Raw genomic sequence first — 72,089 nt, forward strand, 5'->3', positions numbered from 1 at the left:
TTATAAGAAAAGGAAAGAACTCTCAAGCAAAGGACTGGGCCAACAGGACCCCAACCCTTTATAAATCATTTACAACACTTGCCTCTCACATACTTGTACATTAGGGGCTTTTCTGGAGCATGATATGTTTGTTGTATATGGCCCAAGTTAGGAATGGTTTGCAGTCTTTCTCCACCAAATGGCTTCCTTTGGATGTTAATCTTGCTCTCACTTTATCTAGCTTCTACTCTGCTGCTACAATCATGTTATCTTGTCTAAAGATAACAGAGTATCTGTGAGAGCAAGAAATGGAGTGAGCATCTCTGTGGAGAATCTGTACTGGCTCATTGGGTATTTAAAAGGCAGAAGTGATGATGAGTGATCGATGCATGGGTATCCCACACATATTTAGGGTGGGCTTTCTGTTTATGCATGAGTTCCCTATTCTGTCATTGTATTAATTCTCCCTTTTTCTTGGCATGTTTTTGTTTCCCATGGCATTCCATAAAATTTTATGACATGATCAGAAACACATGCAAAAATGTAATCAATTGCTGTCTTCAATGTATTAATGATGCGATAGACATGGTATGAAGAAGTCAAAGGAATAACATTCTTGTTTTATTGATTGTAATTAAAGGCGATTGTAAATTTTTGTTTTGAAGCACAAAAAACTACTTTTGTGAAATGGTAACCTGGTAAGAGCTATGCTGATACGTCTGTGATTGAATTGAAAGCCATTTGATGATGGAAACCACCATGTTAGACTAATAACCCCTGTCCTCTCTTAGATCAGTGTTTTTATTTTTGTTTTTGTTTTCTCACTACTATTTCTGATACCTAGGGATAGTTTATGAAGGCTATGGACACCACAAAAGCTCTGTAATGGCTTTTACCTTAGGATATAGAAGGGAACTGGATGAAACAATCTGATGTTAAAGCTGTATAGACCTATCCAAGTCTCAGAATCCTGATGAAATTCTAAAATGTACTGTAGAATATTCAATCAAAGCATCTCAGTTTGGAGATTTAGACTGAGGTCTTATAAAACAATGAGACAAATAAATTTTTTAAAAATTTATTTATTTTAAAAAATTACCTTTTCTCACTTTACAAATCAATGCCAGTTCCCACTCCTTCCCCTCCTTTTGTGCTTTCCAACTTCACCCCATCCCACCCCCTATCTACTCCTCAGAGAGGGTAAGGCTTCCTATGGGGAGTCAGCAAAGTCTAGGATGTTGCTTTAAGGCAGGACCAAGGCCCTCCCTACTATATCTAGGCTGAGAAAGGTATCCCTGCAAAGAGAATGGATTCCAAAAAGCCCGTACAAGCAGGAGGGCTAAATCCTGGTGCTACTGCCAATGGTCCCAGAGTCTGCCCCAGCCATGCAGACTCACATTCAGAGGAACTAGTTTGGTCCTATGTTGGTTCCTTCGCTGTCAGGCCAGAATTGGTGAGCTCCCATTAGTTCAGGTAAGCTGTTTCACTGGGAATCTCCATCATGGTCTTGACCTCTTTGCTCATATTCTCACTCCTCCCACTCTTCAACTGGACTTTGGAAGCTCAGTCCAGTGCTCTGCTGTGGATCTCTGCCTCTGTTTCCGTCAGTTGCTGGATGAAGGTTCGATGATAACATTTTAGATAGTTATCAATCTTACTACAGAGCAAGGCTAGTTCAGGCACCCTCTCCATTATAGCTTAGGGTCTTAGGGTGGGGTCATCGTTGTGGATTCCTGGGAATTTCTCTAGTATAAGGTTTCTTGCTAGCCCCATAATGACCCCCTCTATCCTTGCTCTTCACCTCTGTCCTTGCCCCATCTTGATCATCCTGTTCCTTCAAGTTCTCTTTCCACCCCTTCTCCCCTCTTCTTTCCCTTTTGCCCTCCCTTCTCTCCCCACCCCCATGCTCCCAATTTTCTCAGGAGACCTTATCTATTTCCCCTTCCCAGGAGGCTCTATAAATGTTTCTCTTAAGATTTTCCTTGTTACTTAGTTTCTCTGAGGTGGTGAACTATAGGCTCCTTATCCTTTGCTTTACAGCTAGCATCCACTTTGAGTGAGTGCATACTGTATTCATCTTTCTGGGTCTGAGTTACCTCACTCAGGATGCTTTTTTTCTAATTCCATCCGTTTGCATGCAAATTTCAAGTTGTCACTGAATAGTACTCCATTGTGTAGATGTATCACATATCCATTCTTCGGTTGAGGGGCATCTAGGATTTTATCAAGGTTCTAGCTATTATAAATAATCTCACTATGAACATAGTTGAATAAATGTCCTTGTAGTATGATTGAGTATCCTTTGGGTATATGCCCATGAGTGGTATTGTTGGGTCTTGAGGTAGGTTGATTCCCAGTTATCTGAGAAACCACCATACTAATTTCCAAAGTGGTTGTACAAGTTTGCATTCCCACCAGCAATAAAGGAATATTCTCACATCCTTTCCAGCATAAGCTATCATTGGTGTTTTTGGTCTTATCCATTCTGACAGGTGTAAGATGGTATCTCAGAGTCGTTTTGATTTGCATTTCTCTAATGGCTAAGGATGTTGAACATTTTCTTAAGTGTCTTTCAGCCATTTGAGATTCTTCTATTGAGAATTCTCTGTTTATATCTGTACTCTGTAGTAGGAGATTGCTCGTTCATTTCCTGACCACCGAGACTTGAAATAATTACACAGAAACTATATTAATTAAAACACTGCTTGACCTATTAGCTCAGGATTCTTATTAGCTAATTCTTACATCTTGAATTAACCCATTTCTAATAATCTATGTATTGTCATGAGGCTTGTGGTTTCCTGGTAAGGTTCTTTAGCATCTGTCTTCTTCAGCAGCTACATGGCATCTCTCAGACTCTGCCTTCGTTTCTCCTCTATCTCTGCTTAGAATTCTTGCTGTGGTCTATTCTGTGTTGCCATAGGCCCAAAGCAGCTTCTTTATCAATCAATGGTAATAAAACATATTCAGAGCACACAGAGAGGAATCCCACATCACCTCCCCTTTTCTGTCTAAATTAAAAAGAAGGTTTTAGCTCTAACATAGCAAGATTACGTATAGCAAAACAGTTATCAAGCAAAAATTATAGTTACAATATGTAGTTCCATGAGGTGATGAAAAGAAGGCATATTCTTTTATGTTAGGGTGAAATGCTGTATAGATATCTGTTAAGTCCATTTGAGTTCTGACATTTGCTAGTTCTCTTATTTCTCTGTTAAGTTTCTGTCTGGTTGAGCTGTCTATTGTGGAGAGTGGGATGTTGAAGTCTCCCACTATTAGTATGTGGGGTTTAATGTGAGCTTTAAGCTTTAATAATGTTTATTATATATGTGGTTGCTCTAGTATTTGTTCTGAACTGAGACTGATTCATCTTGATGGATTTTTCCTGTGATGAGTATAAAGTGTCCTTCTCCATCTCTTTTGATTGGTTTTAGCTTTAAGTCTATTTTCTTAGCTATTAGGATAGCTATACCTGCTTGTTTCTTAGGTCCATTTGATTGGAAAATATTTTCCCCACCCTTTACTCTGAGGTAATGTTTCTTTTTGAGCTAGAGGTGTGTTTCTTGTATGCAGCAAAAGAATGGATCCTCCTTTCATATCAATTTTCTTAGCTTGTGTCTTTTTATGGGTGAATTGAGTCCATTGTTATTAAGAGATATTAATGACCAGTAATTGTTAATACCTGTTTGTAGGAGAAGGGCCCACTTGTTTGTCCTAGCCGCCTGGCCATCTTAGCCTCAAAATAACCACACAGAAACTGTATTCATTAAATCACTGCCTGGCCCATTTAGCTCGAACTTCTTATTGGCTAACTCTTACATCTTAATTTAACCCATTTCTATTAATCTGTGTATTGCCATGTGGCAGTGGCTTACCAGTAAAGTTCACAGCATCCTATTTCCAGTGGCTCCATGGTGTTTCCCTCTTACTCTGCTTTTTTCCTCCCAGAATTCAGTTTTGTCTTCCCTGCCCATCCAAGTCTGGTCTATCAACAGGCCAAGGCAGTTTCTATATTCATTAATGGTAATCCCAGTACACAGAGGGGACTCCCACATCACCTGTTATTTTTTGGTGGTAGTGTTTGTGTGTTTCCCTTGATTGGGGTTTCGTGGTGTGAGGTTATCTGTTGCCTGTGTTTTTGTGGGTACAGTTAGCTTCCTCGGGTTGAAGTTTTCCTTCTGGCAAATTGATTTTTAAAGGAGACAAATAAAGATTATTGACCTGCACTCAGCAGTCTTCAACTCTCTCTTTGTGATAATAAGTCTTTAATAATAAAAGCACTAAATATTTGTAACATGCTTTAGTAAATACAGTTGGTTAATATACATATACATATATAAACATATACACACACATATATACATATACATATAAGCACATAATTGTCTCTCTCACACGCACACATATATATATATATTTCCAGGATGAGATGGACAGGATTCATATAAAGTCTTGAGATTGATATGTTTATAGTGTTTCTTTCTGCACGTCAAACTATGAAATATCATGGGGGTGTTGCTGATTCTGATTGTAAGATCATGATCACTGGTCAAAGAGATGGCTAAGGTGTGTTATCTGCATGTGGGAGTGTCTCTCAAAGCTATGAAGACCAAAAAGCAATGCATTTGTCTGTGACTCTATATATTAACCTTTCCATTTGATGAGCATAATCATCTCCCCCTCCTTTACTGATGCTGATAGATTTTGTAATTTATTTTTAAAAGACTCAATAAAAGGATTTTAAAATAAGACCAAGGAAGTGTATAACTACCATTTTCCACTCATTACTCATGTGGCCTGACTTTCTGTCTGAGGTTGATTTAGATTTTTGCCAATTTTCTGAGGAAAGCGTTGTTTGTGGTTGGCGAAATGAGTCATAGTTTATGGGAATGGAAGAGATTCAAGAAAAAGACAATTATCAAACTGACAGTTTGGGAAGTCAGAGGAGATTGTTTCGTCCTCTAAGACCAGGGGAAGTATCTCTACTGAAAGTGTCATGACAGAGGCTAAAAATGTCTTCTTTCTTTCTTTCTTTCTTTCTTTCTTTCTTTCTTTCTTTCTTTCTTTCTTTCCTTCTTTCTTTTCTTTCTTCTTTCTTTCTTTGAGACAATTTGTAATCCTAACACTGTGGTTACTCTGTTAGGAAGTTAGGTGATGTATCTTGGTAGTAAAAAAATACTGGTGTTCCATAGATGTAGATGGTGAGGGAATAGGAACTATAATGGACTGCAAAGAAAGATCAAGAACAAGTTGTGTCATTAGTCCTGAGACTGTGCTGGAAAGAAACAAACAGAAGGAATACGAGCTAACTGGCTGTCCCTGTTTCTCTTGACTGTCTGCACCTGATACAGAAAGGCCTGTTCTGGCTGGTCTAGCATAGGCAGCTATAGGTCCTCAGTGCCCATTGTCAGTCTGGGCCTCCCTTACTCTGATTCCTCTTCTAAGGGACCATCAAAGTCAACTGAATTTGTGGTGTGTCTGTTTAAATGTGACTAAAGTCAGTTTCCCAGTTGCACTAAATTTTACCTGGACACAGAAACATGATATATGCTTTCCCATTAAGTCCCAGAACTCACACGTGCAGAGGAGCAATGACAAAACTATACTACTTCAATCCCCAAATACACAATTATTCTCTAACAACTTTGCATAGTTACTACTGAGGATCTGATGAGTACTAGACTCTCCAGAGGCTTTCCCTAAGGCTCTGTTGTATAGAGAAGAAACATGCTCCTTCTCTAAACTAGGAACATGCTTGGTAGAGACAGTAATTGCCTGGGCAAGGGTCTTGGTGAACTGTGGATTCAGATCCTGAGAACCTAACTCTTCCCATCCTAAAGAGCTATGGTTATCAGTTCTGAGACCATGCAATGCTTCGTTTCTGGTCACTTTGAGATACTCTATATTCTTCTTACACAGCTCTGCTTGATTAGCTTCCCACTGACTTTATCCCATTGTATGATAGTTTTAACAATTATGTTGTTTATTTTCTCAGTATTTTTTTAGGAAAAAAACTGTATATAAGATGCTGTACTTCTTAATAAGTTTTTTTTTTTTTTTTTTGGCATCTTCTATCTTCTTTATTTCTGACCCAAGGACCATTCTCCTCAGGATCTTGTCACTGAAGAATACTTGCTGGTCCATGTCAAGGATCAAAAAAGCAAAGGCAAGAGAAGTCTACATATACATAGCACCTGAGTTTTAGTACACTTGGCCTGAGCATCCTTGTTCTTGGGCCTACTGCCTGAGCTGTTAGACAAAACCTAATGGCTTTAAGCAAAAATGCTTTTGGCCTGGGCTATGCTCTATTGTTGTGAAGATGTGAAAAAGAGTAGTTGAGAAGAGGGACACTCTGGGAAATGCAGGAAGAAGGTAGACTCTTTGTAAACTTGACACTTACCTAGAATTGGTTTATGTGGATGCATGCCACAGATATTTCTGTAAATGAAGTGTGTGTATGGCTGAAGGAGATGATGGAGCTGACCTGGAGATTTAGTAGGATTTGCATTTGTATTTGCATTGTGTTGCAGATTTAGAAGTATTGTCAAGAAAACAATCTTTGGAGCTATTTTCTAGAAACAAAGGGAGACATAATGCTTCAACTGATATCCCAAGAAAGCTCTGATCTTTTCTTTTATGCATAAAGCTCAGATTTATTAATTTTGTTGACTTTCATATGTTTACACTAGAAACATGCATTTGTAAAGCACTGCCTCCTACGATTCCCTTTTAAGAAAGAAGCCAAGTATTTATGATGTTTATTTTATACTATAATGGCTTTAATTTATAAATTTTATTACCAAAGTCATAAGTTATATTTTCCAAAGAAATATGAACTGATGATATTTGGCAAATTGTATTTTCCAACCTCCCAATTTTAAATCTTATGTTAAAGGTTGCTTGAATTAGTCTGGGAGTGATTGTACATGTCTTTAATCCTAGCACTGGGGAGGCAGAAACAGGCATATTATCTGTGAGTTCAAGGCCAGCACAGTCTACTGAGTGAGTTTCAGATCAGCCAGGGCTACATAGAAAGACTTTTGTCTCAAAAATCAAAACCAAAACCAAAACAACACAACAACAACAACAACAACAAAAAGGTCACTTGAATGTCAGACCATCCTCTGTCCTAGCATAAATCACTAGGCTGGTAACATGGCCTTTTAAAAACATGAACCCTTATGCATAAAACATTAAGTCTAGAAAAATTAAGAAAAATAAACTCATTGTTTGGATCTAATGCCTCGCAACCTCAGATAATAATCTTTGTGTCCCAAGATACAGTACGGAATAAATGAGATGTAACACAAGTGTACAAGAGATTTGATTATTTCATAGGAGGCCTGTTTATTAATTAATGCATGCCAACAAAGCTGTAAATTAAGCAGTTACATGGTCAGTGCCCTAGAGATCACAGATTATCAGGCCACTCAACCCATATTCATATGTGTGAACTGAGTATTGCTTCTTCAATTGCTCCCAGCTGATGTCTGTGCAATGATGCTTCCTACCCTGCCATCAATCAGCTCTCATTTCCCTCAGGAGCCCGTGGTGACACTAGGAAGGACTCTAATGGTCTGTGTTAGATTAAAGTAGATGCATTTCTGCTCAATGTTCATCAAACTCATAGTGTCCACAGGAGAAACCTATCCTGCTCTGCTTAGTTCAGTACTTCAGTGGGTTTCTGTGTGTGTGTGTGCTCCATGTGATGGAGGACTTAATACACTCCTAATAAACATATTTTGATCCTGTATTTAAATACAAAAAAATAAGTAGAGCCAAGATTAAGTTCCAGGTAACTTAGGTTCCCGGGTACTTAGCTCAGCTACCATTCTCTCTTACTCGCAAGGACAGGCTGCTTAAGGTTTAGTCAGGATTGTAGACTAAGGAAAAGTAGGAACAAGCCTTTCTGTGGGAGGTGAAAGGATCCAAGGCAGTGTGGAAAAGAATGTGGGCTGGTATCTGGAAACAGAAGAATCATTGAAAAATAGACAAATATTTTCAGGTAACCCATGTGTATGCTTTTTATGATGATCAAGATACAGGTACACCGGTATTTTAGTTTTGTTTCCCTCTGTGCTTTGTGGATGGTAATTACAATATAAAGAAATTTTGATTTTAATTTGAAACAAGCAAAAAGAAAGCTGCTTATTTGCTCTCTCATGTTCAAGGATTCTCAAAATTTTATTCGTGAGCTCCTTTAGGCCATTAAACGGTCTATGGTCCCAGGTAGGGGTCAATAGTGACCATCACAAAGTCAATAATGGGAGGAAGAACATTTGCAGGGCCTCAGAAAGCTAAACAACAGAAACCATCCTGTGTTCCCTTAGAATTCCAATCCCAGCATGAAGAACTACGGCTAGCTCTGAGCAAACAGATGGCTGGACAGGAATCCTGCAGAGCGAGAACTGTGGGGTACAGCCCATGGGCAGAAGTAAGCAGTTCCATCCCCAACTCTCCATCCATGTTGGTACCAATTGGAGTACTTCCAAAAGAAAGTTTTATTCAGCAAGTGACTTGATTTTTACTGGTGAGCCAGGGGCCAGGGTGATAAATTCCGCAGCCCAGGATGCAAACTCCTTATGACAAAGTTCCCTTCTACATCTGCACAATATTTGATCCCAGGCATGGTGTTCGGCTTCTTGCAGTTAAGAATATGAAGGAAGCTGGATTTTATTGCTGCTATTTTAGAAGAGAAAAGTAGGATATCTAAACAGCTCCAGGATTTGAAAAGCATCCCTTGCAGTTACTGGTAGAATGCTCTAGAATGCTGAACTAGGTAAAAAAGCAACGGTGAGAAGTCTGCACTGTTGCTGGGATGATTCAAAGATCTTTCTACATTATTTAATGGTCTTTATCTTCCATGGAGACAATTCAACCATTCCATCATAGAATGTGTCTGTCTGTTTACCAGAACCCCTGGTTTTCATCACCACACCCCTGATAAAAACAAAACAAACCAACATAACAACAAAACCCATAAGACTGATGTCTTGGCTTCCCTTCCTTTTTCAGAGTATCTCTGTGTAATTAGACTTTCCTTTGGGCTGCCAGCTCACAAATAATGACACGGAGACTCATTATTAATTGTGAAAGCTTGGCCTTTAACCTGGCCTAGCTCTATAACTTAAAATAACCTGCTTTTATTAATCTATGTTCTACCACGTGGCTTTTACCTTTCTCCCATTCTGTCCATCTGACTTGTGTCTCCTGGTGTCTCCACTTTTCCCCTTCCCAGTGTTCCTCTCTCTTCCTGGAAACCCCACCTTTCTCTCCTGCCGTTCAGCCTCTTATTAAACGAATCACAACACTACATCTTCACAAACATAAACAAACATCTCACAGCATCGCTGATCTTCATTCTCTCCAAAACTACATGGGTCTTGCTTGGTCCTCTGCAAAATTCACACTCCTCATTCTGGTCACCAGCAAATGCTATCGGCTCTCCCATCAGCATACATGCAGAAACCTGTCAGTTTCTCTCGCTGTTGTTCCAAGCTGCCACTTAAGTGCCTTCCGTCTCACAGCCAGTCATGCTTGTCTCAACAGCTTCCATGCCCTCTCCTCCCAACTTTCTCTTCAGTGGGTATGCACCCCATGACCACCAATTTAGTTCACCCGAATATTTGTGTCTCTGAGAACTTGATCTGAAACAGTAACTGACAGAAAACTGACATGAAGTTAGGGAGAGAAATGGGGGGGAAGCACATGTATTGCATGTCTGTGACAGTGAAATGTCAGACATGTTTCCAGTCCTTGTAAAGAAACATTACTTTTCTCTTTGGTTCACCTCTTGCTCTCTGCATTTCCCGCTGCCCAAGCTCCAGAAACCCCTCCCAGCTCCCATTTCCCAGGAGCCTCTCTCTCTCATCTGGATCTTCACAAGGAACACACGTTGTTTTCCTCCGCAACTCTAGTTCCCATTACAAACCCACTCATTCACAGTGGTCAGCTTTCTCTGTGCCTTGAAGTCACAATGGTCTAGGATATTGGCTACAATGGTCCTTTGTCCTGGTTCCTCTCTGTGAGCGAGCACTCTGAGCATGTCTCAGATTGACCTTTCAGAAAGACGCCATCCTCTGGCCCCACAGGGACCAATACTTCTTGAACTGCTATCAGTATTTTTTCCCAGATGTTATTTGTCCCAAACTTTTAGTAAAGGAATACAGAAATGGGAAATGGAAAATCATCGGCTTTCTGACGTGTTGCACGTTCTGAGCACCCCTTTATCTCTATGTTCTTTTGTCCTTTCCCTTCCTCTCCAGTACAATTATTTCCCATTAGTCTCCTGCCTGGTGCCTCCTCAGTATGTTCCCAGGTTCCAGCTTTCACCTCCTATTAAGTCAGCTCATATATATGCCCATGTTCCTCTTTGAATTAACCATGAATCCCAAGTATGTGTCTTACACGTAAACATTCTGTCTGAGCGCTAGGTTTCACTTTTCAGTCATTTGATTGACACTGGTGTGTGACACTCATCCTAAGAAATTTATTACAAGTTTAATTGATCACAAATCTGCTAGCTCTGATTCACCACCTGGAAAACGCACTGTTTCTCAGGACACATCTCTGCCACATCATTCTCTGCAGTGACTCTGGCACTGCCCTACCCTAGGACCCTCTTGTCAATGTGTCATCACTCATCCTGGGTATCAATATGGGATGCCCTGATGTAATGGCATTTCAATTGTATATTAATAAAGACCGCCTGAAGATCTGAGAGTAAAACAGTCCCACTGGTCAGCCTTACAGACCAGGTTATGGTAACACACACCTTTAATCCAATAGTCACAATGACAGGCACCTTTAATCCCAGAAGCCCCCACTAGTTACCATAGACATTGGGTGGTGCATGCCTTTAATCTCAGCCCTAGAGAGGAATGTAAGACTGGGTGGGTGGGACAACTCTCAGAAGGAGACTACATCTGAGAGCTGTCCCCACCCAGACTGATGTTGAGGTAAGAGCCAGTGGCTGGCTGTTTTGCTTTTTAGATCTTCAGTTGAACCCCAATTTCTGACTTTGAGTTTTTACTACTTTTACATCACCCTGAAACATTTTACTATTTCTGACTGATTTTAGATAAGGCTAGACTATCTTCCTTCTCACCCCATAGCATGTAGGATGGGTGCTCACATTTTGTGTACTGGGGTTACATATCTCCATGATGCCTAGCACAATATAGAATGCCACAGTCATATCTTTATGCTGATTGAAGGGCCGATGGGGCATCTCAGTAGACTAATCTCTGTACTGTAGAAGAACACCTCACCGAAGTCAGGGAGCACCCAACTTCATCTGTGACTTTCTCTCAGAGTAGCACCTGTATTCTGCAAGCTTTTGGAAGGTCACTGGGGATATTAGAATTATTATTTTTACCATCATTATACAAGAGCCTGAAAGGATCTTTTCTGCGGTGGAAATCACGGAAATCGTTTGCTTACAGCCATTCCTTCCTAGGCAGATTGGCCCCGACTATAACTTGTGGTGTCTTTATTACCCCACCCTCAGAGGCGCAAAGGATTCTCTTTCCATGCTCTGGCTTTCAAACAAGAGAAAGTTAATTTGTGCCAAATACCCTTTCACAACCAATAACACTTGTGGGACTGAGGAAGGCAGATAAGTCTTGCTTTCTTACACGGAGACCCATTAACAAGGACTGCAGAATTGTGCTGTAATTATTTGTACCCCAGAGTCTAACTCATCCTGTACTATCTGCCTTTTGCACACCAGGGATGGATTGTCACACCTGAGACAAAGGCAGGGGCAGAGTATTTGCAGAAATTAGGCTCTTATTAATGCTCTATTATGACTGTCTCTGGTTTCCAGATGAGTCTTCTTCCCCCTGAAACAAACATTAAGAGGATTAATTGGATGTTGGACGTTAGCCGAGAAAAGGGAGAACAGCTGATATAAGTTTATTGCAGCTTTTTGCCTCCTAGCAGAAAAGGTAAGGCAGGAAGAACCCCACATGCATTCTACGTTTTTTGGTTTTTTTTTGTTGTTTTTCTGAAGGTTGGTGTTCAGCAGTAGCCGGGGGACCTTCACCCTATTGGATGCTATTTTCCATCCATAGCATTTTTATGGGGATTAAACAGCATAGCCTTTGAGAATGAACTGAGATTTTCAAAGGGCGTTGCTGTTATTTTTAGAAATGATTCTTTATAAATACAGGGTCACTGGGCTGTGACTAATTTGTGTTCCTTTCTGGATATAAACAATGTATCTCCACATCTCAGATGGGTCCCTGAGGATTTAACCTAAGAAAATATGTACTATTTACCCTAGCTCTCTGATCTGCCACTGGATAGACTTTAAACAGAACTTTTAGCAGCTGGGCAGTGATAGTACACTTTTAATCCCAGCACTTGGGAGGCAGAGGCAGACAGATCTCTATATTCAAGGCCACATATGATGGTCTACCAAGTGAGTTTTAGGATAGGCAGGGCTATACAGAGAAACCCTGTCTCAAAAAACCAAACCAGCCAGCCAGTCAACCAACCAACCCACCAAAGCAAGCATAGAACTTTTAGCTATTAAAAGTAAGACCGAGTTCTCAATCTTTAGGGGTAGGATATAATTAATTTTCAAATGAACACATTTCCTTAGTGAAAAAAATGTTACTAACAGACTGGGGAAGTGGGCATAAACTGGAGCATTTATTTGTTGCCTCATCAAAATGTTAACTTGCCATTCTCAGAGAAAAAGAAGTAGAATGGCTGTGGTCTGTAGTTCGTTAAAAGTAGCATGCAATGAGCCTGGTAAAAGTACCTAATCCTTCAGTCTAGTGGCTGTCTCCTCTTGTTCCATGCCATGTGTTTTCTAACAGAGACCCTTTGGGCAGGCAAGGACGATTTTTGTGTAGGTTCTCTGGGGCAGAGCACAGGACAGCTCATGGGTTTTGACAGACACACCATACATAGATGACTGACATTCTGTGGTTTTCCTCACTCTGGTGCCCTCGAACACATCTGGGAGCATTCAGATTCTTTCTTTGGTAGTGCTGTAATTGAAATTTTGTTTTCTTCTGTTCCACACATTTTACCCCATCTCTGGATTTTGTGGCAGTTTAGATTTCATGCAGATGATCAGAGAAGACTCATCCTCCCTCTCCCAATCAGCACACACTGTTTCCCAAAGATCCAACAGGGTCTTTTTTGCAATCAAAAAGGAATCCATCCCTTTCCCATCTTTACATGTGTTCTTTTCCTTTTTACTCTTTTGTTCATGTATTAGTTTATTATCTTGTTAAGACAAAACATCTGTCAAAATCAGTTTAGAGAAGGAAGAGTTTATTTTGGCTTACAGTTTGACTGTACACAGTCCATTATGGCGGGAAAGTCCAGGAGCTTGGGGCAGTGCCCATAGTCAGTTGAGAGTGTGAGAGGTCTGGTGGGACTCTGTGAGCAACTGGGCTAAAGGCCATCCTTGTGATGTTTTGGCAACAGCTCTGGCTCTTTTTTATTTGTTTGATTCTTTTTATTCACTCTTTTATTCAATACCTTGGGATGCATGTAGTTTGAATGAGAAACTTACCATGTAGGCTCATGTACTTGAACGTTTGATACCCTGTTGGCTGTGCTGCTTAGGGAGGTTATGAAGGTGGAATCTTGCTAATGAATTGCATCAGTAGGGGTGAATTGAGATAGTATAACTCTACTTCCTGCTTGTTCTTTATGCTTCTATGTGCGGGACTGAAATGTGTTGGGCCAATTTCCTACTCTGGCCACCTGTAGCCAGGTCTTTCCATTTTTGACCCTTGTGCCCTGGAATCATAAGCTAAAATAATATGTCTGTGCCCCCCCCCTTTTTTTGTCAGTTTGGCACAAGCTAGAGTTATTAGGGAAGAACCACAAGCTGGAAGAAAACGCCTCCATCACGTTACTGATTAATGATTGATGTGGGAGTTCTCACCAATGAGCGGTTCTGAGTCGTGTAAGACAATAGGGTGAGCAGGCTATGTGGAGCAAGCCTGTAATCAATGTTGCTTTATGGCCTCTGCTTCAGTTTCTGCTCTTAGCTTTCTGTCTTAAGTTCTCAGTGACTGAATATGACCCAAGAGTTATAAACAGTAGTAAATATTTTATGTCTCCCCCAGATGCTTTTGGTCCTAGTGTTTTATCCCAGCAATAGAAACCCTAAGTAAGACAACAGAAAAGTAACTGATACAGGCTAGTAACACCTACATTCAGAACGGGTCTTCTTTCCTCATGCTGTCTCTTTGAAAACACCTCTACGATGTTTTCTAGGGCGTTTAAAGTCTAGTCAAGTGCTGGAAAATGGCTCAGTGAGTAAAGGTACTTGACACCTGGCACTCAAACGGTGGAAAGGGAGAGCTACTCCTGAAAACTGGTCTTTCATCTCAACACATGTGTGATAATACATGAACTCATGTAAACACACACACACACATAAAACCACATACACATAAAAATAGATAAAATGAAAAATGAATCCAACCAACCTGATTATTAAGGTAAACTATCAGCTGATGAATCACATTGAAGCACTGTGGAGATGGAAGAGGCTGGCAGCAGAGTCTGATGGGGGCTGTGCAGTTCTATTTCTTTTCCTCAGTCAATAAACCAGTTTTCAGAAGACATGGGTCTGCAGAAGGAGCCTTTACCTACTTTAATTTCAGCCTTCTTCCTTTTTCCTTTCACATATCTCTAGTACAGCAAGCACTGTTTAAGCAGTATTATGTGGAAACCTCCTTTTTGTCATGTATTTTTCCTTTCTTAGTTTATACTCCCAGTACCTTGCACAAAGTTCTATGTAATGAAGCCTGTTTGTTGACAGTGGGATAAATTTGTATCATATAGCTTCTCTCCATTGTCCTTACAGAGCTCTGAAGATAGACATTGGTGCTGTACAGACTGGAGTCCACCAGTCATGAAGTGCACAGACTTCACAGGGCACTCACTCCTCTCGGGGCTTCTCCCAAGGACAGCATGAGCAGTTTAGGATAAGCTGATGAGAGTCGCTCAGAACAACAGCAAGATCCTATCATCATAGCCTCAAGTGGACGTCTGGTATCATAACTGGCTCACATATGTACACGGTTGTGGTTCTTGAGTGTAGATGTACTAATATATTGAAACAGGACTCAGGAATTCTAAAACTGTCGTGACATGACTTCCCATAAGTGCTGTTAAACTATCAAAAATACCAGAAATAGTGACTTAAGTAGACAATTCAAGGCCAAAGAAAAGAGAAAAGAAGAAGAAACTGCCTAAATCCATCTCACTGACTGAAGAATGTTTCAGAACAAAAGAAATAAAGATGGGAGCAAAGACAAATGGCAATGAACTAAATGTGGTCCAACTGTAAAAGGCAGAGACTTCTGGGGAGCAAGAAAACACGAAAAGGGCACAAGATGCAGGACACTGATGACATCAGATTGAGAACGGTTACCTAAAGCACTGTAGTCTGGGCTGAAGGGAGGCATCCATCTTTTGCTGGAGAACAAACGCTGTGAAATCTGTGGTAAAATATTTAAGTGTGGTTTGTTTTAATACAGAAACGGAAAACAACAAACAGCAAACAATCTGGACCCAGAAATAGCAACTGCAACAGAAAATTGTCATGTGCTGAGTCCAAAGAAGACAGATGATACACATTCCAGAAAAAGAAATGCAGCTACACAGAAAGAAACTGCACATGTTGCCCAATACTAATTTCAGAACTTATGAACTAGAATAGGAAAACATCGAGTCAATACTTTTAGAAGAAACGAAGATAAAGACTTCATAAAGATCTTTAGCTGATATGAGTTATCTTTTACATGAGTGTAATTCATGTAGCCAATGAATTAAAAGACTGTTTTAAGAATGAAGCCTTGGGGCTGGAGAGATGGCTCGGCAATTAAGAGCATTGGGTCCTCTTTCAGGACTGGGTTCAATTTCCAGCACCAACACGGCAATTCATTACTGTTTGTAACTCAGTTCCAGGGGATCTGACATCCTCATACAGACATACGTGCAAGCAAAACACCAACACACATAAACTAAGAATAAACAAATCATTTGAGAAAATTAAAAAAAAAGACTGGAGCCTCAGTTTCAGTGTAATCTCGTGATGGAGCTTCCACAGCTTCACTGACCAATCTGTAGCACCCTGGACATTCCCCTAGCGTGGAAGCACTGAATAATATTTAATGAGGACATTTTATAAATGCAATCATATATAGTGAAGAAAGAATTCACCTAATTAGTAGTTTGGGGGATGGATCAGTGGGTAAAGTGCTTGCTGTACAAGCATGAGGACCTGAGTTCGAATCTCCAGCGGCCACACCAAAAGTCAGAGGCTACTGCACACAAACCTAACCTTAGTGCCAAGGGAAGGAGATAGAATCTGGGGCTTGTTGGCAAGCCAGTTCTGATGGCTATTCTTGGTTTTCAACTTGGCTATATCTGGACTATTTCTACAGTTCAGAAATTGAGGGCACACTTGGGATCTGGATCTTGAGGCCAACAGATAACATGTCTTTGATCTGGATCTTTAGGCTGGAATTCACAGACTTTTGATCTATATCTGGAAAAGAGATGACACACCCTTTTAATCCAGATCTTGAGGTGGGAAGGCACACCTTTAATCTGGACCACACCTTCTACTGGTAGCCTATATAAGGACAATGGAAGAAAGAAGCATTTTTGCCTTTGCAGTACATCCATTCCTTCACAGGCATTGGTGCCTACTTCTTCAGAATCCAGACTATACCAAAGGCCAGCTGAGACACCCAACCTGTGGGACTGAGCAACTACTAGATTCTTGGATTTTCCATTCACAGCTAGTTATTGTTGGACTACAGCCTATAAGTCATTCTAATTAATTCATATGAATATAAATATATGGGAATGTATATAGATATATCCAGATATAGCCAAGTTGAAAACCAAAAATATAATTCATATGTATACACACACACACATATTCATTCCATAAGTTCTGTGACTCTAGAGAATCCTGACTGTTATACCAGTCTAACAAAATTAATAAGCTCCAACTGTAGGGAGAGTACCTGTTTCAAAAAATTAGATGGAGAGCCACAGAAGAAGATTACCTGGAATTTATTTCTGGTTTCTGTATCAACACATGTAGATGAGTGCAAGAATGCATTTGTGCACACATGTGTGGGCATGCACACATATTCATGTACACACACACACACCACATGATAAATACAAAGGGAAAATAATTCATTTTGACATGTTTAAATTCAATAACATGATGTAAATCACACATCTAGTTACAAACAAGCCAGTAGATTATTGAGCAAGAAAAGGTATCTAGAACATCTTGAAAAAAATGAGGGGATGAAAATTACCAAAACAATTAGTATATTATATTCATGTATGAAATTGCCTAATAATAATAAAAATACAACAGAAAACTTCAAACAGCAACAAACAAAACCAGTCACAAATAAAATAACTGAGAACCAGGAAAGATAAAACAGCAATAATCTTAAATTGTGAGGTGTTTCAGCCACATATAGAAGTATCAAAGTAATGTCACATAGGTGGATGCTAGAGGTATTTCCACTACCTACATATATTGTAGTTCACTTGCATAACTCATTCTTTATCCCTCCCCCTCCTCCTTCTCCTTCCCCTCTTCCTCTCCTCTCTCTAAAATTTAATAAAGAAAATTTCCTGCCTGTCTTATTCTCTTCCCTCAGATCTGACTTAAGGTGGTTACATCCAGGCAAACTTTTTTATATTCTCTACATATGCTGGTGTCAGTGGATCATGATGAGTTTATTATACTACCTTTTTAACCTCTTTTCCTTTTGGTTTTGGGTTTCTCTGTGAAACAGCCCTGCCTGTCCTTTAACTCACTCTGTAGACCAGGCTGGCCTTTAATTCATAGAGATTTCCCTGCCTCTGCCTTCCAAGTGCTGGATTGAAGGCATGCACCACCACCACCCGGAGAATTTTTCTTTAATAAACATTGCTTTAGTTAATTTTCCTACAATGTGATTAAATACTGTTACCAAAGTAACTTAAAGTGTGAGTCCTCCCTCATCACAGCCCAAGTGAGCTGCCCTACACCCGGGGATGCACTATTAGACCACTCAGTCTTCTAACTGGTAGATGGCATCTCTCATGCCCAGCATGAGGACTACAGAGAGACATTTTTAATGGTGACCTCTAGCTTTTTTTTCTGGTGGAGGGTTTCCTGTATGTGGCGAGCAGTAAGACTGTATCCAATCCGTTCCCCACAGACAAACGTGTAAAATTTCCATGGGCTCAGCTGTGTCATTTATTGATCACCCCCAGCATTCTGGGTAAGCCTGGAAATTATGATGAGCATCTGTTTAAACATGCTCATTGTGGTGTGACAAAGTGTCACAGGGTGCAGAGAGTATGCGTGCACAGCTCTGGGCTCAGAACTGTCGAGAGTGCTAACAATTACGCTGGCTTCAGTAGGGGATACCACTGAGCACAACACTGCCAGTTCACAGCCATAGAGTTTACGTTCCTCTCTACTGTTGGTATTTGCTCATTTTCTGCCACACAAGCTGCTCGCTTTCGCTTGCTTCCAAGATGATCCTTCCACGACTGATTGACCTTTTTGGTTCAGAGTTGCCATCCAAAGGTTGACGTGAGTAGATTGTACCACATGGAGAGTAGACCTAATGTCCCTGAATCATATAATTTAAAATGAGTAAACAATAAATTTTATTAATATTAAAACCTAAGTAACAACCCAACAATGAAAATAATACAAAAGAATTAAAAAAAATGAAAGAAGCTATTTTCTCTAAAGAGAGGAAAGACAACAGGGGGCAGGGTGAAACTCAGCAGGTAATTCTACTACATAATTATATGTCAACATCAGGCAGAGGGGAAACGGGTTCTGGTGTACCTAATTGCACAACAGCAGATAGAAATACCTGTCTGGTAGCTGGAACAAATGCAGCCACATTTAGAGGTGGCTGTGTACCAGCTGATGCGGGCAGAGGCTGATCTAAAGTCAGAAGCTGCACTTGTCCATCTTCTGCCACAGTTGGTCCCCTAACTGCTCGGTCCAGATGCCCAATGTCCTCTCGGGATTTCCGATTTCGCTGTGACCCTGCCACAGAAGCTGTTCTTAGATGTGGAGACTTTCCCATCCCTGATGAATCCTGCTTTGGGGTTTCTGGAGCTGTTGCCATAAAGAGCCCCAAATCTAAGGACAATGAGTAAAGACATCCTAGAAGTTTCCAGGATGGGGTGAGCCTCCAGAGATGGCTTTGCTGAGCACACAAGGTCTGTTCATGCCAGGGAATCCCCAGTCGCCTCTTCCTGTAGGAGGACATCCCACCAACTGGTGCCCAACTTTGGTTCCAGGTCAAAGCTTCTGGAGAACTTCCTGGTACAAACCATCACTGAAACCACCTCCTACATCCCCAGGCACCTACCCTAGGTCACTTCATCCCCTTTAGTCTTCTGTGCCTCCAGCACTGATAGGAGCTCCTTTGCTTGAATAGTAACACCCAAGGAAGGCACATTGAGCCTCACATAGTTCAACAGTCTCTTCATCAAGGTCTGGAGAGTCACTAAAATCTGGGGGTCTTTCTGAAGCCACATGAACAGAAAGCAGAATATGGCACTTCAAGGAGCAGAAGGTTGACTCAAAGTAGAGTCAGAAGCCTGGCCTTGTTTCTCTAGCACAGCAGTGGTCCCTCAGATGAAGAAAAAGCTGCCCAGTCCATGTGCTGCTGGGCATGGTGGTCAGGAGTGTGGGGCTGGTTGGAGATGGCTCCAGACACTTTCTGTTCCTTGGAGGACAGACTGGGCAAACTGGACTGAGCTGTGATGGGGATGAATTCCCCTAGGGTCCTTTAGGTTCCATCCATCCCTGTGCTCCTCAGAACCAAGGAGACCATTGGAGAATCTGTTTTTCTCTACCTGCAGGTGAAGTTTCTGGTTCCATCCCTCTAGTAGGAATCCTAGGGGCAGGGTGAATGCCAATGGCTTAGTCTTCAACCCTAGCCACCCAAAACACCACACTGTGCAGATGGACCCTTACCTCCCTAGTCACCCAAAGCCCACTAAAGTCTTTGTTTGTTTCACACAGGCAGTCTGGGAAGATACATACCTGCAACATTCCATGAGGGTGTAGCTAAGGCCATGTGTCCCCAACCCACCAAGAGATCTAGAGGAACCTTCTTGAATCTGATGTAGAAATAGAAGCCAGGAAGGGGATGGAGGTGCTGGGGACATTTTGTGCTGTTCTGATTTCTATGCTAAGGGCCTTTGAATGAGCCTCTGTCCTAGCTCTTTTCATGCAGTGGGTGAAACCTAAGCTGTTCATTCCTAGGGTTCTTTGTTGATACAGGGCTTATTGGGTGTCTCCCAGGGACTTTTGCCTGGCTCTATTCATCGCATCAGACCTAGGCAGCTTCTAGAACCTTTTATACAAATAGCGAAAAGGTTCTGCTCATAGCATGAGAAAGGATAGTGTTTGACACTTCTTGGGGAAAGTGAATGACACAATCTAAAGTCCCCACCCCCATATCTGGCCATGTCACTTTGAAGATTGAGGCCAAGGACAAATGGATGTCAGGGTACAATCGTACTTGTCCTTTAAGAGCATACAGTCCTGAAGACAAGTAGAGCCTTCCTAAAACCAAACCGGGAGGCTTGAGGCCCCAAACTTGTGTCACGCTTTCGTTATCAGGTCCAGCATCTCCAGGTGTTAGCAAACTTTGGACAGACACCAAGAAAAGTGCAGGTGAAGGTGGTGTCTTGGTTCAGGACAGCAGTTGCTATGTCCGTGACCGTTTTTTCCATGTAGCCCTGGCTGTTAGAATTGAACCTAGGGGACTTATGCAGCTCCCTTTTATTCTAAAGAAAAACCAAGGAAGGAAGGGGGGTTAAAATGCGAAAACTCAGAGACATCAACAGCCCATTACCACACACTGAAGTGGAAAGTGGCCGTAAAGAACATCCCTCCATGTCCTCACAGGAGTACACACCCAGTCAGGGACTGAGTGAATCAGGGGGACCAGAAAGGTTTCCTGCTACGGGCTGACCTATGTTACCTTGGCTTCCCTGTGGGAAAACAGAGGCGTTGGGTCAGAGGGTGCTCCCAATGTCTCCAAAGGTGGCCAAGGCCACCACTCTTGCCTTTTGTGCTGCCTGAGCTGCTGGAAGTGTAAACCCAAGAGAATCTCCTGTCCCTGCAGCACTTCCAGAGTAGTCAGTTGAGTCAGTTGAGTTAGTTGAGTCAGTTGAGGCAGCTGCTGACCTCTGGTTACCTGGTAACCGGGAGTCCGTGTTCCATTTGGAACATTTTTTAAGGAAGTGAGGGTCACTGCCTGGGGCTCTCCAACCTAAGTCTCTTCCTCATAGGCTTACTCTTGGGCTGACCAGAGCTGCCAACTGCTCTCCTTCTGCCTTTCCATGTGTACAATGGGACACAATGGCTTCCATATGCTCATGCCACACACTGACCTGCGAAGCCTGGCTTAGCCAGACCCTCAGCTTTGAGAAGCTAGAAGAGCTTTTCAAGCCACTCTCTCTATACCACACACATTCCAGGAAAGAAACAATTGCCTCTTAGGGTCTTCTCCTTGTCCTCCCTGCTCTCTGCAGATCATTTTAGTGTCGATTTCCTATTATGTCATCATGTGTGTATCATCCCAGACACCCTATACCTGGGAGCCCTATACCACTGCCACCAGAGGTGAAGGCACAAAAAGGCTCTTGTACTCACACCCACACTCTCACAAGGTCACTCAGAGGACCCACAAATGCCTAGGAGCATGCCAATGTAGAAAGAGCCATGGTTGGGTGGCCGTAGGGATATTTAGGTTGAGGTTAGTTTTAGGGTAACAGACAGAAGCAAACTATGCATTTGTGTTCAATCGTGCCTTTCACTTAAGAGAACCAGGCTGGGGTCCTCTCCTTTGCTATGCATTCTAGTGTTTATTCCCTTCCGGTTTCCACAGGTGACAGTGTGCCTCTGCCTCATTTCCCAGGTGTTGGTGTCTGGTTCTGGTTTGTAGGGTGCCCCAGACCCTTCACAACATTTCTTACCCAGGGGGGAAACTACATACTAACATTAAGATTTTGGTAAAAGTTTTCATGACTTCATTCTTAGATGACCAGTTTAAAATGCATTCATATTTAATTGCAGGCATGTTGAAGGGAAGAAATGAGATCTTAAAAATTCAATACAAAAAGAGAAGGAAGGGAAAAGAGAGTAGTTAGTTTGTGGTCCCCAAATTTTGTAGATACAAAAACTCACACTGGTATATATAGCATGAAATATATGGACCAATGGAGTCCAAAGGGACTTACAGGGATAGAATGTATGGGAGGGGACATGTTCAGTGTAAAGATGTATTTATATGACAATATCTTCATACTACCCATTACCACACACAATGGATATTTACATAATTAAAAAGTTTTAGTCCTTAAAAAAAGTAGATTAAGAGGGAAAAGGCTTATTTCCCCTCATGTTTTCAGGGCATAGTACATCATGGTGAGGAAATCATGGGAGCAGGAGCTTGAATCATTTGGCCATAACGTGTCCACCATAAGGAAGCAGAATGTATGTGGAGACTGCTCATTCATTTCCCGACCACTTAGGCCCGAATAATCACATAGAAAATATATTAATTTCAACATTGTTTGGCCAATAGCTTAAGCATATTTCTAGCTAATGTTTACATCTTAAATAAACCCATTTCTATTAATCCGTGTATTTCTATGAGACCGTGGCCTACTGGTAAGGTTCTGGCTGGTGGTTAGTGTCTTTCTCCTTCGGCAGCTACATGGCATCTCTCTGACTCTGCCTACTTTCTCTCTATATCTCTGTTTGATTTCCTGCCTGTCTTTACTCTACTAAGCCATTAGCTGAAACAGCTTCTTTAATAATCAATGATAGTAAAACCCTAGAATCTGTCACATTGACTACTAACACCAGCTATCATACCTCCACGTCTTGTCAGTGGGACACCCAAACTTATAAGTAATAAGCTTTGATACCTTGTCGCCTTTCTACAGGCTAATGACCAGGTTGGAATGCAAAGGAATTCAGTCCAACTTTTAAAATCCCCATAGACTTTAACAGTTAAAATACTTAAAAAGTCCAAAGTTTCTTAACAGTGAGCTCTTATAAAATAAACCAATAAAACAAATCACATACTTTAAACATATAATGGTACAAAGTAAATTTTTTTCTTTTACCAAAAGAAATAATAAGAACACAAGAAGCGATCAAACCAAAGCAGGGCCAAAATATAGTAGAGCAAACACAGAAAACTTCCAACTCTATGTCCAGCATCTGGGACTCATGATGAAACTGTCTGGATCCCAAAGGGTTTAGGTAGTCCCACTTCTCCAACCATGACACCCACAACGCCTACAGCCTCCTCTCCCTTGGGATGGCTCCACTTCACACTCACAGCTCCCCTTGACAGACACCCCACAGTCCTGACATCTCCAACATCCCGAGGTCTCCACCGAGAGCTAGTGTTTATGCCTCACTGTAATGCAACAGTACCTGAGGGTTTTTTTTGAAAGGTTTCTGACCCTTTCATGCCTCAGCTGCTCTCTTAAACCATGCAACAAGACTCCATGATTCTCTCAGCACTGCATTTTTCATATCTTCAGAACAAGTACTCAGTGGATGAGACTACAAAGTTCTATTGCCAGTTAAGGAAAGATCTTAGTTTCACTTGCATCACAATTACACCAACTTTTGTACATTGGCTCTTGAAGAAAATTTGTCTAGGCAGTTGCTTTGCAGGAGCAAGGAAACCCCTCAGCTGCATGGTCTTTCATTCTTCACATATATTCATATCTTTAAAGTTGGAGTCTTCACAGGTGTGGTCTTGCTCCTAAGGTACCTTTCCTTTTGTTCTGAATGCCAAGTTTCTCTCCTCATTAACAATTATAGCTTTGTTGTCTACAATCCCTTTGCCCAAGATTTTATGCTTGTCCACACATCTTTATCAAAAAGAAATTAAAAATAAAAATAGAACATATTTTTAAATTCTACTTCTCTCAAACTCTCATGACTTTGGCAGAAAGAAATCATATTCTTGACCAAATAAGTAAATAAATCACACAAATTGTTCCTAGCCCAATTCTTAATAGTGTTTTCCTTCTATTCTAAAAACCTCAAAAGCTGGGCTACCACTGTCTGCGTTTTGCTGAGCATTCCTGCCTTCCAAGCTCCTATGCCCCATTAAACTTTGTTTACTGCACCAAAGGGCATTTCTGAACCAAAGGAACAAAACCTCCACCTTACTCCTGAAAAGTAGTTCCGACGTCCTAAAAGCTACGCAGGCAGGTTTATGACAACAGCAACTGCACTCCAGAACCTATTTCTAGCTGTTACTTTTCTTATGGACACGATAGGGTCTTGAATCATCTGGTCACATGGCACCCACAATCAAGTAGTAGAATGCTATGAATACATCTGCTTCTCACTTTTTCAAGAATATAGCTCTTAGCCATGGAATAATACTCTCCATATAGTGGCATTTCTTCTCCCCTTAACCAACATAATCAAGAAGCGTCCCCCCTCCATAGGCATGCTCAGAGGTGCATCTTCAAGGTAACTCTAGATTCTTTCAAGACAAAAATTAACACTAACAGTCACAGAATTATTATATTTAACTCTTTGTCATTCACGGTTTGGACAGTTATTTCTATCTGTAAAGATATAGACTGCTTTTCTGTCTGAGTATACTGTTATATAGGTCAGCACTCTGATTTTATGGCCCTCTACATGGGAGTAGTTATACAATCCATTTTCTTTCTAATACAAACAATTTGGCTGCATACATATTTTTGTTTGTCCCAGAGTTCAGGAGGTTTGCAGAGAGGTAATTAGAACTGGGAGTATGGGTACCCACATCTCCATATTCTGCTTCTCGTCAGTGGCTCCCTAAAGCACCAGTTTCCACCGCAGGCAGATGTGTGGAGGAGGTCCTGCCGCCCGTACCCACATGCTTTCGTCTGCAAACAACTTTCCTGGGCATTTGAAAAGCTCTCCCCGAGTGTCTTTCCCAGGTATTTATTGGTCACCAGGTTGTTCTCTTTTTGTAATTATAAACAAATAACATTCTTTGTGAAGATTTGGATGATTGCCTCTTGCTTATTATTTCAGAATCCTTTTAGCTGTTGACCTTTTATTCTCCAAAATAAATTTCAGAATGATTTTTTCATATTTTCTTTAAAATGTGTGACATTACATGTTTATTGGTAACTGAGTGTCAATTAAAACAACTGTGATTTAATTTATTTAATTTAAAGTAAATTTTCAAGCTTGGCATAGTGGCATATACTTGAAATCCCAGAATTCCAGAGGATGAGGTAGGAAGATCATGAATTTGAAGCCTGCTTGGGCAAAACTAGATCTCAGATCCTTCTGTTTATCACAGCTCTGGAAGTCATCCTCTCGCCCTCGTTTTCTCTTCTTAAAACAAGTGAGTCTGGCTCTAACTCCACAGAGATGGCTGCCGTCAAAACTGATGCTCCCTCACTTCTACTCAGCTGAGAATAATCACTACTCTTAAAAATTTAGATTAGCATGCAATATTTGTATGTTTATGAAGTACAGCATAGTTAATACAAATATTTAATGTGTAATGATAGAACTGGGATCACTGTAGTTCCATCTTCCCAAACATTATTTCTGTGCATTGGAGACTCTTTTTTAAAGTTTTGGAATGTAATGATATTCTATCGTAGACTATATTTACCCTATTGTACTATAGAACCCTGGCAGCAATTCCTCTTGTCTTGGAGTCTGGTGTCTATCCTCTTTCCTGTTATACCCTCCCCACTTTTCAGCTGTCCTCTATGATGATGACTGTTTTGGGTCTTAGGAACAAGAACATGAGCACTTGTCATTTTGTGTCGGGTTCATTTCACTTAACAGAATGTCCTTTTTTGGTGCACATGTCATCATTATTATTTATGGTAGAATGATATTCCATTTTGTACATGTACCTCATTTTCTTTATTCATGTCTACATTGATCAATACCTTGGTGGATTCTGTATCTCAACCATGTGAATAGTGTGGCAACAAACACAGGAGTGCACTGCCTTTTTGACATAATGCTTTCATTTCATTTGAATGTTTTCCAAGTAGTCAGATTGACATTTCTATTTTTGGTGATTTTAGGACTTGTAACTCTACTTTCCACTTCTGTTACCCACTACCCCCACGCCCTGCACATGACTGGCACTAAAAGAATGTTTATACTTGATGAACTTTAAACAATTCTCTTTCATGCTTCATGTGTATCTAAGAACTAGGCTAGGCGTCCTTTCTCAATGCATGCAACTTTGCTAATTGCCGATTGCAATGGCAGCTTTGCATGCATCTGCCTTAGGTCTTCCAGGCACCCCAACTCTCCCTTGAAACTTGATAGTCACTGAAGTTCCTCTTGCCTAGAATATAGAGGTGCTACTTGCTTCCCCCCACCTTTTGGATAAACAAGTGGCAGATGTTCTGATTTGTCATGAGTAAAATATTAGTGCACTGGATGCTAGATCTGATACTATGGGGAGAGGTAGCTTGAGTAAGTTACCTATAAAGATGCTGAAGCGCAGAAAGAAATGCGTAGATCCTTTTCTGGAATACCTTTGCGAGATGAAGATGCGAGTGAGGGGTGTGAAAAGAGTCCCCTCGCTGTTTTAATGGTGGAAATTATCAAATTATCAGGAGGTCCTGATTCTTTTGGCAGAAGAGAAAATGAAAAAGTCTTGATTCTCGAGCAAGAGGAACATGGGGATTTTATGGGTATGTACGAAGCACCTGTGACGTTATCGGTACTGAGGCCTTAGAATGCACGCACTGCTGTGTTTCTAAACCTAAATTCTGAACTGTTTCTGAGCATCACAAAAAGTGCAGACTGAGAAGCTGCGGCATGGTAAGTGCCTACCCATCCTGACCTTGCATGCTGTGTTCTGCTATGGAGAAGGTCCTTGAGAGATCTCATGTACCCCAGCAGTTTATCACCAAGCTGATACTGGCAGGACACATCAAGAATGCTTCTGTGCCTCTCTTTACAGCATTGGCACAATGCTGTTTTCTGGTGGGCACGACCCCTCAGAGTCTCAGCTGAGACACTAATTAGCCACTAATTAGATTTTATTTGGTATACAGAGAGTGATTATGTAGACCTGTTGCCATGAATTTGGTGGGAATTCTGGTTTCTCCACATCTATGCTGAGCAAAGACCAAGGCAAGGCAAAAGTCTTCATGAGGTATTGTGATCCTGTCAAGGATCTTTGTGCCTGGGCTCACTTTGTCTTTCTGACCCTTCCATCAGCTTCTTGTCTATAAACTTCCTATCTCTCTCACATCTCCCTTCATCAGTGTTCTTATTTCTAACCATCACACTTAGATCCGCCTTCTTTTCACCTAGATTTCCTTAATACCTCTTTTTTTATTGTGTATTGTTATGAACTGTTTGCATGGAAAAGTGTGTATGTAAAAATTTGTGTGTGTGTGTGTGTGTGTGTGTGTGTGTGTGTATAATAGCTACACTGGAAACTCAATCTCCTTCTATTCCCAGGTCTCATTCTTCACCCCACAGATGTCTTCATAGGGGTTGCTGGAGCAGTTCCCACCGGATTCACTGGCACAGGGCTCGACTAGTGCTGTCCATCGGTGTAAACTGTTTCCTGCACCTGGACAAGGCTCCTTGTTAGAACAGAGGGAGAAGCCTCCTCAGTTATCATTGTGCTTCACTTGAGTTTGGTGACTCATAGATCAGTTTGCAGTGATGCACACTAACCAGCTTGTTTTCAGTGTTTCAGCACAATTGACAATGTTGCACTCTATCTCGTATCATTTCTGACATTTTGCTACACTGTGTCTTCACTCGCACGGTGCAGAGTCCTTTCTTCCCCAAAGCTGGCAGATGTAGGTGATTTTTATCATTTAAATCAAATTAGCAAATGATTTTTTTCCCTTAAAATGTCAGCAAATTTACCTTTCTGTGACAATCAATGAATTTGAGCAGATTTTCATCTATCTTCTGTACAATTAGATTTGTTTCCCCTTAATTTATTTATTTTTCTCCTTGTCCCATTTCCAAAGTGTGTGCCATTTTTTTCTGATCCATTTGAAAACTTATTTTTATATCAAGAGTTTTATTTCTTTATCACTGCTCTGTGATTTCTGCTTTGGCATATTCTACATATTCTCTGTACTTCAAAAACTGTCAAATATACAGATGACTCTTGTTTCTTTATGCTCTGTATTTCATTGTGGCTAACATGACTTACTTCAGAACGTGTGGATTCCCTCAGACTTTTTTCTTGGATTATAACTATGCTATTATATCTACCCAAGTTTCATGTGGTAGGATTTTAGCTTTGTAAAAGATATCAGGAGGTGTCCAACACTACTTTCTTCCTGAAGAAGATGTGCCAGGGATGGTTATTAAGAGCCTAGTGTTTTCTTGCTGAACTGCATTTTGTTTCTATACCTGTTCTTATCAAAGACCCAGGTCTGGATTCCTCTTGAGCTCCCACCAGTTCACCACCATGTGACTTGCCAGTGTCTAAAATCTCTGTAATCGTATCCAAGAATTAGCAAATCATAACTGCTGTCTGATATAGTCATTAACATATGGTTGTGTATTAATCTTTCTGTGCGCTTTTTTACCAACTTCAGATAAATTCTATCACCAAACTATCACCTAGAATATTTGTGATGGTTTGAGTGAGAATGGCCCCCATAGGATCACAGGTATGAAATCTTGGTTCCCAGTTGGTGGAGCTGTTGGGAAGGATTAGGAGGTGTGGTTTCAATTGGAAGTGGTGTATTTCAAATTGGAAGTGAGATTTCAAAAGCCTTCAATATTCCCAGATAGTTCTCTTTGCCTTGTGCTCGAGGATGGAGACATGAGAGCTCAGCCACCACTTGAGCACTATGCCTGCCTGCTTCCATGCTACCTACCGTGATTGACGTGGGCTTTAACCCTCTGCAACTGTTGAGCACAAAATTAAATATTTTACTTCATAAGTTAGTTTCATAATAGTGTTTTGTCATAACAATATGTGAAAAGTAACTAATAAAATGTTGTCCACACTTCATTTTGGAGGACATGCTCATTGTAACAGTAAATTTAGTTTGTGTTTTTCTATTTGCACTATTCTGTTCTTCTGTCCTAGGAAGATAATGTGTATTTTCTATAATATATTGTATATGTGTAATTTATATAGTATATTCAGTTACATATGTTTCTTGATCTTCCTTACTGTACATATTTCTCATTATTCTACATTTATTGCATTTGTTTTGAGTATATAAGCAAATTACTTTCCCTAATTTATTTCTAATTACTGGGATAGAGTACAACTATAGATTTATGTGTGTATTACTGTGTCCAGCAGACTTAACAAACTCATTTTTTTTGTATTTGACTCCTTAGAATTTTCTCTCTGCATATATAGTGCATGTCCCACATACAGGTTACAGATATTAGGTACACATCATAATACAACAGAGAACAAAATATTAATGTCTTTTTAACACTTATTCTATAAAAACGTTGTTTTCCACAAATCTGCTTTATGCAATCAAATGGCATGCATATCTCATCTGAGGAAATCCTGGTTCACAAAATAAAGCTCCCCTCTGCAGTAGCAGTGGAAGGAAGGCAGTATCTGGTTGATCCACTTGCTTTGGTTTAGGCTCCCTCTAAAGAGGACCCCAAAACAAGGGGTGAGTTCACATAGTGTATTTGGGACTGCTTGAATCTTGGATTGGAATTTGGAAAATAGAGAAGGACATGGTATTAATCCAGTGTATGGGTCAGTGAGGCTGCATCTCAGAGGGCAACTTGGGAAGTAAGAGCTGGCCCCCTCTTCAGCATTTCCCTCCTTGGGGAGGACAGTGCTGCAGTAGTTTTGTGGGCGTCTTATTAGCACACATGACTTGGGAGCTGCTCCCACGGAGGACATACTGAAAAACTGTGACAAATTCAGAAGAAGGCTGTGTGTGTCACAGACAGCCTGAACACTACACAGACATATGTTCACGAAATTACTACTGTTCATATTTACCAAGGCCCTGAATACAGATGCCCAGCTTATGAGTCAACTAAAGAATTTCTAACTTTGCTGTGGTGATGAAGTCATAAGCATTCAGTAGAAACCGACCTTGACTTTTGAATTTTGGTCTTTTCCTGGGCTATCAATATACGCTGAGCAGAGGTGATGGGGCTAACAGTTAGCTCCTTCTGACGAGAGGAAACAGCATTTTCTGTGGAGTACCACGCTAGTGCTAATGATCTGGCTTGCCATGTGTCCTAGTTTTGTTTTTCTGTAGCTGTGGAAACAGAAGCAAGACCAAAACCAATTTGGGGAGGGAAGGATTTATTCTATGTTGTGGTCTATCATTAAGGAAAGCCGAGGCATAAAATCAAGGTAAGAATCTGAAGCAGACACTGAATAAAAGACCACTAAAGCGCATGCTGTACTGGTTTCACTGAAGAACATACTCCTAGCCTGCTCCTCCAGGCTTGCTCAGTTTGTTTCCTTATACAGCCTAGGACTGCCTGCTTAAAGGTGGTATAACCTGCTGTGGCCTAGGCCCTCCAACATCAATTATTATACATTGTTCCATAGTCATGTCTATAGGGAAAACTGATGGAAATAATTCTACAATTGAGGTATTCTCTTTTGAGGTGCCACTAGTTTGTATCAGCTTGAGAAAACTAACCAGTGCAGCTTTTTATGTAGATTAACACACGCATTCTTTCAGCCTCTTATCAGTCCACTGGTATCTAACCCTATCAAAAGTTGAGGGACTTTTGCCATTTTCCTAGTACTGCTTAAAAGAAGTAACTAATTCTCAGTAAAAGTCTAAGATAGAGTGATGGGAAGGACCTAATTAGAGAGACTTCTCATATTTGAAATAGAATAAAATCACAGAGAAGAACAAACAATTCAACTTCTTTCTAAAAGATGGTGGTGCATTCAAAACTAGAGTCTCAGTCTGAAAATTACTAAGGAGGCTTTCTGAAAGCTAAAATGATGATACCAAACAGTGAGTGGTCAACATCAGCATCAGTGTTCACTGGAAAATACTTGGTTTCTCACACCCCGTCTCATTGGGCTTAGGATGGCATCGCAAATCTTTGCCAGTAGTAGAGGATCACAAGAGTCTCCCTAGCCAGGACAAAGAGGAGCTGCCTGAGGTAGTTTGGAGAGACAAGTACCAAACATCTCATGGAGCCAGACTATACCCAACAACATAGGACACATTTAGGATCAAAGGCCAAAATACTGCTGCTACTTAAGCTTTACCACTCTCTAGCTAGACAGAACTGTGTTGAATGGAGTTCCTGCTGTGAATTAAAAGCAAAGCCTTGCAGACTCAGTAAGAGAGAAACTAAAGGCAACATCAGCTAGATTTCTAATTTCTGTTGCTGAAGGAGAGCAGTGCCAGAGAGGCTCCCAGGCCTCACAGAGAAGCCTACTGGTAGTTTATAGGGACAGCCTTGTATAAAATGGAAACAGTAGGTCCAAGAGCCATAGGCAGTGTGGCTCTCTGAGACAATCATTTCCTCTCAGGAGACAATGGCTTTCTTTCCTGTTGTAATATGAGTGGTGGGCTGCGTCCCCGGCACCCGGCCGCCCACATGGCTAGCTTATGCCCCGAAATAGTTACACGGAAACTGTATTCTTTTAAACACTGCCTGGCCCATTAGTTCCAGCCTCTTATTGGCTAGCTCTTACATATTGATCTAACCCATTTCTAATATTCTGTGTAGTACCACGAGCTGGCTTACCAGGGAAGATCTTAACCTGCGTCTGTCTGGAGAGGGAGAATCATGGCGACTCCTCACTCGGCTTTTTTCTCCCAGCATTCTGTCTGTTTACTCCACCCACCTAAGGGCTGGCCTATAAATGGGCCAAGGCAGTTTCTTTATTAAATGAAAATAACTCCTCCATCACTTTCCTAGGAGGGTCCTCATGAATTCATTAGAAGTTCTGCTTGGTAACTCAGACTGATGCAAAGTGAAACTTTTGTCAGTGAGTGGATAATGCCAGTTCTCTTGGTGTATGGGGACCTCCCAGATTCTTGACTCAGTTTTTCGTTCCATTGATGTGATTTCGATTTTCATATCATATGCAGAGTTAATGATTGCACAACACCATCACACTTGAGAAACTTTATCCCAAAGTTAGAGCTTCTCTAGCAGAAAAATCCAGAAGAGGACCATGTGGCTTCTGAAGGAGTCTAAATTTGCAGGTAAAGAACCAAGAATTCTCATAGGAAGTGCACCTCCATTTTTGCCTTGAGGAATGACAATTGCATGGAAAGCCACAAATTTGGCCTGAAGAGTAGGAGTGGAACTGGCTGAGAGTAGGGCCTGCTCTTCAGTTTCAAGAGCACAGAATCTAAATGCATGAGCATTGATTTCTCTTTTACATTTTTTTTTCTTTTTTCCCTGTAATACTAGCACACACTGAGCATCCCTCATCTGAAAACACAAACTGGGCAACAACACATAGTGTAAAATTTTGAGTACCTGTACAATACCACAGTGGAAAATTCCATACCTAACTTCATAGGATTGAAAAATATGGTGTAAAATTACTTTTGAGCTAAATATATAAGACACAGAAGAAGCATAAATGAACTTCATGTTTGACTTATATTCTTTGCCAAAACTATTTCACTCTGAATATGTAAGTTTGACAAAAGTCCTAAACTTGAAATACTTCTAATCCCAAGCATTTTGGATCTTCGGATCACATTGCTTAATTGTTATCCAATCTTAATAACATACACTAGTGTTTAAGAACTGTCTGGTAATGTCAAGCGTGACTATAAACTGGGAGTGATTGAGAAAACTGGAGCAGGCTGTTGTTGGTAACCTTGAACCTACTGATCTCAAGCATACACTCAGCTGCTTTAAGATAGAAGGACTAAGCACACAGGGAGGGAACCAGAAGAGTTGCCTCTGGAAGTATCTGTTCTAAATAATCTCATGATCATAGTTGTTGAGGAGTAACAAACCCATTTACTGGAGAGCAGACTTCACACTTGAGGGAATCCTGACATTATGATCCCTGGTGCTACATCAGATCCAGTTCTGGAGGCCAGAACATAGACAGAAATGTAGAGAAACAGCTTGGACTCATGGGGTTCCTGATGAGAACAGAGACTCTACTGGGAAGTAGACTAGAGGACAGTTGTGTTATATTCTGACAAAAACCAGTGTCTATATTTTGTCCTTTTGTAAGGAATGCCAGAGAGGCTAAATTCAAAATGATAGACTAAATGCTTTTGAGAGGAAATTTTGAGAGGATAACGACAATGTAGCATTCAGGCTGTGGCTTGGGTTCTTATTTTGTTGATTTTAAGACGGAGTTATAGTGATGAGAATCAGTAGCAAACTGGAAAAATATACAGTCTGGCAAGAAAAGGGATCAATTACAAGTTGTAAGCAAGGATGGTGTGGTGGTTGTTGAACATAGATGAGAATTTTGCCACTGTGTACTAGGACAATCAGAGGGCTGCTTTCGGGGCATTTCAGGAACCAGGAAGACTCTACTGACTCACCTACCGTAGGCACTGAGTTGTAAAACCAAAACTTATTAAAATAATTTTCCCTTAACACACAGGGCTGACTAAGGAAGTGTTTTCTTGTGTGCAGACATCCAGGTGCTCAGAGGCAGAGGCAACCATGAGCTGGTTACTGCTAGAGGGAGTAGTAGATCTTGTTCTCTCTAAAATTTATAGAATCTAGTTCTTTAATTATTGATACATAATATAAATATATAAATAAACCCTGATCAGTCAATACAGACACACACACACACACATGTTTGTGCGCACACATTTGTATTGGCTGATTGGGGTGTATTTATATATTTATATATAAATATAATACATATAAATATATAATATAATAATATAAATAGAAATGTAATATATACATATGTTTATGATTTCAGGCTGATCATTTGGTATTGAAGAACCAACTTGTGGTCTCTTCCCTGGGGAAGACTACTACTCGTCCTGCTCTCAGCATTCCTTTGTTGCCTATAGTTCTTTGTCTAACGTTGAGGTCCTATGCAATTTCTCCTTTTTGTGTTAGCATGTCATTCTTGATAAAGTCTTATTTAGGTAGCTACGTTGACAAGATTTCACATGTGTGGCTTCTCTGACATTTTCAGGAGACAAACAGCAAAATTCCTGATCCTCTGATTCTTACGATATTCCCACCCCTTCTTCTACTATGATCCCAGAATTTCAGGTTCAGGAATTGTGTGATTGCATCAGGTGGGGCTGGGCAACACATGGTCTTCTCAGCTGTGGTTTTCTGTAATGATCCCTGCTTATTGAAAGATTTTTTTTTTTTAGTGGAGAGTGAAACATGTAATTATCTGTGGGTGTAAGGGTGAACATTCAGTTATCTGTAAGCTTAAGGACAAACATTTAGAACATAGTAATTATTCTGGTTTAGTAAAGAGGCAGAAATAGGGCTTCCTCTGAGATCTATGACCCCACCAGCTTTGGGGTTTGGCTAGGATTCCAGTGTCAGTGATGATTTCCCCCACATTGAGCAGACCTTAAGTAGCATTAGAGAGCTGTTAGTTACCACCAACCCATATATATATATATATATATATATATATATATATATATATATATATATATATATATGCCACTATTGTACCCTTAGAGATATAGTGCCATGCAGATTGCTGTTTTAGTTCATGGAAATTGATGATGTGGGATGTCTTTCTGTATATGTGTTGCTTTTATTGGTTAATGAAAAAAGCTGTTTTAGTCAATAGCTTAACAGAGAAAAGTTAGGTGGGAAATGAAAACAGAGACAGAAAGAAGGACAAGCCGGAACCTTAACAGTAGGCTACAGCCTTGTGGCAATACACAGATTAATAGAGATGGGTTAATTTAAGATGTAAGTTTTAACTAGGAATACACTTAAGCTATTGGACAAACAGAGTTGTAATTAATATAGTTTCTTTGTGATTATTTGGGTCTGGGCAGCCGGGAAACGAAAGAGCAGTCTCCACCAACACATTGTCATATTGGTTGTTTCCCTCCCTTGGAGTACTGTGAAAGCTTGTCATATGAGAGATGTTTTCAGGTCAGAGCCAGTTCATATCCTTTGGGTCCTATGTTTGAGGTGCATGGCATTCTTGCAATAACAGCTTGCCTTCAGTTCCTGGAAGATCAAGGGCAACAATTTATGCTGGGGGAGTCTCTTAGATAATCTTGACCAACCAATCAAAAGGTGACTTTCCATGCCTGGTGTAAAGACTTTTGTTATACAATAGTGTGCTCTCTCTCTCTCTCTCTCTCTCTCTCTCTCTCTCTCTCTATATATATATATATATATATATATATATATATATATATATATATATTAGGGTAAATTATCAGTAAGGATGTCTGAAGGAATTATAAGTATAAGGAATCATATTATTATCTCTCTACCTAAAATTACTTATAATACATATAAGCATGTATACACATACATAGAAATTTGTAGTGACTTTAACAAGAAAGTGCCAACACTTGTACAAGCTCGGGTTAAGGAAGGTCCATGGCTAGTCTCACTCCGGAAGGATCTTCCATTCTTTTGAGTTATCTTTAGCAGTGACCTATGGAATACTGAAGTACAAATGCCAGGCAAGTTTACCTCCTATGGTTCAATTTAAATCATACCATTCCATTAAGGGTGCATATTTAGAAAAACCCAGAGGTTTTTATTTTATTTGAAGCAGAGTGCTCTGATATTAGGAAATTAAGAATGAATTCAGCAAATGATGCTTTCTGGGTGATCTGCCAGAGGTATGCTGATGTTGGGAGGGAGCCAATTCAGGCACTGCGGTGCTTGTTCCAGGAGAATTAGCATCTAGGTCTGTAGTGTTAAATGCCCTAATTTTTCCAGAGTTCTAGAAGTCCTTCCTTATATCCCCCTTCAACCACTGAATCCACATGACGCTGTGGCAGGCACATCCTAGAGGAGTAACCAGAGACAAGTGGGTTCCACCTGTACTTGGTGCTCTCTGACCAGCAGAGCTGCTGCAGAAGTGGTCTGTCTTTCTTGGTCTTGTGTCCTGCACTACTCCCTTGAGCCAGTTTCTTTATAAAGGAAACCCCAAAGGATTGATGCTCTATTAGAAGCCATCAAGAACCAGTTCCAATGTCTTGGTTCAGAGTCCTTTATTAAATTCCTTGTTTGTCTTCACACCATATGATTGTCTCTTCCCATAATTGCCCCAGTCTCTAGCCACAGAATTTCTGGAAGCACTTCTCTGGAGCTAGAGGTTTACCTGCAACCTCTCTAGGTTTCTGGTATACCCGTGCAAGACCATCCCCAAAGCTTCAGAACGTGTTCAATATGGAAAGGGCAAGGTGGTGATGACTTTCTCAGCAGTGGTAAGCACCATCTCTCTAGCGATCAGCTCTATAAGGAATTCTGTAAGCTCAGCGCCAGTCCCTGGCCAGATCAGTCCCACCTCACATTTCTGTAGTTTCTCCTGTTTTGCTTCACTATTCTCTGTTTTTGCTTCCTGGGGACTGTTGTGTTATATTGTAATTGCATTCTGACAATAAAGCTTGCTTTGAGTCAGAGTGCAGAGATAGCCACTAGCTGACTAAAATTACACATAGAGGTTTTGGAGGACTAAGGACAGATGGGAGACGGGAAGTAGTAAGGCAAGGCAGGACTTACAGAGGATCTCAGCCCTTTTAGATGGAGGAATGAAAAAGAGAGGTGATCACTGATGGCTTCTCTGCTGTTTCTGTGATCTTTCAGGTTCTTACCCTGATATCTGACTCCTGATTTTTTAATTGATAAATATTAATTATATAAATGTTACAGGGACCACTCTAGCAATGCCTATCTCCATACAGCTCTCCAATTCTCCTTTAGGGTGGGGAAATAAGAGAATCTGAGTTATTTTGTGGTTTCCACAAAGCCTTTTAATTCACAGTCTCCGAGACAGTGGGTCTCATCATCGTAGATGACATAAATGGAGAAGGCTTGACTAAAGAGTTATGAGTAGCAAGGGCTCTATTAAAAAGGCCCGCAGTCAGTGAGAAAACAGACTGAAGCGTAGTGAGAGGGGAAATTGAGGTAGAGGTACAGGCCTGTGTGGGATCCAGACTTGTGTCCCTTTTAACCAGAGATCCAGTGTTCCACTTCCCTCCCAAGGGTTTGACACAAGAGCTAATAACTCCCTAATTTTGCCTTGGCTCATCTAATGACTCTTTGCCAAACAATAAAAGTCACACTCTTAGTACTTATCTCCCTTCAGGTTCTCACACTCTGTGCCCTGAGCTGAGACTGGTCTAAATGTCTCAGAGCCTCTGCTCCAGGCTCCATAACTCAAGGTCCTTCAAGAGAAATTCATGACTTTTGTATCCCTGATCCTCAGTTACAGAGGCTCCTGAATCATCACAGTAAGTGATTATTAATTGGCAGATACCTGAGGAATCAACTGTTTTCATAAATATCAATGGAAGTTTCTGTCCCACCCAGTCTCAGAATCATCCAGTCCCAAAGAAACACACAGAGGTTTATATTAATTATAAACTGTTAGGCCTGTTAGCTCAGGCTTATTATTAACTAGCTCTTACAACTTAAATTAACTTATAATTCTTTTCTATGTTCTTTTCTCAATAAGGTATTCTCATCTCACTTCTTCTGCATCTGCCTGTTGACTGACTCTATGCCTTTCCTTTTCTCAGAATTCTTCTAGCATGGTTGCCCAGCCTATATTTTTTTGCCTGGCAAGTATACTGGCTAATCAGTGTTTTATTAAACCCATACAAGTGACAAATATTTACAAAGTACAGGAACATTATTTCACAGCACACAAATAAGCCAAAATCAGTCTGGGGTGATGGCTTTGGGCTCATAATGACTGAATTTCTGCTTCCTCTCATGTCACATGGTTCCTTCCACATTATTATCAAATATGCCCTTCTTATGAGTGTAATGTTGATTTTCCCTATTGGTGACCATAATCTTACTTTGGTCAAGATCCCACGAGCTAGTGTTTCTCTTCTGTCTTTTATAGCCTCTCCATTCTCTTTAATTCACTGAACTAAAGTCAAGAACTCTCTTCTGCTTTATAAGTGACCAGTGACTACTGTCTTAGTAGCAGGAAATAATAGAAGTATAAAGCCAGAAATAACTAGCTAGATGAACCCTTAAGTAACTAAATTCAAGCTCCCATATTTTCCCATATACTAAAAATTAGACCCTAAAGGTATAGGTGCTACACAAGAACAAAGCCTTAACTGATGATACCTGGATAACCTGTAGCAAAGGAAACTCTCCAGAGTGTACTCTCCCAATATCCAGGACTTCAGGCCACAAGAGGAAGCAGTAGTGGATAGAGACCGGTCCATCTCTATTTAAGTACTGTCAACTTGCTGATAGATGAGGGCATTCTTCTCTGATGTGTTTGTACTACCACTAATTTCAGAAAATCTACCATGAACTCTAGACCCCAGGAGATCATTTTACTGTAACTATTCTTATTTTTCCTCTCAATCTTATCTGCTTTGACAGGAGGAGGACATTGTGCAGACTGGTGGTTACTTTTGCCCTGTTGATAACATTGGTGAATGAGGGAAGGAGAAGAGTTGCTTAATGTTGACTCAGGAACTCATGATAAAGAATGGTGTATTGTGGGAATAGCCTTTGGGTACCTAGCCAGTAGGCTGTGGTCTGAGATACTTTGTGTGAACTGATAAGCATAAATGGGAAGCATGCTTGCTCTCTTGGGAGGTGGTCAGAGTTTTGGTCACAGTTTCTAATACCCACAGAGCAGAGGATTGTGGCTCTCTACCCTTGTTGTGAGTTTTCCCCCAAATAAATATTTACTATCCTTTATTTTGGGTTCTCGTGGACTTATTTAGTGATGTCTACAATAGAGCTATACTTGTTCTGGTGTGCTGTGTGTATTTGCTTCTCTTTCTTCTGAAATCCTTGTTTCTTCTCTCATACACTCAAGCCAGAATTAAATAACTGTGAATATACCATTGTACATGAAGAAACAAACAAACAAACAAAAACCAACAAAGACTAAAGTCAATGCTTGGCTTTATAATGACTTCTGACTCTAGAAAACATTTGTGAAAATGAGCCAATGTTTCTCAGTCAAATTAGCTCCCACCCTACCAGATGTGAAGTTGAGTACCAGGTTGATGTCAGAATGGCCCCCAGCTGACACCATATGTCCATTGTCATTCAGGAATTCACCCACATTGCAGATGTGTTGGATACAATTCTTTGAACCTACATGTGCATGTGTTATAAGCAATGATTTTTGTGTACCATCAAAGCCTGGCCTTGTCCTCCTTTCCCCCATCATGTGAGCTTCAGACAAGTTCTACCAACTTGAAGAATACTTTTAGTTTTTGTTAGAACAAAATCTTATGAATAATACTGTTTTATTTCATTCTGATTGACAATTATACTTGTTTATGCTTCAGAATATTGTAAACAATGCAGAATGATCAAATCAAGCTAATTAGCATATACTTTATCCCAATTCAAGCACTTACTGCTTTGTAAGGATATTTAAAATGTTACCATTTGATTATTCTGAAATGTTTGAATACATTATTGATGATTGTTTGTAAACGGAGACTGTGCTTTGGTTTCTTGGCCACCTAGGCCCAAAAACTCACACAGAAACAATATTAATTACAACACTGTTTGGCCTATTAGCCCAGGCTTCTTATTAACTAACTCTTATATCTTAAATTAACCCATTTGTATTATTTTATATTTTATATGAGGCTTGTGATTTGTTACCTCTTATTTCTTGGTTTGCTACATGGTGTCTTCCTGACTTTGCCTTCTTTCTTTCTCTATCTCTGCTTGGATTTCCTGCCCTGCCATAGGCCAAAGGAGATTCTTTATTAACCAATGGTAATAAAACATATTTACAGTATACAGAGGGGAGGCCCACATTATTTGTTGTCACCATGTTGAACAGAATGCCACTAAAACTTACTCCGTTGAACTGTGACCATGTCTTCTTTGATTAATGTCTATCTCCACTTTTTTTTGTGGAACTTTCTGGCTTTGCTGGCTACCATTGTGATTTCTGCTGTGACTTTTGAGTTTTAGATTTTGTACAGAAGTGATCATCATGTAGCATTTGCTTCTATGTCCTTGACTTATTTCATTTTGTATAAAATCCCGTCTGATGTGGGAGTCCCCTCTGTGTGCTGTGATTACCATTAATGAATAAAGAAACTGCTTTGGACCTATAGCAAGGCAGAACTTAGGTAGGCAGGGAAAGCTAGGCTGTATTCTGGGAGAAAGAAGGGCTGAGTCAGAGAGAAGCCATGGAGCCACCACCGGAGATAGATGTGCTCAAACTTTGCTGATAAGCCATGACCTTGTGGTGATGCACTGATTAATGGAAATTGGTTAAATTCAGATGTACGAGTTAGCCAATAAGAAGCTAGAGCTAATGGGCCAAACAGTGATTTAAATAATATAGTTTCTGTGTGATTATTTTGGGGCTATGCTAGCTGGGAAGAACAAGCAGCTCTCTCCTCCCAACAAATATCATGTAGCATTTGCTTCTATGTCCTTGACTTATTTCACTTTGTATAAAATCCTATCCAAGTTCATCCACATTTCTGTTAATGACACCATGTTCTGGGTCTTTACAAAGCTAAATAGTATTCCATTGTGTACAAAGACTGCATCAAAACTAGAATGCATCCATTCATCAACACAGCTCATTTCCATACTTAAGCTCCCATAATTAATGTTGAAGTGAGCACTGGAGATAGATCTCCAGCATAACAATTCCAGTACCTTTGGATGTACTGCCAGTAGTGGGCTTTCTAGATTTGAATGGCAGTGTTTAGAAATATGTCAATATTCTAAAGTGGCCCTCACCTGATCATGGCCAAGAGAAAGTAAATAGATGTCAGCTTCATTCCTCTCTGGGAAGCTGTTTCTGAAGTAGATTCTGTACAACCTCACTGAGTGTCTAATTACACAGAGCCCTAGTTGCCAACAATGTGTCCACCCACAAGTCCTCCCTTCAATGGCTGCTTGTACCCCAGACTTATTTGTTCACCTTTTAATGATGTTTCTCCAAATAATCTCCCAAATAAACTACTTCTCATTTTTTTAGTTATAACCCAGTGTAAGGAAAACACATTAATCATAATTTTCAGTCCAAGCTTCCTAGTAGAGCAAGGCAATGTCTTTAATACTCAAACTAGAGCTTGATCAGGAGCAAATGAGATCTTAATACAGTACTGACCCAACATTTCAAATTTTTATGTTGCTTTTGTGAATTCTCAATTCTTCTTTTCTAACAAGCTCTCTGGTGGTGATAATGTTATGAGACCACAAACCATATACAGCAAACAGTGAGAAAGTACAGCTCTTCAATCCCAACCTGTTATTGAGAGTGACATGTGACTTGTCTTATGAGAAACACCCTTAAATATTTTTATTAGAGATTAACTATCAATACAAAACAAGTCTTCCTAGAGAGCTGAATTCACTACTGCTATTTCATACTTTGAAGAAGATAATCAACCAGGCAGTCATATGCAATGGCAATTTGTATAGGAGTCAGTGGAATTCTCAGACATTTGAATATGTACCTCCAATGCACAACCATCTCATTCTTTTTGTCTGGTCCCTCTGTTGGTGTCTTTCTCCTGGTTGAGGATGCAAACATGGCAATCAGCTATCCTGCATCAAAGAGCATTGTGAATGAGTAGTCTTGTCCCTGTCACCCATCTTGTTCCTATCGAAGTTGGTCATTTGTAGAGGTGCTTATAGTTCTGATCAGTTTTGTTCCTTAATCTTGCATAAGATAATGGGATTTTCCTTTTTATTACAGAGCCAGCTATTTGAAAATACAGAGCTGATTGTTGTGTTGACTATTTTGTTATATTTATCTAATTATTTCCCTGTGGGATCATTTAACTTATTCCACTGCTCCCTTGTTTCTTATGAACTAGAAATTAGTTTAAAGGTTTTATTAAACTCAACTTGCGTTTCCGTGACAAGAACATTGCATGGGTAATACTATCTTTTAAATTGTGAATTCTGTAATAACTGATGCTTGATCAACTGCTGTCACTTGGTTCATTTGGCAATGGTTATATTTCTCTGTTGCAAAAAAATTTCATCCTGAAATTACTAAACTATTTGTCTGTTTTTTTTTTTTCTCATGATGTGATAAATATCATGACTGGAAGCAACTTGGAAAGGAAAGGTCGTATTTCATCTTACACTTGCAAGTGACTGTCTGTCATCAGGAGAAGCCAAGGCAGGAACTCAAGCAGAGACCATGGAGAAATGTTGTTTATTGACTTTCTTCCAGGCTTATAATCGGTCCACATTTCTCATACATCCTAGGCCTTCCTGCCCAGGGACAATACCTCCCAGAGTGGGCTAGACTTTCCTACATCAATTAGTGATCAGAAAGTGCCCCACAAATATGAGCACAGTTTAATCTAATGGAACCAATTCCTTCATTGAAATTGCCACATTCCCACATTTTGGGTGTTTCTAGTTTGTGTCCAGCTTATAAAAACTAATTAGCCTTCTGCCTGTGGATCTTCTTTGTGATCTATAACCTAATAGTTCAAGAATTCATTTGTGATTCTGAACCCAGTCAATCACAGGACCAAGGCTGTAGAGAGGTACTTTTTTAATTTTGTCATTTCTTTTGTTAGTGTTTTGTTTTATATTAGTAAGATAAGCTTTATTTCATAACCCTTTCTTAAAATTTTAAACTAATGTGTTGTTTCATGCACAACAAACCACTAGCTTATTAGTTTATTATTTTCCCCCATATATAGGAAAAACAAACAAATAAAAAACAAATAAGCATTTAGATGACCTTTAACATTTAGGTGATGGGTTGCTACCAATGAAGCAGGGATTAAAAACAATCTTTCCTTTACCATTTTCCTTATCATTAGAACATTTTGCTAAAGAATCCAGAGATAGCGTCTTAGTTCAAATTCACCCAAAATAAATATTTGCTGACTGTTCTATTATTTCTAATTTGATACATCGTTTTACTGACTTTCAGTTTATTGTGTTTCTCAGGCATGGTGTTTCCTTTTAGAAATGGATAGCTGAAGTGACTGCTAACATTTCAGTAATGGAATATCTCCAATCAGGTAAGCACGTGTCTTGTTATTTCATGATGACAGTGGAGTGTAAATATACCTGTTAAACACAGAAGGAGTATAAGAGTCTCTCTCTCTCTCTCTCTCTCTCTCTCTCTCTCTCTCTCTCTCTCTCACACACACACACACACACACACACACACACACACTACTCAATTGCATTATCCAGAACTGGACCTGCCATCTTCCTGAGGTACATCCATATATCCAAGATTATTTTTTTACAGTTTTGCGTGTATACTTTTTCATTTATTTTTAAAATATTTGATATATTTACATCTTGGTCCACACACGTATAACATAAGAGTTCTACTTTCTATCATCCTTAAAGACTCCTTTGCTTGGAAAGAGCTACGTTTTAGAGGGAAGGGGGATAGTGAGAAAGACTCTTCTTATGAAGTGCATGCAGGTTTGCCTGGAACTCAATATATAGCCCAGACTGTCCTCCAGCTTTCTGTCATCCTGTCTTGCCTTCCTGCATGCTGGATTTGCAGGCTTGTACCAACAGGCTCTGCTCAGAGAATGTAATCCAACATTGCTATTTTTTTTAAAGATTTGTTTATTTTTATTTAGGTGTATGTGGACTTTGGTGCGTGTATGTTTTGTGTGTACTTATGCGTGTCTATGTGTGGGTATCCACAGAGAACAGAAGAGTGTGTCAGATCCACTGGAGCTGGCCTGACATGGGTGTTGGGAACTGAACTATAACAGAAAGTGCTCTTATCTGACTAGCCACCTCTCCAATGTTGATATTATTTTCTTTTAATATTTATTTCATTTTGAAATAAAACAAAATCATATATGTATAGGTAAAAATACATGTGTGTATCTGCCTTTTTAGTTTATGTATAGTAAGACATTCTATTTATAGAGATCCCTCCTTTCTTCTTTCCTTTTCCTCCCTCCCTCCCTAATTCTCTTTAGAGCAAATTCTGGAGATTATTGTTTATTCTATTTGTTGAATGCTGAAGTCATCTAATTGTGTGATTCATTGTGGATCACACTACAGTGTATTAAGATGGTCCTGCTGGAAATAATTTGGCTTGTTTTCAATGTTTTGACATTGTTAATAATGCCAAAAGGAAGACACACACCCAGATGTTTTAGATCGGTGCAGGTGGATCTTAGGAGTAGATCCCTAGAAGTGGGGTAATTGAGTTCAAGGCAATGCAGGAGCTATGCTGTTAGATGGTTCCAAATGCTTCTTAGCGTGGATTATAATATATTGTATTTTTCTATACAACTTAGAGTAAAATTTATGTAATTTTTCTTTAAATTAGGGGAGGAGTGAGAACAGCGTTTGAGGATGTTCCATTTGTTTGCTGCTGTCATGTTTAACATCTACATGCAAATGAGATGTTTCTGTGTTCCTGTATTATGTATAATGTTTTCTATGTTAAAAATGGTATGGAATAATCTCATCCTTGTCTATGAGCCAGAATGATTTATGGAATGTAGCTGAATATTGTCCTGGAAGCCTTGATATTAGGCATTCTTACCATCATGAGTGAGGCTTTCTGAGGACTCAGGGTGGTGTAAGAAATAGGGTTGCCGCTGTTCCCTAATCTCATCTGTGGAGAGTGATCTCTTTAGATTTCATACTATGACTGAGCTCAATTTGGAAATTGATATTTTTCCTGGGAGATCACTTACCTCATTACATTTTCAATTTCTGTGGATCCATGTCTGTACAGAGTGGAGAAACGGAATCTCCTTTGATTTTTAATGTTTTCCTCTAACAATTATTTCCCTATTTGCATAACATACATGATTTGTGTGTTTCCCCCAAGGTAGTGAATAGATTATTCATTTTGCCCCCCCACTACCTTTGATTACATAAAACCTTTTTGTTTACATATTAGTTCTTCTGTATTTTTTCCTATTCATTGAATTTTGCTTTTAGTATCTTTGCCCTGAGACTTTAATATCTCATATGAACGTGGTCCCTCCCTCTTCCTCCTGATTACTCTTCCCGACACACCCTGCTTCTTCCTGTTACTTGTAGCTAGTGTGCATGAACATTCATTAAGTGCAGAGTACTCGGACGTGTTAGCAATATTTTATCGGAGTTTTCTTCATGAATAAGAGTTCAGTTTTGACAAATGGTTTTATTTTTCTGCATTGAATGGTATAATCATGTAAGCTTTCTCCTTTACTCTGTTGATGTGACGGATTATATTAGTAGAGTCTTGAACATTGTACTCTTACATCTTTGAAATCTGCCTGAATTAGTCATGTCTTAATTAGTTTAATCATTTTTACATATTCATGCATCTTTCATTAAGATGTTTTTAATTTTTCTTCATAAAATTCATAAAGTATTCTGGTCTGCATCACACACACACACACACACACACACCATTTTTTTGAAATGATGTCTCATAGTCCATGCTTGTCGAGAAATTACTGTGCAGTTCCAGGCCTAAACATATTCAATCCTTTTGCCTCTGCATCCTGAGTGCTGGGGTTTTAGGTATGTGATGTCACACCCAGCTTCTTTTTGGTTTTCACTTCTGCTTTGGGCATTGAGCTAATTTGTAAAATGAATGAAGAGTTTTCCCTTTTTCCTGATCACGCCAGAGTTTTTATCCTGTTTAATTCTGAGCTGCTGGTGGTGACTCTGTTGCTTGAGGTTTTGTTCCTTCATCTTAGTTGTCTGATCTTGACTGGAGTTGCTCCTACCCCCTCCTCCGTCTCCCTGTGTACCACGGAAGGCCTACTGTGGAAACATTTGCTTCACTGTGACACAGGCACCCCAGCTTCTTTCTTCTCATTGGCTCCCTTTCCAGTAGCTTGACTAGCTCTTTTTTCAATGAGGCCTCCATTGATTTTCATTATTTTTTCTCATTTTCATTTTACGAAAACATCTTCTGCCTTTGTTATCTCTACTTGTCTCACCACCTCAAACTTCTGTCCATCTTGTTTTTTTGCTTTTGGGCAGACACTTAGCTGATGGGCTTCACTTCCTGTTTTCTAATGACACTTTAGTGCTAGGTGGACCAGGTGGCCCTGCCGCTGTCTCACCACATGCACACACTGAACTCTCAGCTCCATTCCATTCATTTTACTTTTCATATGATTAAAAAATCATTTTCCTTTTAAAAATATTTTTTATCTAGTATATGGAAGCATAAAAGCACACATATTGGTGGAACAGAATATGATGTTTATGTTCTGTATCTACATATATAGTGTGAATTTTAAATCCATATTTAAAGCAGTCTAAATATACTTGTATCTTCAAAGATTTGTGATATCTTTGTGGTATAAGCTTTTAGAGTTCTTTCTTCTAGCTTTGGAGAGTCACTCTAAAAGATTTAGAAATTTCTGGCTTGGTTTCTGTTGTTTGGAGACTCCCCTGCCACATTCCTGTGGCTATCCAGCTTGTTCCTTTTCTGTTAAGAGAACATGTAATGAATCATTTTAATTCTTTCCATTAAAATGTTATGGTCTAAGATATAGTCTAATTTTCAGAATGTTCCATGAATGCTTAAAAAGACTGTATCTTCTACTTTGTGGGAAAGAAGCACATTATGACTGGCTAAGTTGAAGTTGTTTAATGAATTGTAGTACTGTTGATACCTTCCCTCTTTGTCCGTGCGCTTGCGCGTGCATGTGTATGTGTAGTACAGATGTCCAATTTAGGGCTTAGCACTCCATGGTCACTTACTCTTAGGACTTTGACTAGTTGTGAGTCTCTGTTTTCACTGCCATCTGCTGAATAAAGGAACTTTTTTTGATAAGAGAGAGGAACCCTGTATCAGCTACTTTTCTAATACTGTGATATAATATCATGACCCAAAGCAATTTATAGAAGCGAGTTCTATAAATTGGTATTATAACTTGGACTTGAGGTTGTGGAGGAGAGGAGTCCATAATGGTAAGGATAACATGGCAGAAAGAAATTGAATCAGGAAGTTGGCTGACTATTTCACCAAACAAGGAGCCCAGAGAGACAAACATAAGCTTATGTACTTTGCCCCAGTGACATATTTCCTCCTGCAATGCCCCATGTTTTCAAAGTTTGATAACCTCTGAAAATGGTTACACCAACTAGAAAATGAAGAATTCAAACACATGAACATATGGGAGGCAGTTTCCTCTGAACCACTGCATTCTACTTGCTGATCCCATAGACTCATGACCATCTCATTTTCTATCAAACTGTATTTAGTCAAATTTTAAGTCACTATATATTTTTAACAGTATCAACACTGGCCAGAAGTTCAGAATCTCTTCTGAGACATAAAATAATCTCTTAACAGAGACTACATAAAAACCAAAATCCAATAAAACAAATTACACACTTTTAATATATAATGGCACAGAATATGCATCCCCATCACATAAGAGATAAAAGAGGTAGTGAGGAATGATGGCACAAAAACCAAAGCCGACTGGGAAAGCATCAAATCCCACTGCTCCAAGTTCAGTGTGTATTACTTAGAATTCAAAGAGCTTAGGTAACCCCATCCTTCTAGCTTTTCTTTCTGAAATATATACAACTCTCTCTTGGGCTGATTCCACTTCACGGGTGGAGTTCTCTTTGGCAAATGTTTCACAGCTCTGGCATATCCAATATCTTTGGGTCTTCACTGAAACCCAGGCTTCATCTTCATAACTTCATGCAAGGGTATCTCAGTCTCATCTCATATTGATTCCAGACCCATCACATGTTGCCTGACCTCAGCATCTCTCTGCACTGATACCATAAAGGGAGAATTAATGACTGCAAAGCCAGTACCACGTGGATAACACTGCCAAATTTGACTTGGCAGCTTGAAATGAATCCTTGATTAGTTGAACTATGTTTTAAGCCTCTTTTGTGGGTCAAAGTAAATACTTTCTCTGAGAAAGCAACAGTTTAAGCTTTTTTTTTTTTTTTTTTTTTTTTTTTTTTTTTTTTTTTTTTTTTTTTTTTCAAATTGAAGGCTTAGTTTCCCATTGTTCCTTCCCGATGTTCCAGTGCTTTCAACAAACTCATACTGGCAGAAATTTTCTCTACTGAAGAAATTAGTCTAGCACTTTTAAATTTTATGTTAGGGCATTAGCAGAAAACAGCAAGATTCTTTGCCAAATTATCATACAAATGGTCTCAAGCCCTGTTGTTACTGCAGTGCCTGCTTTCCTTTGAAGTCTTTTGAAGATGGCTTCTATCATTCACATTATTTCCAACACTATAGTCTTCCTGTTTTCTATTAGACACACCTATCAAGTTCTGCTTATATCATCCAACCAGCACAAAGTTTTTGTACATTAAAAGTACAAACTTTTAAAGTCTACACATTACTCACAGACAAACTATTCAGGTTCTTTGGCGTAACAACCACACTCCTGGTACCAACTTTGGCATCAGATACTCTTCCTGATCAAAAGCATTGTACAGGAGAAAGAATTTATTTTTGTCTTCTGATAACAGGAAGGGGAGTCTATAATGGTGTCGAAGGCATCAAATATCATCACACAGGAAGTTAAGAGAGCAAACTGAGAGTGAAACAAAGATATAAATTCTCAAAGCCGGTCTCCAGTTATGTGATTCCTCCACCATGGGTCTACTTCCCATAGGTTCCATAAACTCCCAAAACAGCACTACCAACTAGGAACCAACTATTAAAGTATGTGAGCCTTTGGAGAATATTTTTCATTAAATTCCTCCCATAACCTTTGTCAATCAAGTTGTTGCTTAGTGGGAGCCCGATACTTCCAAAATAATAGAGATGATACCATTGTTCTTGGTTATTCACTAGATCTTGAAGGTAAGTCTCTATGTTGAAGACACCATGTACTTTGATTACAGGATACGAAGAAACAAAGCTGGTACTGAGCTGGAAGCATCTTTCCTGATAGTTTGTTTTCATAGTTCAAGGAAGTGCTTTCAGATTGCTAGGAAAAAAAGTCCACAGTCTTAATGAGCTGTAAACACTGCAAGCTTTCTACTTGGATGAAAGATTGTCTGTTTAAAGAGAAAACTCATATCTAGTACAAGGCCGCACTATGTCAACACAGACCCTGGTTTCAGAGTTTGTTCTTTGAGTGGAGAAACATCACTTCTGAGGACCAGATAAGGGAACGGTGGGGAGTTAGGTCTCTTGTGGCACATACTCCTTTAGATATATCCTGGACAATTTGGGAACTGTCAGGTAGATCAAAGAAGCTCCAAAGAACTTCTATAGAACCATCCATCAGAAATGTGCAAGTGGTAGGTTGAGGAACTCAATGGAATCTCTCAAGACAGCACTTGCCGGAGTCTGGTACTCTGTAGTTTGCTGTCCTGTCCAGAGGCTGCAGGATGAGGATGTTCTTGCTCCTTCTTCTGGTCTTGGGGGTCTGTTAGTTCTACTCTCTGACTGTAGAACATATATCACTAATAGAACCATGAACTTACTGTGATAATATGCAGTACAAGAGGAATTTGCTCTTAAAAATCTTTAGTTCTTTTTGGATTAAATGAACTTTCTTATAGGGTTCCTACCAACTTTCTTATGTGGTACCTTATATGGTACCAACACATGTTGCTCTATTTTAATGATTTTATCCCACTTTAATCTGTATTATTTCTCTTAACACAAACAGATGATATCTTCATATCAAAAACAATGAAAAAAATCATGTTGTATGAAAACTGACCCATTATTTTCAGATAGTTCCCGTGTTCTCAGTGAATGCATGATGTTCATTCAGACAGCAGTAAAATCACAAAGCACTATACCCAAGGAAGTTCAAAGTAATGGAAGTGTTGGTGTAGACAAGGCGTTACAGAACTTGGAGAGGAGTGATTGTTTCATAACTGTATCTTAAAAACTTGCAGCGTTAATCTCTCAGCAAGCAATCCTTAAACCACTCCTCACTTATTGAAAAGCAAACCAGAAGGGAAGCCAGAGGCTTGTAGCTGAGAAGTTACAGATGAACCAATGTCAGGGTATTTAAATTGGACACAAAAACAAAGATCAAACTGACAACAGGGAATACAATTAGCTGTGCCTTCCTGATCCAAAGCTCAAAGGTAAACTCACAGGAGTAATTATGGCTAACTAGCTCCCCTGTAAATATTTCTCCTGTGTTGTGAGTCACACAGGATTACAGAGTTAAAATAACAATAACAGAATATAGATAGCTATTTCTTTCTCAGCTTCCTAGAGGAAGTAGAAGAGACACCATTGTAAGCCAAGGATCAGATCATACTATGTAGAAGTTTTCATCCCCACTTCAGCAAAAGCTGCAATAAATACAGTCTCAAGGTGACTGGTCTTTTGTTATTTTCCTGTTCACCTCCCCACTGTCTGCTTTGCGTTATAAGCATATTCTATAATCTGGTTTTAAGAAAACCTCCATACACTTTCTAATGATGGTTCTGTTTCTAGAAAGGTACTATAAGGAAGGCTTCCTTATCTTAGTCTGCCTTCCTGAAGAATTGGGGTAATTTCTGCAGTTCCTGGTATTAGAAACAATTCCTTAATTATGTGAGCAACTATGGAGATAATACATGTTCAAATAGGTGAGAATGCAACCCAAATACTGTTCTAACATGCTAAGATACATTATATTAGATTATAAATTTGAAAGAATTTACTATATTTTTCTGGAAGCTTTTGATGTTAGAAAATAAAAAAATAAATAAATGAATAAATAAATAAATAAGTAAAATCCTTTGTAGTGGGAGGCTACTTGTTGGTTCCTGGCTAGCTTAGACCCAAAATAATCACACAGAAACTGTATGAATTAAATCACTGCTTGGTCTAGCTTCTTTTTAGCTAACTCTTTCATATTAATTTAATCCATTTCTATTAATCTGTATATCAACATGAGGTTGTGGCCTACCAGCAAAGTTTCAGCACATCTATCTCCAGCAGCGACTCTATGGCATCTCTCTGACTCTGCCCTTCTTTTTCCCAGCTTTCAGTCTAGCTTTTCCCTGCCTAATCTGTTCTACCCTATCAGGCTAAGCCAGTTTCTTTATTAGTTAAGCAATAAAAGCAACACATAGACAAAAGGACCTCCCACACCAATCCTTGATATCTTTAAGGCTTGTGTCCCTGCAGGAATTAGAGCTGTGTTTTGTAGGTTCTGAAAAACATCTGTGGGTAGATGGGTGCTTTCTCAGCACACTTTCTATTGTTAGAGAGAATGAAAGAATACTGAGGTTGTTGAACATAATACTGTTGCAAAAAGCCACAGAAATGTGTAGTGAGAATGTTGAAGGATAGGTTCTGAAATTTTGTAATCCATGTGGGAAATCTATATCACACTCCAAAGGCTCAGAGATTGTTGAAGTGTGGGCAGAAAGGTTTATTGGAGACAGAGACAGCAGTTGACTATAAGGAAAGAGTGTTTTCCAGACATACCAGGTAGTTGAACATATGAACTCACAGCAGTTGTAATAGCATTTAAAAGAGCTGTTTAAGCTCAAGCTGATTAAAATCCCACCATGGAGAGGAGAGGTGGGCACCAAGCCTCCTTCACCCTTAGCTAAGGTATTATTTGTAACTGATAGCTGCTGGAAAGGAGAGAGTTAATTTTCTCTGAGGTGTGTAGTAAATATCTAACACACCAGTGTGTAGCCACACACACATAAGAGTGTAGAGGACTAATGGGACTAGATGGGCTGGAAAAAATGATGAGGATACAAAGTTGAGTGGGTATGGAGTGGAGATGTCTCTGGGAAGGGATGGAAAAGAGGGATGAATGAGCTCAAAATACAACGTATGAAATTTCCAAAAAATGGATAAAAATATTTTTTTGAAAATAAAAAAGTAAAAGAGAAAAATAAGATGGTTAGGTAGCTTACTAGTTTTATACAACCTCAAAAAGGCCAGCTGGGTGATATCTTCTTAAATTTAGAAAGAACCATTTAAATTTCTATTCTAATCTAGCCACTTCTCATCGGGGAACTTACAAGCAAACACAGTCATTTTGGCATAAAGACAACATACAGAAAAAGTATTTTAACAGTGAGCCTGGGTCTAAGCAAATTGTGTTTAATAGCCTTTTAAACAATGAAGGATTGCTTCACAGAGAAAATATTATGCATTTGTTAGAAAAAGATTTAAGGTTTCAGTTTTGATGCTTTGTAATTTAAAGTCTCAAAGCTATGGAATATAGACTGTTTTCTCACACTTGAGGGAAAAAAGCATACTCACATTTGCATATCAAATTTACTTTTGCATAATAAAATACTATCTTAAAATTTGCATGGCAAAATACTTATATTTGCATAACCTGTTTCTCAAAACAAAGCACAAGGAAATGAAGCTGGTTGCTGTAAGTTTCTCAAGAGGAACTGAAAATTTTATTAATTGGGTGGAATTAGACTATTTTTGTTGTATGCTTTTAAGCTCTGCTTGATATCTTACACACTAAGCACATCTTATAAGTAATAACTCACATGGAAAACACACTCTCTAAAATGTGCAACTTGAGCAATGAAAAGAAAAAGATGGACAAAGCCAGGCAGGCCACTGGGTCATTGGTTCAGATAACTGAAGTCACTAATGAAACACAGTGATGCCCTCAGTCATATTACACGTAGTTTTATTACGTTAGAGTGAAAACCTTTCCTTTTTCATTTAGACAAAAAGGTGGAAATGATGCAGCGAATGGTTCGTACTTCCCCTTCGCAGTGCCAATAAAGCCACCTGGAATCAATGCACAGAGTCAGCCATTCTCTGACAGGAATTAGCCATAGAGCTGCTGGAGAACTGAGAAAGTTTAACAGAGAAGGACAGGAAGAGAGAAGAGGAGATTTCTGGGGGACCTTCCGGTGCTAGTTTGTCAGGAAAAAATGGAGAGAGGGTCAGCCAGTTGGTTCTCCACGTTGAGGTAAACGTTATACCCATCTGCTTTTGTCTGCATTTCCAAGAAGACATTTCAGATAGGAAATCCTCATGGCCAGGTGAGGGTGGGCTCATTTGATCATGGCTGCTGTAAGGAGTATGTATGCCCATTTTAATGGTCTTTGAGACACAAGGCTGAATATAAGCAGGAGGCTAGGTAGTGAAAGGGAAAACAGACAGCAAATAAACATTTAGACACCAGCACTTGGGAGGCAGAGGCAGGCGGATCTCTGGGAGTTCGAGGCCAGCCTGGTCTACAAGAGCTAGTTCCGGGACAGGCTCCAAAGCTACAGAGAAACCCTGTCAAAAAAAAAAAAAAAAAAAAAAAACCCCACAAAACTTAGACAAAACGTCACAGAAGGATAGAGTGGGTGAAAGTGCAAGCAAATGGAGGACAATATGACAACTGAGTTGAGATCCTGCACCACATTTCTCGGTGGGTTAGCCTTACGTCCCTCCTTGCTCCCCTTCCCATGATGCTCCTCACTATACGCCTGTGCTGCCATCCTTTACCCAGTGAGCTCCTCCTAAATCCCGGACGCTGCTAAGGAGAGTGCCAAAATAGCACATGAGAGATTAAAAGCAATTAGTGTTTGCAAGCTCCTTGTAATTTCAAAAGTTCTGACAAGACAGGCATTTAAACTGCCCTAGTTCTCTAATAGCACTGGTATTATAGAATTAAAGTACACATGATTATTTAATTGTGTGAGAGAGCTGCTGTGATCAAAGGGACCGTCCTGTCAACAATAAAAATATCAGCATAATGGGATTTGCATTTTCTGAAGTAATCATAATTAATAGCTAGTTTTTATCATTGGTTTCTTCAAATATTTATTTATTTCAGGATTAATAGTAATAATTGGATTTTTAAAAGTAATTCACAGGAGTCCTAATACCCCATAAAGCTGTGTGTTTGTTGTATCAAATTAGGACTAAGGATTTAGGAGTGGTGTGAGGACTTGACGGGGCTGGGTCCCCAGAAGCAGCAAGCAGCTGGGAGGACACTGCAGTTTCAACAGTGCAGAGCGAGGAGCCTTCCCCGGTTACTTCACTGTGATCTTCAATATGTGCTGACAATTTCAATGGGCAACAAGGATGCACCCGCAAATCAGCTTGTGGAAATCCCAACAGGTTTCCAGCTCCACCCAATATCCCAACCAGGCTTCTTGGGAGATTGGTGCCCAGTGACCTGAGGAGTGTGTTGCAGGCATGAAACTCACTTGTAATTTTGGCACAGAGCACAGATCTTGTTGTTACTGTGTTGAAGCATTCGGCTCCCTCAATCCAGCCTTCCTTTAGGTGTTCTCTGTAGGGTGCTAGTGGAATGTCACGGGGGAAAAAGTCATAGCATTACAGATCATTCAGAAAACTTAATGGACTTCCATTCTCCCATGACAAAGTGACACATGCTCTACTTTCTCAATGAGTAAAAGATGCTTCCAACGTTACTTGGTATCTTTTCTAACATTATTTTCTATTTTGGTACCCTATATTTGTTTCTCAAAGAATATTCTGTCATTGGATTTAGATATTAACTTTGGTATAATCTGTGATCTTTAAATTAATGTAACTATAGCTTCATATGTATTATAATTTTTGTTTTACCAAATATGATTTTTAGTTTTCATTGCATGTATGATGTATTTATGTGTTTCCCCCTTGTCTTCTGTTTATAGTATAAGCTGACTCAGTATTTCTAAATTAATTTTACATATTTCTTCTTATTTGCAATCTTTTCAATGTTAAGTTCCATATTTATATTTATTTCTCTAATAGTCCTGGGCTTCCATATTTAATATGATTTGCATGTGATTGCATCAAATCATTTTTTTGATGGGGAGACATAACCTTACATATCAGAACTTTGAACTCTACATGTAGGCGAGGATGTCCTTGGACTTCCTTCTGCCTCTGCCTCCTAAGCACTGGGATTAGAGGCATGTGCCAACATGCCTCATTTTTTCACCCAACTTATGTGAAATTTTATGAACTTTACTCACTGTAAAGCTAGCATCTGTTTTCCAGTTAACTCAGTAAGTGCATTCTAGGTCCCCTGGGCATTCCATCCAATTCAATTTTTCTAAACCCAAAGGTTGAGCAATTTTCTGACATACAGAATAGATCTCTCCCTATTTTTCTTAACAAATGAAGAATACTTATCTGTGTATTTCTGTTTTTTAATTTTAAACTTCTTATGAATTAAGTGATATAATAGAGGCTAGTGTATTTCTTATTTTCTTTCTTCAATATAGTGTTTATGACCTTACCCATATTTTGGCAATATCATGAATTTTGTTATATACCTGGTATTTCATTTTTAATAAAGTAAAATAACATATTTGAAAATACAATGTATTTTTCTCTAAACATACATAGGAACTTACATCTTGAGATCAGAACATTGACAAAACATATTGATTTTGTCTCAAAAAATTCAACAAAAAGTACTTATTTTATAAGTCATTGGATAAATTAAGCAGACTTTTTGAATGATTACCCATAATGTAAATTATTTTATTATATCTAGTACTTTTCTTAGTGCCCCTCTTACATTTTGATTGGCAGTTTGAAATTGATCAATTGTATTTGATTCAGACACAATGTTCTGCTTTCAGGTCATGCTAGAAGTGTTCAGTAAGAGACAGGACAGTGCCCAGATCCTCTTTAAAAGATGGATTCTATATATACAATTTCTTAACAGAAAGGACTGGCCTGAAAGATGCTTGCAAGACAAAAGGTTTTCCTGCCAGCTGAAGGAAACTCTACTCTGGTGCTGAATTTATGCATTTTTTTTATTTCCTTATATCTTCTATATTTTCACTTCCATCTATGTCTTATTTAAATCCAAGCTATATATTTCCCAAGGCCCTAAAGTCTATCCATCCTTATCTACCTTCTCAGGAAATTTTTTGGATTTCTGATGGATCAGAGACGAATGCTGTGCAGGGGCTGAGAATCAGCCATAACCTATTTCTTGCAACTTACACTGGCCAGATTCTTGGAAAATAACTGTGGAATCTCTTCCAAGCATCTAGAGCAAAACTCCATGGACAATGAACCTTCTTCTGACCTGAGGGAACTGGTCCTCTGATCTTTCCAACTGAGGGATTTAAAGTTCTTTGAAACCCATTTTTTAATTGCATAATAAAAGCTCTATTACCAAAAGCCTCACTTCTATCTATCTATCTATCTATCTATCTATCTATCTATCTATCTATCTATCTATCTATCTATCTATCTCTATATCTAGGTTCCTATTATCTATCTCCATCTAGCTTCTCTCTGTCATATAAATCTGTTTATCTTCTAGTTATCTATATGTCTACCTATATATCTATTTCTACCACTTGTCTGTCTAAACATAATTCCTGCTATGTCCAGATTCCTCATACAGTCTAGGTATGTTTGCTATATAAGCTACAAAACCAAAACTGAATTTGGACGTGTTTCTTAGCACAAGTCCCCCACACCACATGTAGTTTGTTCATAACTAGTTGGCTCTTCCATTGTTTATGAGAGAAAGTACATCCAAGGGGCCAGGCAAAAGCCTCATTCCCTATCTTCAGAACAACAACAGCACATCCTCTAGACTCTTCAAAAACTGCATGTCCTGTGCTGAATCTGGATGACTTTAACAAGGAACCAGCAAGGTAAACCTAGGGGGTTACTCGCTGAGTTCCGAGAGCTACTTCACAACTCAGGACTCAGGAAACAGGCCATGTGAACAAGAAGGGGAGTTTCGGGAGCCAGCATAGGTGGAGGCTGTCTCTAGTTTTCTTTGTTTACAGAGTATGACCTGGGGACCTGGAAATCATGCTTTACTCTTTCAGTAAACTTTTACCTAATAGTGGTAGTCTTCCAATAATTCAGGAGAAGATACCCTGGGAACAAGAGCAAGTGACTCCTTTTCTGTGATGCCCAAAGAGCTGTTATCATGGACAAAGTAGTTCATTTTTCCTTTTTATACATGGTGTGCTTTGTGAGATTAAAAATCCAGGGCTGGACCAATCTTTGGTTGGGCACTTCCATCATTTCCATGCCACCTTTACCCCAGAATATTTTCTAGGCAGGGCAAATTGTAGACCAAAGTTTAAGTGGCTGGGTTGGGATCTGGTCCAGCTTGAGACCTATACCATTAAAGGAAGCCTACTCCTGACACTGTCTGGAGAGCCAGCACCCAAAAGCGGGGCAGCCCAGAGACCTAAGTGTTGATGGAAGCTGCTCATATGTTCCCAACCATCTAAACTTTAAATAATTACACAGAACCTATATTAGTTGTAATACTGTTTGGCCAGTAGCTTAAGTGTATTTCAAGCTAGCTCTTACATGTTAAATTAGCCTATTTATATTATTTTGTGTATTTCCATGTGACTGTGGCTTACTGGGTAAAGTTCCGGCATGTCTGTCTCATGCAGTGACTACATGACTTCTCTCTGACTCTGCTTACTCCTCCTCTATCTGTTTGTAACTCCTTTCTTGCCCTACTCTGTGCTGTAATAGGCCCAAAGCAGCTTCTTTATTAACCAATGGTATTCATAGCATATAGAGGGGAATCCCACATCACATAGGATAGAATCAAACATGACCGACAAATAAAAAAAGCCACTGGAATGATTCCTAACAATATTCTGCTATACTTATAGATTGCTGCCTAGCCCAGTTGGCATCAAAGAGGCTTCATCCTGCAATTAATGGAAACACAAAAACATTAGGAAGACTTTGGGGAATTCTTTGGAAGAGGGTGGAGGAAGGATTTTGGAAGCCAGAGGCCTAAGAACACCATAAGAAAACTCACAGAATCAATGAACCTGAGTTTATAGGGGCTCATAGAGACTGAACCTACAACCAAGGAGCCTGCATGGGACTGATCTATGCATTCTTCATATATGTTACTGTTGTGTGTCTTGCTCTTTTGTGGGACTCCTAACAGTGGGAGCAGGGGCTGTCTCTGACTCTGTTATCTGTTTTTGAGACCCCTTCTTCCTACTTGGTTGCCTTGTCCAGCCTCAGTAGGGGAGGTGGTGCCTAGCCTTTCTTAATATGCCATGGTTGGCAGATATATATATATATATACACACAAAGGGAGGCCTGCCCTTTGTAAAAGAGAAAGGAGGAGGAGTAGATGAGGGGGGGTGAAGAGGGGAGGTTGGGGGGTGCTGGGAGGAGAGGAGAGAGGTAGAGGAAATGGTGATCAGGCTGGAAAATAATTCAAATAAAAAATAAGTAAACACACAAGCAAACAAATAAATAAAAATTCAGGAATGCCTTCTAGATGTCTGCTATGAATTGAGCCTTATTTGTCCTTCCTCAATTTCATTTGAAGCTTTATTCCCACGGGGCATGGACACTGTTGGTTCATGGGGTCTTTATGAAGATAGGGGACAAGGAGAAGGATACATGAATTTCTCACAGGATGACTTCTTGTTCACACTGGAATCCAATGGTTTGTTGTAGAGGGAATAGTTGCTTAAGGGATGAGCAGAGCACACAAGACAGTAGCACCTTTGTCTCTTTGATGTAAGCAGAACAGTTTTCATCATTGTCAGTATTTGGCTGCCACATGAATATAGAGTCTGCATGTGTTGTCTTTGTTAAGTTGAGGTCATTTCGTTTTGTTAGTTGTTGAGTGTTTTTATCATGAAAGAATGTTGAGTTTTGTTAAATGCTGTTTTATTTGGGATCGTTTGTGATGACTGGGTTATTTGCCCATTCTCTTCAGGTATGCCATATTTAAATTTCCTAAGATGACCCTATCCCTGTATTTTTCTGTGGTACAGTACTTGGTTAGTTCCATCTTTTTTGGCTATTTATTTAAAATTCTTTGTGTTTCAGGAAAGTTTGTGTTCACAGGGAATTGAGTAAGAATATTGAATGAGTTCCAAACATCTTCCCTTCTCAGATCACCTAGTCTTCCTTTCATCCAGGACGCTAAATTCATTGTTAATTTGTTGCAGTTAAGCCTGTGAACTAGGGTTCACTTTTACTTTTGTGTGTTCTTTAGGTTTGGATTCATTTGTCATGACAGTCACCATTAGAGCATCCTGCAGAATATTTCCACTACCATTAGAGTATCCTGCATTATATTTCCACTGCCTTAGCAATCTTCTAGGCTATGCTTATTCATCCTGTTTCCTCCTCTTCCCTGGCAACCACCGATATTTTTTTTCTTTCTTCATTATTTTTGAACTTCCCAGAATGTCATGAAGTATGCAGCCTTTTAGATTGGCTTCTTCACTTCAAAATATGCATTTAAGGTTCTTTGTGTCTTTTCTTGGCTAGATAGCTCATTTATTTTTGAAGTTAATAATATTTCATTTTGACAGTGCAATTAAAAATGGGCTGATTGCTTTCATACTATTGAATTTTAAGAATTCAGTGTATATTTAGGATAATAGTCCTTCATCTGATGTGTCTTTTGTTAATAACTTCTCCCATTATAGCTTGTCTTTTTTATTCTTCTAAGACTGTCTTTCACAGAGAAGAGAATTTTAGTTTTAGTGAAGCTTAGTTAACCAGTTCTTCCTTTCATAAATCCTGCCTTTGATATTGTATAAAAATACCAACATGAAACCAAAGGATTTTCTCTTGTTCTATCTTCTAGGAATTTTATAATCTTGTACTTTTGAAAAACTGTAATATCTATATCTAAATTACCTTTTTTCATCCAGATGTCTAATTACTCTAGAATATCTGTTGAAATAGCTGTATTCTATTTATTTCACTATCTTTGCTCATTGTTGGCGATCAAGCCATGTGTCTGTCTCTGAACTTATTCTCATCCATCAGGTTTCATCAATATCACACAGCTTAATTACTGTGCCTTGTATTATGTTAGTCATTTTCTTTGCCTGTCCATATAAACTTTGGCTCTATCTTGTCAGACAGAAAATTTTGCTGAGTTTTTTTTGTTGTTTGTTTGTTTGTTTTACTTTTTGAGGTAGGGTTTTCCTGTATAACAGCTCTGGCTTTCCTGAAACTCACTTTGTAGACCTGACTGTCCTCAAACTCAGAGATCAACCTACTTCTGTCTCCCAAGTGCTAGGATTAAAGGTATGTGCCACCACGTCCATCTGAGATTTTTTTTTTAATAAGAAAGACACTGCATTGAATCCACAGAACAAGTTAAGAAGAAGTGACATTGTAATAATATAGAGTCTTCCCCTTGGTAAAATAAATATGATGGGAGTAACCAACCACTTTCTGATTGGAATTAAATCCCACCTCACTAGATAAAAACCATAATTGTCACCATTATTGAATCAATAACTGTGGATACATAGGTAAGAGGCCTTATAAAATTACCTACTACTATTATTCTACTAAATGGACATAGTATTAAACCGACTTCCCGTGACTTATTGTTATACACATAGATTAATGCCTCCCAGCCCTCATCAGAGAAGCTTTTATTTGCAGTAGATGGTGATTGATACAACTAGCCTACGTGTAGAGAATAAGAGACTGAGGAAAACTTATCCCTAAATGGAACATCTACACCTCAGTCCTTACTGTCAAAGCTCAGGAATCAAGGGAGGAAAGGGGGTGGCAGGAATATAAGAGCCAGAGGTGGTGGAAGAGTCAAGGAAACGTGTTCCTGTTTCTAGTGGAACGTGTTCCTGAACACAGAAGTGCAGCTACTCATATGGTCTTACAGTGGTGGTGACAGCTTGCAGAAGACCTGTGTAAGCCCAAATAAAACCAAATACCAGAATGGAAAGGGGCTTGAGCATTAAGTTCTGCCCTAGCAATGGAGCTATCAGCAATTCATATCTGCTGGAAGAAGTAAGTTGACCACATTCTAATGGAAGGTCACACATATGAAAGTATTATTGGGGAGCAAAAATAATACTTGATGAATTTAAAAAAAGACACAAAGTTGGATGATTAGGAAAGGGGGAGGCTGGAGGGTCTTGGGAATGATGTGTGTATATCAGAATGTCTTGTATGAAATACTCAAAGAACTGAGGCAGATATGCTTTAAAATATAAAATCTTGTTTATTGGCACAGATATTAGAAATATATCTGCTTAGTTATTCTTAGGGTCTTTCCGCTGAGTTGATTCAGATTTCCCTATACAGACCTTGTACATATTTTGACAGATTTACAACTTAGTGTTTCATTTCTGATGGTTAATGTATATTGTGCTCTTAATTTTAAATTTTAATACTTAATTAGTGGTATGTAGTACACTGACCAAATTTTGTACATTATCCTTCTGTTCGGAAACCTTGGTATAATTGCTTATTCTAGAAAAGTCTATTCCTCCTTCCCCTCCCCCTTCCGTTCTTGGTCTTTCCTTTTTATCGTTGTTTCAACATTTTCTATATAGAAACAATGATATCTATGAACACTTCTTTCATTTCCTTTAAAAAAATCTGTGTATCTTTATCAATTTTTAAAAAATTTTCATTGAGGTCCTAGTTATATTGCCCAGATGTGCATTGAGCATGTAATCCTCATCCCTCTGCCTCTTGAGTACTGATTTTTCAGGCATGTTCTACCATGTTCACCCCCCAATCTGTAAATATTTTACTAGTCTTTGTGTTATTAGATTGTGAAAACTTCTAGTACTACAAGTCACCAGAAGTGGCCTGTCTTACTCTTGATTAGGAAAGCTTTTATTCCTTTCATTTAAGTGTGATGGTATCTGTAGATTTTTAAAGATTTTTTTTTTCTCAAATAAAGAAGTTAACCCTCTTGCTAGTCTGCTGAGAGCATTTTATTTTATCATGAGTTGATATTTGATTCTTGTCATGGTTCCCTGTCTAATATTTGGATCATGGGACTTTCTCTCTTTAACTAAACAGTAGGATGGATTTAATTAATTTTTGAATGCTGAACTAATCCTTTAAACTTGAAATAAATCCCACTTGTTTATGCTGCAATTCTCTTTAAATACTTTTTAATTTGATTTGCTAATATGTTGTGGAGATTTTACACCTATGTTCATGAGAGGTATTGGTCTCTGGTTTTCTTATCTTCTTTGGTATTTGCATAAAATTAGCTGCATAAAATAGGATTTATTCTATCTACTTCACTTTCCGCAATATTTAGGGAATTATTGTAATTTCTTCTATAAGTATTTGGTGAAATTTAACAGCGAACGTGTCCATGTCTGGTTATTTTTATATTTTTGTTTATTTGATAGACACAGAGAAGTTCAGAACCTCTAGTCTTTTATGTGAGCTTTGGCATGTTTTATTTTTCTGTGTACTCGTCCATTTCATCAAAGTTATAGAAATTGTCAGCATAAAACTGCTTATGTTCCTTTATTAATTTTTGGTGTCCATGGACCTTATATTCAGTTTCCCCCTTTCTTTAATAATTTGAAGAGAGACATATTTTTTAAATATATTAAGAAACCCAGTTGATTTCTCTATTAATTTTCTATTTTCATTTTATTTTGATTTCTTCTCTAGTATTTGTTATTTTCTTTCTGTGCTTTGCATTTTTGTTATTTTTCTTATTCTGGTTCCTAGTATGAAAATGTGGATAATTCACCTTATATTTTTGTCTTTTATGATATAAGCATTCAACAATATTTTCTGCCTAAGAATTGCTTTCACTATCCTACGCAATTTTTTTAAATTACTGTTTTATTTTCATAATAGTTTTTCATTCATTCCTTCTGATATTCCCTGTTTGACTTGTGTGTTTTTTAGAAGCATATTGCTTCAACTGTAAATATTTTAAAATTTTCCAGGTATCTTTTGTTTTGATTCAGTTTTGTTGTGAGAGCAGACATTTTATTATTTCTTTCATCAAAAACTTTTGAGAGAATGTGAGGATTTTTGCTTTCTTGTTTTTTTTTTTTAGAAGAATGTGTATTTTGTGATTGGACGGTGTTGTCAGTTATGGTCAGTTGATTTTACTGAGGCCAACCTGTGTCCTTAGTGGGTATCTCCTTACTAGATCACTTTTCTTCTGATGGACTGGAATGGGAGGGTGCATTCAACTGTTTCTCCTGGGAACTGTGTGGGCCTTTATACCATGTGTTTTGTAATTATGATATGAGGTAGAAAAGTGTGAAATATTGCTAATTCATAGATAATTTGAATTTTAAACATCTTATAATGTCCCTTTTAATCCATATCAGCTTTTACTCTGAATTCTGCTATGAGATAAACATTTCTACTCTCTCTTGCTCCTGATACATTAGAAGGGTATCTATTTTTTGGTTACAGGTGGACATGTAATGCCATGTGTTTATATTTAGAGTGGGTTTCTGAGGGTGACATGTTTGCTTATTCACTCTGAGAAGCCGTGTCTTTTAACTGGTGCCTTTGGATCTTCCAAATGATTGCTGATGTAAGAAATGAGATTAGTGTAAAATGCACCTACCTATCGGCACTTGCTGGTTTTTTAGTGTTGCTTTTCTGGTTTTGACTTCTACATGCTTTCTTTCTGATTTTAACTGAGTATTTCACGCTTTCCAACTTTCTATCCTTTCATAGCCAGTCAGTTGTATTCACTTTTTTGTTATTATTTAGTTCTCTTCCTAGGCTTTCGAATTTGCAGCTAATCCAAAGCCACTTTTCAATAACATCATAGGACACCAGGGAAACTGAGAGCTCACAGCAACAAAGGAATCCTAAGTTGTCCCTTCCTTCCCTGCAGATTTTGTATCATTTATTCTACTTGGTGTTCTTTGAACTTCGTGGATCTGTGTTTTGATGCAGTATGTTTATTAATTTGGGGAAATTGTCAGTCACTATTAATACAAATATTTTCCATTTCTTAGTCTCTTTTGGCTTCTTGGGTTCTATTTTAAATATATCACACTATCTGTAGTTCATTATTTTATTAGTTTGTTGCTTTTCCTTTTAATTTTAAAATTTGGAGGTTTCTATTGAACTATCTGTGTACTATCAGTCTACTAATGAGCCCATAAAATGTAGTCTTTATTTTGTTTTAATATTTTTTTTACCTCAAACATTACTTTCTACCTTTGCTTCTCATCTGTGCTTCAGTACACTTCACTGTTTTCAGTAGAGTATAGCATATTAGTCACAGATGCTTTATGTTGCTGGTCTGACAGCCACAGTATCACTGCTGTTCCATCTATAGCTTTAATGCTTGCTCTGTCTCTCCATACTCTGTATTTTGTTTTCAGATGTGTCTTGTAATCATTTTGTTACGCAGAAATAAAATAATCCATCAAAATTACTGCTGTGAACAGGGCATGAATAATGCCATGGTAAGGTATAGGGAAAGAGAAACATAGTCTATTGTCGGTTATTATGTAACAACAGAAAATATGAGCTTATGATGTTTATGTTGTAACTAGAAATTATATAAGAAATAAAGTATCCACCTAAATAACCAGCAGGCAATATTTTAGCTTTCTGTTTCATCAGTTTGGTGATACAATGTAAAAAGAGTTGTTATTTTCTTCTTTCTCATTTTTTCCCTCCTCCAATTTGTAGTGACTCATCTATTTCAGAAGGTACTCTGAATTTTAAAGAAAATAAATCAGACCTTAGTGGCACCCACTCCTTTCCTGACCATCACCTTTGTCCTTGCAGAATTGGAATTGGTGTGTTTAATATACTCCAAAGGAGGCCAGGCTTCTAAAGGAGATATTGGAAGGATCTGATGCAGTGGTGGATTAGGAGAGACCTCGAATAGCAGTGGGGCAGGGTATATATTGAAGGTAAAGCAAGGGGGGGTCTAGGGGCCTACAGACTGCATAGGAAAAGACTCAGTATTGGAGTACCTCTGAGCTGGGCACACCTGGTTTTGGTTAATTGGTTAGTTGCAGCTGCAGGGAGATTGTTATCTTTTGGGTGGTTGCTGTGGTTACTTCATTCTACCTTTATCAGGAAAGCATGCTCAGAGCCTGCTAGCTTAGCTTCTTATTGGTTCCCTGTCATACAGTGGATATCTCTGTGTTTCTTTTTAACAACAAGGGCAAGGACAGGGGCATTGTACAAGATTAGGGGCACAGCACATCTTGTCATATCCTGCTGAGTCAGGGACCTAAATTCTGTTGCATCTTTCCTACAGCCCGCTATGGCTGTGGAATGGTCAAGGCAGGAGTTTGGGCAAAAGCCTGGACTCTTCCTCGGAAGCTGCTTATTCAGTCTCAGGAAAACGAAACGGAGACGTGATCTCTGATAGAAAACTGAGCATCCTGTTATGGTGTCTGCTTGGTCCTCTCATGAACAGCTGCACTATAATCTTTAACTGTGGCAGTGATCCCCTAAACTGACATCTTTTTGTCTGTAACTTGACCTATCAGAGTTCTTAAAACGGAAGCCACTACTCCAGTATCTACCAAGAACTTATGGGATGACCTTCTAAGGGTGCAGTGACCTCTTGGATGCTTACATGGGTAGAACCTTGACACATTCATCCTGATGATTGTCCAGCTCCACTGTAGTTGGATAGGATCCAGTGCTCTTTTGGGTTTGGTACAGCTTGAACATGCCTTCCTCCCATGTCCCTTTTTCTTACGGAAAATGCACTGACCACTGTTCCCCCATTTTTGGTTTTCAGAGACCTTTTCACTGAGTGCCAGCAGTTGAATGCTTGGGAGAAAATGGCTGGCGTGGGAGCCATCATAATTTTTATCTGTTTTCATGTAACTCACTTGGTGACCGTGTCAGCTTCTTCATGTTTCTCAGCATGTCAAATGTTTGGGCCACCTCTGTGAGCTAGGAGGTGCTCATCCCAGAAAACCCTATGAGTTTCTTTAGCTTTCTGTGGATATCGGGAGCAGACTGAATGACAAAGGCCCACAGTGCCCTATTATTTTCTAGAGATAGTGGGTAAATAGGAGTATAAATCTGAAAGGCCTGTGTACCCAAAGAGCACACTGGGAGATTCCTCTGGTCCCTGGAGAACCTCAGTGGTTGGTTTAAACAAATTAGTGGCTTTTAAACCACACCTCAAACCTCAGTCATTAGGTAACTGTGAAAAGTGTCCAATGTCTGGGAACCAGAGGATATATTTAGAACCCAATCAAGACATTCAGAGGAGAATCCTGTCCCCAAATCACATAGCTTTTCTTGGTGTGTTTATGAGTGGCCAAGGCCAAAAGGCCTTCTGTGCCTTTGCCTCAATGCAACCCTTTTCTTTTTAAGTGAACAGAGTCAGGAGGAGTCACTGGCAACCATCCCAGGTAGGACAGTGGGTGCAGGGGACAGATTCCAGAAGGACAATTAGGACTTGGGACTTGACAGAAAAGGAGGATTTGGGGTTTTCCAGTTATATAGATCCCCCCACCAGTTCCTCATCATGTTTGAGAATGAGGCGTCTAGCAATGACAGGAGAGGTGCTGGAGTCTGTCTTGAGTCCCAAGTGTGATGAACCCTCAAGTGAGAGGCCAGTGGGGACAAGGGGAGATGAACAGGAGAAGATGGAGACACATCTTCATCAGGAGGGGTTATGGTGGCTACTGGGAAAGAGTTAGTGGAGGGGCAGAAGGGATAAGTCTACAGGGAGAAGGGATGGAAGGAACAGGGGATATGGGTGGATAAAGTGGGGTCAGATGGGCTGGTTGGGTGTGAGGTCAGAGGAGAAGGGCAGTTGTGGAGAAGACAAGAAGGGAAAGGATGAGCATGGATGGTGAAGAGGGGAGAGAAAATAGAGAGAGTCCACACAGCCTGTGAAGAGGTCAGAAAAGGTGCTGAAGCAGCAAGGAATTGTTTTTGTAAACCCTAACAAGATAGTTTTTAAGTGTAAAAACCTTAAGCAGGGCATGGAGGTTTTGAACAAATATCAACCACTTATTAATATAAGGGAACTGACCAGGATATCCTGTGACCTTAAATCACATTGCTTGGGCAATAGTTGGATCCAGAGAACCAGTCAACCCTATCCCGCTCCAAAGAAGAACCCATCAATCAGCTTTTTAGAATGTGTTCGGCTTTCTCTTGGAGGCAAAACAGCACAGTCAACCTTTAGCCCCTGAGAGCTTTTCATCATACATGGAAGTAGTGAATATTTAAATTAGATGCTACTCAGGTTAGAGGAAAATTTATGTGGTTTGGAGAGGTACAATGAGGAGAAGACAAACCCATTTAAAACTTTGGGAACAAGTAGGGTTCCAGGTGGGGGGCAGTACTCCAGGTGCTATTGGGATGATTGGAAATTTCCTGTCCTGGTGGAAAAGGGGAAAATTTGGAAGCCTGTGTACAAAAGTCCAGAGGAGACTGATCAACAAGGAAGACACACACAGAGGGTGGAATCTTACAGGTATTGTCAATATGATCCCAGAACCAGGCAAATATCACTTATGTAACGTGGGCTGCCAGGCAGCTCACACCTAAGACCAGTCTCTACTAGGTTAACGAGAACTCAGTAGTCAGGCCAGTTTTTCTATCCATGTGACAGATAGTGGAGGGGATACTAGACAAGACAGAAATATCCATAACAAAAAATAACACAATGAAGCCTACTGATCAGGACTTGTCGAGCAGTCATTAATCGCTCACTCATTTACACAATTCATTCCAATAAAAGCAAAACCACGTTTCTCATGAGAGGCAGAATCAGGAAGCCAGGTCCTCCACTACTGGTGTCCCATTTGTGCACGGGAGCACAATGAAAGGTTCCTTAATAGGCATTTCTTTCCCAACCCCTCAGAAGAGTCCTCAAGACACCTACCCTCCCCCTAAGAAGAAGGTTCCTCCAAGAGCCCTGGGATTCTCAACCCAGAACTGAATTTAGCATATAGACTTACCTCTTAGGAAAGTCTTGATTCATTTTGGTCTGAGAGTAGTCCTTCCAGATCTTTTTGGACTCAGAGAGGGACAGAGCCCTGAAACATTTTCTTCTTTCATTCAGCCTTATTTTTCTTTGCTTGGAGAGAGGATTTATTTTAACATTGATTGTATGCTTTTTTACTCTTTGCTTAATATTACTATATCTATTTCCGTTCAGTTGATTTCCTGTTCCTGCTTTTCATTTTCTTCCTATAACTCATACCAACATGGATCATCCTCATCCACAGTATACGATGGGCACATGAGTCTGACAGAAGTTAAATGTCAAATCTCAGCCAGGGTACTATCTGTTCTCCCTGGGCACACAGGCTTCCAGAAAGGGTCTAGAAAAGAGGCAGTCCTGTCCAGGAGGACTGAGTGGAGTTCAGTTACAACTCTCCAGTTGAGCAGAGAAGAATTGCCTGAAAACAAGAAACCTGATTTCTCTGCCAGACTATTCAACTTTTCTCAATGACTAACCGTAGTTGTTTGAGAAATCTGTCTTGCTTGGTCACTTTGACCTGTCCACAGGAATAGAAACAGAACAGAGCTGTGTGTTATTCAGAAAAGAACAATGTGTCAGGCATATAGCTTGCTGGGAAGGTAAAAATGTTACCACAGTGGGTGGCCAAAGATGAGCAGCTTCACAGAGGAACTGTCATTTTGTCATTTTCTCCCCAGAGAATGACAGCATTCAATTTAAAGAAATTCAGGGACATATTAACAGCAGGTGGATGACTGCTCTGAGCAGTGGAATCAGAGAGCTCCTTAACTCTCCCTTAGCTAAGCAACTCTTATGAAGAAAGACACAGGAATGACAAGAATCTTAATCAGGAAATGTAATCAAGGACTAACAAATCCAAGAAAACCATTCGAACCAGTTCATATAGCAGTTCTCTTTATTAACACAGTAACGTAGCAGGCCATGTCGGAGTACATCGGCTAAAAGCACACCCCACCAGTCTGTGAGTTTGTGTGAAGTTCTTCTGTTCCAGGGTAGTTCCCTGAACCTGACAGTGCCTCTCTCATCTCTGCAGGGCCTCACATGTGGCATCTGGGAAGTAACATGACTCACGTTCTTATTAACAATCATTTAGCTGTCATTATTCTCATCATGGTGCAGAGGTGTCCCCAAAACATAACATTGTTTCTGCCATATTCCATTGGCCACAACACTGGAGTATGGGCTCTATATTTCAATGAGAAGAGATAAATAGCATTGGTGCAGGGATGGATGGAGACAAGGTTGTTTTGCCATCAGTATCTCAGGGAGCCCGCTGAGCGTACAGCCAAGGGGAATGCTGGTAGTTCTGTTGGCAACTGGCAGTACCACTCTTCTGTCTGTCTCTATCTCTCTGTCTCTGTCTTTTCTCAAGAGGATCACAAGATAATCACGAGCTGATTCCACTGGCAGTACCACTCTTCTGTCTCTCTGTTGTCTGTCTGTTTCTCTGTCTCTGTCTCTTTTCTCAAGATAATCACAAGCTGATTCCACTTCTGGATGCTTTTAGTATCTTCTATTTTCCTGCCTCTTACCCACCTTCCTCAAAAGGCCCAGCGTTTTTACTTCCTTCAAGCTAATGTTCACTTATCTGAACTTTCAGTGTGATTTCCACATGGGAGTGACACACAGGCCACACATCTGATTTCACATTCTCCCTATTGCCTGTGATTCCTATCCAGGAGTACTAGCTAGAGTTTTCCAGGAAAAAAAATACCAATAAGATGTATATAAAGATAGGTGGGGAATCCCCACTTCCTCTGACTTTTTGTTCCATTCAGGCCCTAAATAGGTTGAATAAGAGCTATTCGCATTGGAGATGTTACTCTATTCTACTTAGTTTTAAAATACTGAAATCATCCCAAAATGCTCTTACAGAAATACCTAGAATAATATCTGTCCAAGCCTTTATGACTCAATCAATCAAGTGGACATAAAATTAATGATCAGACCAGATGTCTCACATGAAGTCATGAAGTAAAATCATATTTTTACAGTCCAGTGGCTCTTCAGGAGCTGAGAGTGGAAAAAAAAACTTGATAAATTAGTGGTTAGGAAACATCTAAGAGAAATGGAGGCAAGCCTGGATATATATGCTGTCTCTAAGCTTGCAGCTTTCATGTACCCTTATTGGGATTTCATATTTCTCCAAGAGCTATGTGTTTTTCTAAAAGTGGAAAGAATTATCTCACACAAATATATCTTAAATCTGAAAGCTTGAAGGCTCAGTTCTTACGGGGATTAAAATTGTTCCATATTTGAAAATTAAATTTACAGGTAGTAAATGGAATTTTTTCGTCTCCAGCAGAATCAGGTCAGTGTCATGAAGAGGAAGCGGCGAGGCTGCTGAACACGGACATGGGTGACAGAGCACTGAGCAGACACTGTGTATCTTAGGCAGGTGCTCCTGACCTGATCAAGTTGTGGAAAGCCCTGGAGAACTGACAGGCAGAAAGGCATCAGGAACATATATGAGGGTTCTGGTAAATCTCTGAAAGAAAGTTCATCATAAAACAGTCTTTGAGTTTCACCTGTTTTTTTGCCTGATGATTGGAATGAGAAACGCTTCCCAGGAGCAAATGTATTTCTACATTTGATCTTCATATAATTGCATGGTTTTGAGAGATTGAAAAGGAGTTCAGCTGTACATTGCAGGTTACTAGGGGAGAGTTGCAGGGAAGAGGGGTTTTGTTACCTGGTTTTACTTTTTGTTTAGTCTCTTTTTCTGATACACTCATATGTGAACAAGTAGTCATATATTCTTGTCCCATAGCCATGAGCAACTTCTGGTCATAATATCTATTCCTTTTCCATGTGGCTGTGGCAGAATAATAAGACCACCAAGTCTTTGTGCTTTGTTGGTCTTTGATTACATTTCTTTACAAGGATCCAGGAATTATAGGCCAATCTGATGGAGCCAATTCCTTAATTGAGATTCTCTCTTGTTACTCAAAGCGAGGTTTACAGTATTTAGTAGCATAGAAAAGCTGACACTTAACTCCCATCAGACTTAGCTTCATTCCCCAGTACACAGTGCCACTTAATGGTTCTCCCAATTCCAAATAAGCAGAGTTAAGTAGGGTTAAAAATACCCATCTAGCACCTGCTTTGAGTCTCCAGCTGTGTGGTGGTGTGAACGAGACTGCCTCCCATAGGCCCATATGTTTGAATACTTGGTCCTTGGTTGGTGGCATGGTTTGGGAAGAGCTAGGAGGCATCACCTTGTCTGAAAAGCTGTGTCACTAGGGTTAGGCTTTAAAGTTTCAAAAGATTCATGCTATTCCCAGTCTGTTCTCTGCCTCTTTACAGCTCAATGTGTGAGCTCTCAGCTGTGACCTCCTCTCTACCATCTCAGACTCTAGATTTCTAAAACTGTATGTCCCCCAAAAAGGTTTAGTCTGCAAGTTACCTAGTCATGGTGTCTTATCAGAGTAATGGGAAAGTAACTCCTTCAAGGTGTATTTAGGATTTGAGCTACTTCAAACTTCACGCAGCACAAAGAATATGCATTATGGTTTGAGTATGAAGTGTTCTTGACAGGTTCATGGCCTTAGTTCTTGAACCCCCACTTTCGGAGCTGTTTTGGGAGATGCTGGAACTTTTGTGAAGGTATGACCTACCTGGAGGAAGTAGGTTTCTCTGATTCTGTTGTATTCCTGTCTCGCTGTTTCCTGTTTTCCATGAAGTCATCACCCTTCTTTACTTTTCCACTGTCCCCTGTTCCCACTGTCCTCCATCCCCACTGTCCCCTGTCCCCACTGCCCTCTGTCCCCACTGTCCCCTGTTCCCACTGTCCCCTGTCCCCACTGCCCTCTGTCCCCACTGTCCCCTGTCCCACTGTCCCCTGTCCCCACTGCCCTCTGTCCCCACTGCCCTCTGTCCCCACTGTCCCCTGTCCCCACTGTCCCCTGTCCCCACTGTCCCCTGTCCCCACTGTCCCCTGTTACCACTGCCCTCTGTCCCCACTGTCCCGTGTCCCCACTGTCCCCTGTCCCCACTGCCCTCTGTCCCCACTGTCCCCTGTCCCCATTGCCCTCTGTCACCACTGTCCCCTGTCCCCACTGCCCTCTGTCCCCACTGTCCCCTGTCCCCACTGCCCTCTGTCACCACTGTCCCCTGTCCCCACTGCCCTCTGTCCCCACTGTCCCCTGTCCCCACTGCCCTCTGTCACCACTGTCCTCTTGTTACCACTGTCCTCTGTCCCCACTGTCCCCTGACCCCACTGTCCCCTGTCACCACTGTCCTCTTGTTACCACTGTCCTCTGTCCCCACTGTCCTCTTGTTACCTTTTCGTTCCTGTGATGAAATATCAAGACTAAAGGTAACTTACAAAAAGGAAGAGTTTATTTTGGCATACAGTTCCAGGTCAGAGTCCTATGGCAGGGAATCCATGGCAATAGGTGGCA

This window comes from Chionomys nivalis, chromosome 9, assembly GCF_950005125.1.
Source record: "Chionomys nivalis chromosome 9, mChiNiv1.1, whole genome shotgun sequence".
NCBI lineage: Eukaryota > Metazoa > Chordata > Mammalia > Rodentia > Cricetidae > Chionomys > Chionomys nivalis.